We start from the raw sequence: 72,089 nt of genomic DNA, 5'->3' as shown, positions 1-72,089 counted from the left end.
GCTAGATGTGTGTATTGACTCTGATGCCAGATGAATGGTAACATTGGTGTTATGTGAGCATTCAGTACCTTGAGTCAGAAGTTCAACCAGTGGGGCAACCTATATATTCTATAAATAATGGATGTGAACAAACATACTCCATTTCTGACAGTCATTTCTGGACTTTTTCAATAGGTTGCAACTCTGGTCCATAGTTAAAGGGCATCTACACTAACTAGATGGAAGAGATCTTACAAATTAGGGGCCTCATTTATCAACATTTGTTAGAAACTATTCTAAAATACTACCTACGAACGGAATTTAGAATGGTCGTATTAAATAGAAAAAGTGTGATTTATCAAACAATCCTACGAGTGTCGTAACCACACCGGTAGGAGAGAACCATTGATAAATACAAATTGTTCTCAGCCTCAGTGCTCGTGCACAACCTTGTCTGTTTGCATTATGAAACGCCCCTAGTTAACCATAGTATGGTCCCTTTAAAGCCTGTGGGCTAAGAAAAAGAACATTTTCCGAGACTGAAATAGAGGTGCTGGTGTCAGAGGTTCAGTACAACCAAAAGGTTTGATTTTGGCTCATTCAGTTGTGAGCCAAATTAAAACATAGCTACAGAGAGAGGACCATTAGGACAATTGAAGTTGCTTTAGCAACGGTAAATATACTTCAACTGAGTAGGAAACACTCAGTAATAAGCCATCCATCCTCATCAGCTCCCTCCTGGAGGTGTATAGGCCAACACTGCTGTTCTGCAGAATGAATAAGTCCTACGTTCCACCTGGCCACCACATTCAGCAGCGTCTTTTGATCATCACACAACCTGCACATAAAGAGTGGAAGCCTTTTCTGTTCACACAGTTGAACTCGTTTTGGGATGGTGCTTTTATGGCGTCGTGGGTACCTTCTACTGGTCCGTTCGTATTTATGGCGTCGTGGGTGCTGTCTATTTGGTCCGTATTTGGAAACCCATTGATGGCATCATAGTGAAGAAACCCCTGATTTAACATTGTCTCATTGAGGGCTGTGAGATGCTGATTTAACATTGGCTCATTGAGGGCTGTCAGATACCAATAGGCATGCTCCAACTGAAAAGTGCCAGTTGCCAAAAACCAGAGGGTGGGTAACACTTGGATGTGCACCAGAATGGCATGTCTCGCCTGTCTCTAAAAACACTGTCACTAAAAACACACTCTTTACAAAATACAGTGTCGACTCTTCCAACAGAGTAAGTTCAGTCATCTCTCATTCTAAGATGTCAACATAGAACCAGTCTACTAATGAACCTAAGATGTCAACATAGAACCAGTCTACTAATGAACCTAAGATGTCAGTCAACATAGAACCAGTCTACTAATGAACCTAAGATGTCAACATAGAACCAGTCTACTAATGAAATTAAGATGTCAACAAGGTTCTCTTTACATTTTACAGCATGCTCACATGGGTACCAAGTGCTGCTGTTGATACTCTCTTTTCACTTAGCGAGTCGATGGCTCTATACACTGAAACCCGACAGTCGCTAATTGCTCTGCTGCACTGATCGCACTCATGAAAATTAAATATCACCACTCTTTCACTGTCACAGCTATTCCTCCTGTCAAAAATTGCTTTGCTACACCATCAATGCAACTCAATATCACCTCAAATCCCCTCGGAGCGAACCCCACTCCCACTCACTAATCCATTCCAATGATCAATCTGCAGCCTTTGTGTCCCTGTGGATTTATATACTTTTCAAAACTCAGTCATCACTTCAGCCGACAGATGCCATAGGATGCTCAACGAGGGGTGTAAACAGAGGTCGAAACAACCACAGTGTATGCTGGGAAATAACATTCACACTTCTTATACCTGGTGTGGGGGAAACTATATTTTAACCAGCTGTCTGTTAACACTTTGGTGTCTATGTGATGGAGGTGGTTCAATGAAACTACACTCTAGTGATGAGTCAACATCCCTGAGACCTGAAGCCTTGTTAGTTTCCAGAGCTAATGTCTAGTCTCTAGCTCAATGGGCTAACCCAGTCACATATGTAGGTCTGCAGTGGAGCGGATAGGCGTACACTAACCAAATGGAGAAGGCTCCACCCAGCCAAGCTTCCAGTAGGTTGAAGAGAGTCTCTGCCATATTGCTGTCAACCCATCCAGTTGATTCAGATCTGCAGACACTGAAGTTGTAGGGTTACAGGGAAGCTCTGTTTCCAGTGGAGATTCACAAGGGGGGAGGCTGCAGAAGGAGAAGTGACATCATATAGAGTGAACCAATAGCAGGAAGTGCCTCCTAGGGAGAAGTCACTGGTATCCAATAAAGGTTGACCATTCACTGTCATTCAGTCATTAGTGGTGGGCAAAGTGCGCTATGATGTGATGTTACATACTATCTTCAATGGATATCAAGTAGGAGAAGCCATTACAGTTGGGGATGACTTCATTGTCCCTCATGGCTGGTTTGTTAAAACGATCTAAATGGGTCCATTTTGTGTTTGACCATGACCACATGCTTATTCATTTGAAATCTCTTGCTGATCATAACCAAACCATCTGGGTGAACCAGAGCAGAGTGCTTTTATTAAATAACTGTGGGACATGTCTTTTTATTCAATAACGGTGGGACATGTCTTTTTATTAAATAACGGTGGGACATGTCTTTTTATTCAATAACTGTGGGACATGTCTTTTTATTCAATAACGGTGGGACGTCTTTTTATTCAATAACGGTGGGACATGTCTTTTTATTCAATAACTGTGGGACATGTCTTTTTATTCAATAACGGTGGGACATGTCTTTTTATTCAATAACTGTGGGACATGTCTTTTTATTCAATAACGGTGGGACATGTCTTTTTATTCAATAACGGTGGGACATGTATTTTTATTCAATAACTGTGGGACATGTCTTTTTATTCAATAACGGTGGGACATGTCTTTTTATTCAATAACGGTGGGACATGTCTTTTTATTCAATAACTGTGGGACATGTCTTTTTATTCAATAACGGTGGGACATGTCTTTTTATTCAATAACTGTGGGACATGTCTTTTTATTCAATAACTGTGGGACATGTCTTTTTATTCAATAACTGTGGGACATGTCTTTTTATTCAATAACGGTGGGACATGTCTTTTTATTCAATAACGGTGGGACATGTCTTTTTATTCAATAACGGTGGGACATGTCTTTTTATTCAATAACTGTGGGACATGTCTTTTTATTCAATAACGGTGGGACATGTCTTTTTATTCAATAACGGTGGGACATGTCTTTTTATTCAATAACGGTGGGACATGTCTTTTTATTCAATAACTGTGGGACATGTCTTTTTATTCAATAACGGTGGGACATGTCTTTTTATTCAATAACGGTGGGACATGTCTTTTTATTCAATAACTGTGGGACATGTCTTTTTATTCAATAACTGCTGGGACATGTCTTTTTATTCAATAACGGTGGGACAAGTATTTTTATTAAACAACGGTGGATTTATTCTGTTTTCCACAATGGCATATTGTCCCTCTGTTACAGGTGGTCTTTTCCGTTTTCATTCAAACCAAGATGGTGAAAGTAATCAACTCCTAGTTCCTCCCCCATTTATTCAAATCTAATTGACTGTTCTGTACCAGCTCTCTGAGTGCAGCTGTTAGTACATGTCCCTTTCCCAGGATGGAGTTCACCTTCATGTAACTATAGTAACTCATACCACCAATGATCAAATGATGCGCCAGCGCTCCTATCAGTAGGTCAATCTAATGTACTCAGCTGAGCTTTTGAATAACCGTGAGGGAAATAACCAGGAAGTTCTCTGTCAGCCTATTAAACAGGAAAATCCCAACAGATGAAAGCTATCATCCTTACCTGGTGTGAGTTTAAGGCAGTTATACCGTGTTGAATGGGACCAAAGGGAGTCTTTAAATTCTGGATGAAAGCCCATTCAGGTAAACTGGGATGGTGGAGACCTGGAGAGCTTCAGTGGTTGAAGCACTACATCACATACAGTAGATATAACTGGAGTTGAGCTGAACACTCTTCTCACTCATCGGTCAGAATTGGTTTCTCCTCACTCTTCTCTTACTGTCAAGCCAATCAGGGTGGAGAGACGAGAGACGCATTTTCACAGCTGGGAAAGGGTATATTTATTCAGCAGTAAGTGGTCCTGAGATATAGTGGAAGTGATGAAGGGGGGATTTTGGAGCGGTAATTGTTGTTTGTGCCTCAACCACACAGTGTTTAATTCATAGAGTACAGATGTGACCATTATCAAAGATGTATTACAGTGACCTGATCTCAACTTGTCACGTCCTGGCCAGTATAAGGGTTAATTAGTATTGTAGTTTGGTCAGGACGTGGCAGAGGGTATTCGTTTTATGTGGTTCGGGGTGGTGTGTTTGTTAAAAGGGTGTTTGATTTAGTATTTCCGGGTTTTGGTTTATGTTTAGGTATTTCTATGTTTAGTCTAGTGTGTCTGGTTCTATGTTGAGTTAATTGGGGTTGGACTTCCAATTGAAGGCAGCTGTTTGGTGTTGCCTTTGATTGGAAGTCCTATATTAGTTGGGTGTGTTTGTCTTGTATTTTGTGGGTGATTGTTCTGTGTTGAGCTTTGCTTTGCCAGACTGTTTGGTAGTTGTTCGTTTTTTCGGTTTTGTTATTTTGTATGTTCATTTTTGAAGATAATTAAAAATCAAGATGAACATTCACCTACCTGCTGTGTTTTGGTCCTCAATTTCCAACGACAAGCGTGACACAACTTCAGTCTAAGTGACAAACTGCCCTCCTTCCTGGATTGGATTCCATAAAATGGAAGCAGGCATACTTTTGCCTCTGCATTTTGTTTTCACTAATTCTACGTTCTTCTGCAACGTTTCCTTGTGACGTTGCTCAATTACTCCATGAGGGAATTTGATCATTCCCCTTTGTCTCCATCCATCCATCCTGCACTCCTAAGTCTGTGTCCCAATATTTTAATGTCTTCCTTTCCTTCATTACCATAGCTGGAATGACTGGATGGGTTTCCACCTTCCTGCTGTAGCAAACTGGCTCAAATTAAGATCCTAGATCTGTACACACACATGCATGTACTCTCTCTCTCTCTCTCTCTCTCTCTCTCTCTCTCTCTCTCTCTCTCTCTCTCCTCCCCCCCAGTCACATGAAGCCTCCACTAGGAGTAGACTAGAGCTCCAGCAGCCCTGAGGGCATACCAGGCCTCGTCACCCCCGTCAGTCCATCAGTCAACACGGCGCTCGCATCACTCCTGTTGACCAGGTCAGTATCTCTAAAGCTGCTCCATTGTTCATAAATAATGTTCTGTGTTGAAATGAGCTATCGCTGCCAACTGGGCTGCTCCGTTATAGGACTGCACCTTTAGCAGGTTGGAGTGCTAGAGCAAATGGGTAATGGCATAGCACCCAAATTACGCAAAGTAGTTAAGAATGAGGTATATGTCAGTCAGTATTGTTGATGGCACATTGAATAATACCTTCCATTCAATTTAACGACTGCTACATTTAATTTGAGACAGTTTGCTACAGCAAGAAAATAATCCTGCAGCAACAGAAAATGTGAATTATTATGAGGATTATAATCAATGGACATTTTTGTAGGTGTTGGTACATTTTTCGTAAGAAAAATCAAGTCTGAAATTTAAAAGTGGAAATTACAAACTTCAGAAGCCTTTTTAAACCTCAAATACACTAGACGTTTTACATTTCCTGCATTGCAAGAAAGTTCTCCTGCAACAGAGTGATCAGATTAAGAGCCTACATCTGTAGATAGATAATTGAGATAGTTATTGCCAGGGGAAGAAACTGAGAACTATCCGGAAACTGATTTTTTTCAGGTGCAGTTTCCAAGACACACCAGATGAACACAATTAAATCCATTTTAATTTGCATAACTCAGATTGCATAACTTGATAGCCTTTATCCTCACAGAAACACCAACCATCTCATCAACTGTCTTCCTCATGGAGGTTGTATAACCATCTAGTATCATCAACCATCTCATCAACTGTCTTCCTCATGGAGGTTGTTTATAATCATCTAGTATCATCAACCATCTCATCAACTGTCTTCCTCATGGAGGTTGTTTATAACCATCTAGTATTATAGTCTTCTATATTCCAACAGTGAAAATGCCCAGAGGCTTTGAATGACCCCAGAAAGAATAGCTGTGATAGTACAGCTCTCAGCCACCGCCCTGTGTGTGTGTGTATGTGGTGTGTTTTGTGTGTGTGTGTGCGTGTGTGTGGTGTGTGGTTTTGTGTGGTGTGGGGGGGGGTGTGTGTGTGTGTGTTTTTGTGTATGTTTTTTTGTGTGTGTGTACCTTCCCTCCTACAGGGTTTGTGAAGAGAGAGAACAGCCACTCATTACCTTCAGAAACTTGCTAACAGGCACTCTAAACCAGGGAGTTCAATACACAAAGGTTCTATAACCTGTTGGGGCTACAGGTTAGCAATGAACCCCGAGCCGGGATTGCTAACAAGGCTGGAAATTCAAAACATCAAAAATGTAATAATTTCAATTTCTCAAACAATCAACTATTTTACACAATTTAAATGATAAACATCTCCTTAATCTAACCACATTGTTCGATTTTCAAAGAGGCTTTACGGCAAAAGCATAAAGTTAGATTATGTTAGGACAGTACATAGCCACAAAAGTACAAACATCCATTTTCAATTCATGGTCAGGCGTCACCAAAAGCAGAAACCAGCTTGAATTATGCACTAACTTTTGTCAATCTCCATCAGATGACACTCCTAGGACATTATGTTATACAATACATGCATTTTTTGTTCCATCAAGTTCATATTTATATCCAAAAACAGCATTTTACAGTAGCGTGAAATTCAGATTTTTTTCTTCTCTGAAATGCGAAAACATTGGTAAATTATAATATTGTCATTCAAAGAATAATATATTATCATCTCGTAATTGCTACCGAATGGCCAGATCTCAAAATAACTTTACTGGGAAATCACATTTTGCAATAAACGGGGTGCTATGCTAAGAACAACAGGCTATGCTATACAGTTAGCATCATCTAAAATCGATAATAACATTGTAAATATCCCCTTACCTTTGATTATCTCCATCAGAAGACAGGCATCCCAGGTCCGGAAGGCATCCCAGGTCCGGAACAAATGTGGTTTCTTTTGACAAAGTTCATAATTTATGTCCAAATAACACCAAGTACTTAGCGTTCATTATGCTCCCACAAAACGTGGTGGGGGACTGTAAAATCACGCCGAAAAGCTAAAAAAACCTAGTAAATAATCTATTTATGTTCGTTCAAACATGTCAAATGTTGTTTAGCATTAATCTTTTGGTCCATTTTTAACGTTAAACATCAGTAATATTTTCACACAACCTATCCTATGTCTAGATAAAAAATTATGACAAACTCACGTTTCTCAGATTTATGCGCAGGCGCAAAAAAATGAAGTGATGACATGTCAACTTCCTTGGATTCTAATTTGCTCTCTGTTTATCATAGACGCTTCAAACAACTTTATAAAGATCGTTGACATCTAGTGGAAGCCGTAGGTGTTGCGAAATGAATCCTTTCTCACTATGGTATCTATAAAACAATGACACTAAATAGTACAGTCACAAAATTCACATTTTTTTAAATCAATTTTTCACAGGTTTTTGCCTGCAATATGAGTTTTGTTATACTTACAGACACCATTCAAACTGTTTTAGAAAATTCAGAGTGTTTTCTATCCGAATGTGTTAATAATATGCATATCCTAGCTTCTGAGTTGGTGTAGGAGGCAGTTAAAAATGGGCACATATTTTTTTCAAAATGTCTCAATACTGCCCCCGAGCCCCAACAGGATAAACCATATCTGATCTATACATGAGAAATATATCCTGATAATTGGAAGCTTTGCACCTCATCGTATAGAATTGATATGTAATGAGCATTCTGATACAAAACTACTTCTGTCGAAGTAGAACGTTACTGCAATGTTTAGGGTTTATTTAACCTCCTTAGAGTCGATTGACACACAGGTGCATCAATCTTAAGTTACATAACAAAAACATCCCCATCCAAATCCATCAGTTTAAACTGGAGGTATCTGTCTCAATCCACCACATCGGCCAGTGTTGCACTTCCTCATCTGTGGTGAAAGGTGGCAGAGTAAGAGCGGTGTTTGTCATAACACAAGACATCCTGAAAATCGTTTTTCTCACCAAAACGTCTGGAGCGTCCGAACAGTTTGACCTAGAAACTATTATGACCACTCAATGGAAAGATGAGACTCTCACCAACAAGATAATGTTCTCACAAACATGATGAAGTCGGTACCATTGATGTGCCAAAGTCTGTTTGGTAGCGTCTGAACAGTTTGGGCTACAAACTAACGGGACCCCACAGTGGAAAGGGGAGATTCTCATTCCATTTTGCTCTATGACCCCCACAAGTGTCATGGGACTCATCTGAAGGTAACCGGTACCGCATCAAAAAAATGAATGGAAGCATGAAGGAAGTTTTGTGCCTACCCCAAAAAATGGGTTAACCTGTTAGGGCTAGGGGGCAGTATTGACACGGCTGGATAAAAAACATACCCGATTTAATCTGGTTACCACTCCTACCCAGTAACTAGAATATGCATATACTTATTACATATGGATAGAAAACACCCTAAATTTTCTACAACTGTTTGAATGGTGTCTGTGAGTATAACAGAACTCAAATGGCAGGTCAAAACCTGAGAGATTCCTTTACAGGAAGTGGCCTGTCTGACCATTTCTTGAACTTCTTTTCCATCTCTATCATTTACTAAGGATCTCTGCTCTAACGTGACACTTCCCACGTCGTCCATAGGCGCTCAGAGCCCGGGAAAAAACAGAATGTCGTCATTCCAGCCCCAGGCTGAAACACATTATCGCCTTTCTCAAGTGGCCGATCAAGGGACACTGGGCTTATGCTCGTGACCCGACCGCCCCCGCCTTTGGATTTTTTCCTCTGTTTGCCGAAAAGGAGATTCCCTGTCGGAATATTATCGCTTTTCTACGAGAAAAATGGCGTAAAAATTGATTTTAAACAGCGGTTGACATGCTTCGAAGTACGGTAATGGAATATTTAGAATTTTATTGTCACGAATTGCGCCATGCGCGCGACACTTCTTTACTATTTCGGATAGTGTCTGGAACGCACGAACAAAACGCCGCTATTCGGATATAACGATGGATTATTTTGGACCAAACCAACATTTGTGATTGAGTTAGTAGTCCTGGGTGTGCATTTTGACGAAGACAACAAAAGGTAATCAAACTTTTATAATAGTAAATATGATTATGGTGAGTGCTAAACTTGCCGGGTGTCTAAATAGCGAGCCCGTGATGCCTGGGCTATGTACTTAGAATATTTCAAAATGTGCTTTCACCAAAAAGCTATTTTAAAATCGGACATATCGAGTGCATAGAGGAGGTCTGTATCTATAATTCTTAAAATAATTGTTATGCTTTTTGTGAACGTTTATCGTGAGTAATTTAGTAAAATGTTAGCGAATTCCCCGGAAGTTTGCGGGGGGTATGCTAGTTCTGAACGTCACATGCTAATGTAAAAAGCTGGTTTTTGATATAAATATGAACTTGATTGAACAAAACATGCATGTATTGTATAACATAATGTCCTAGGGTTGTCATCTGATGAAGATCATCAAAGGTGAGTGCTGCATTTAGCTGTCTTCTGGGTTTTGGTGACATTATATGCTGGCTTGAAAAATGGGTGTCTGATTATTTCTGGCTTGGTACTCTGCTGACATAATCTAATGTTTTGCTTTCGTTGTAAAGCCTTTTTGAAATCGGACAGTGTGGTTAGATTAACGAGAGTCTTGTCTTTAAATAGCTGTAAAATAGTCATATGTTTGAGAAATTGAAGTAATAGGATTTTTAAGGTTTTGAAAATCGCGCCACAGGCTGCCAGTGGCTGTTACGTAGGTGGGACGCAAGCGTCCCACCTAGCCCATAGAGGATAAATATGTTTAAAAAAATATATATGTACTTATCTTTCCTGAGTTTTTTTTTTTACATCTCCTAGATTTAGGACAGACACTTCAAAATCTTGTTTCTCATGATTTACTTTTTGACTGTAGTTTTTGCCATTTATGAATGTGTTATTCTATGAGTTTCTATAGACTTACTTAAAAAAATATATATATATTTTTGATACCTAAAGGGGTCCTACAATTCTAAATCAAATAGCTAAATGATCCATAGTATGACACTTATAAAACAATTCCACATGTCAGCTCAGCATCCACCCACCCCAAATCCACCCACCCCAAAGAATTAATGAAAGAGGTGGGTGACTGCAATGTTCAGGGTTCAAAAACAGAGGGTTGCAGCAGTGTTTAGGGTTCAATTAATAGAAGAGGTGGGTTGCTGCAGTGTTTCGGGTTCAATTAATAGAAGAGGAGGGTTGCTGCAGTGTTTCGGGTTCAATTAATAGAAGAGGTGGGTTGCTGCAGTGTTTCGGGTTCAATTAATAGAAGAGGTGGGTTGCTGCAGTGTTTCGGGTTCAATTAATAGAAGAGGTGGGTTGCTGCAGTGTTTCGGGTTCAATTAATAGAAGAGGTGGGTTGCTGCAGTGTTTAGGGTTCAATTAATAGAAGAGGAGGGTTGCTGCAGTGTTTCGGGTTCAATTAATAGAAGAGGTGGGTTGCTGCAGTGTTTCGGGTTCAATTAATAGAGGAGGGTTGCTGCAGTGTTTCGGGTTCAATTAATACAAGAGGTGGGTTCATTTAATGAAAGAGTGGATCTTATCTGTAATGCTGGTAACAGGTACTGTATCACAGCAATACGTGGTGTTTGTCCTAAGTTCTCTAATATTCAAAGACACATTAAAGAGTGAAGTGAAGTTAAAAGGTTGGGTTCCAAGAGATGAAATTAGCAGTGCAGTGAAATGTGATATATCACCTTGGCATCTTGAGAATTTCTCTTCAGTTTTGAGAATACTTTATTACCATGGAGGCCGATTCTAACGAGAATAATAGCACATCTGAACTGGGTTAACTAATTAATGTCTTTGGTCCAATCCTTAAAGCTGAAATCCGCAGGTCGTGGGCGACCCTATGCCGCCCCACTTCTTGTGTAGTTTTTTCACTTGTAACCAAAACAAGGGGGTTGAGCCCTGAGCTGCCTTGGTCTGGTCTTCTGGACTAGGTGTGTCTTTGTTCTAATCCCGCTTACTAGAATAACCCTGCTGAGCTGGAGAGGAAGTGAAAGTCACTTGCAACCTAATGTTACAGCCCCCAGAAAAAAACAGAGCAGATGAAGCTAACAAGTATCATTCTCTGTCCTTGGATCTGAATCAAATCCACAACAAAATAAAAATAGAAGCGAGGAAAAGACTGCTTATGACCAATCATTTGTGGCTCCCGTGTGGCGCAGCGGTCTAAGGCACTTCATCTCAGTGCTAGAAGCGTCACTACAGACCCTGGTTTGACTCCAGGCTGTATCTTAACTGGCCGTGATTAGGAGTCCCATAGTGCGGCGCACAATTGGCCCAGCGTCATCCAGGTTAGGGTTTGGCCGGGGTAGGCCGTCATTGTAAATAAGAGGGTTAGGGTTGTAAATAAGAATTTGTTCTTAAATGACTTGCCTAGTTAACTTCTTTGGGATAGGGGGCGGTATTTTGACGTCCGGATGAAAAGTGTGCCCAAAGTAAACTGCCAGCTACTCAGGCCCAGAAGCTATGCTAGCGTCCCACTAATCCGCAAAAAGTTAAATAAAATACATTTAAAAAAATACAGAAACAGGATTCATTTTTTTAGATGGAAGAGGGAAACCGAAATGACTACTTTCTCATGGACTGGTAACGTTAGGTAAGTGTTGGGTTGCGTTTTTAGCCCGCTAGCTACGTTAGCTGCTAACCTTAGTGTGTTCAATTTTCAATCTAACTAACAAGGCTACATAGCTAGCTAACATTTTCTGTATTCTGACTGTTTTTTACTCAAAGAAATCTAACAATAGCATCATGTACTGAAGCTACTCTACATACATCCCACAAGATGCCCAATGTCTTTATTTAAACTAGCTAACGTTAGCGAGCTAAAGCTAAAGATGCAAATTGCTGACATGATAGTGTCTTTTATTTGTAGATGACAATTCTAGCTTGCTAGGTGGTCGACAGAATTTTCAGCCCAGGACCACCCGAAAAGTCTATACAATTCAGTACAGTTACATCACACAAACATGTATTTCTCAGGAAAATACTGGTGTAGACTGTCTGATTTTGAGGGAGCCCAAGGCTGTACAATTACATTAGTATATTACCTAACTCCTCTCTCTCAGGTGAGATCATGGCCAGTATATTACCTAACTCCTCTCTCTCAGGTGAGATCATGGCCAGTATATTACCTAACTCCTCTCTCTCAGGTGAGATCATGACCAGTATATTACCTAACTCCTCTCTCTCAGGTGAGACCGTGGCCAGTTGTAACGGCTGTCGTAGAGAGGGGACCAAGGTGCAGCGTGTGTGTAGTTCCACATTTTTATTTACTCTGTGAAACTATGCAATACATCAAATAACTGAAATAACAAAACAACAAACCGTGACGCAGAGTTGAAACATAAACTACTCAAAAACAATCACCCACAAAACCCATGAAGAAAAATCCCTACTTAAGTATGATCTCCAATTAGAGACAACGAGGACTAGCTGCCTCTAATTGGAGATCATCCCAAACAAACCAACATAGAAATACAAAAACTAGAACCTAAGAACATAGAAATAGAAAACATAGAAAAACACAACACACACCCTGACCTACTCTACCATAGAAAATAACATCTTACTATGGTCAGGACGTGACACCAGTATATTACCTAACTCCTCTCTCTGAGGTGAGATCATGACCAGTATATTACCTAACTCCTCTCTCTCAGGTGAGACCGTGGCCAGTATATTACCTAACTCCTCTCTCTCAGGTGAGATCATGGCCAGTATATTAACAACCATGAATTCATTGATGGTTAAATTCATAGTTCTCATCTTTCCTGTGGCTCAGTTGGTAGAGCATGGTGTGTGCAACGCCAGGGTTGGGGGTTCGATTCCCATGGGGGGCCAGTACAATCAAAAATGTATGCATTCACTACCGTAAGTTGCTCTGTATAAGAGCGTCTGCTAAATGACTAAAATGTAAATAATTTACACATATTACATTAATAGCATGGTATAAAAAAATCTATGTTATTTGGCAGATGCACAGGATACAATGGGGTGTGTACGGGAATATGACATTGTACCTTGTACTATTAATGTAACAGTGTATTTTATGTTTTCTCACAGTGCCAACAACCCCCAAAGACTCAAACTCATCCTTCCTGTCCCACAAAAATTGTTTCTGGCGGCTGTGACATTAGATTGCAAGTGACTTTCACTTCCTCTCCAGGGTGATTCTAGTAGGTCGGGATTGGAGCAAAGACCCTCCTAGTCCAGAAAGCCAGCTCAAGGTGGCTCAACCCCATTGTTTTAGTTCAAAGTGAAAACACTACACATACTGTAGGGTCGCCCACGACTTGAGTATTCCTGCTTTAAAAGCGGTCATAACTGTTTCCAAGTAGTGTGGGTGGAGATGCACACACACACTGACATACGCACACACACACAAACACAGACACACAAACACACACACACAAACACACAGAGACACACGCACGCACACACACACACAAATGCATGGTTTTGGGTGTGTGGGGTCCCTTGGGGAAGAGTTTCTGGAGATCTCAAGTGAGAAAGTTGCTGTGTGATGGAAACTAAACTGCTGAGGCCGGAGATCCCCAGTGGAGACATATGGTGGAGTTCAAATTTAACCAATCCAGAGACAACGTGAGCTAATTAGGCACTTCTTTAGTCATTCAGCAGTGTATTAAAACAGAAGTTATTCACTTCCTATGTCATTCAGCAGTGTATTAAAACAGAAGTTATTCACTTCCTATGTCATTCAGCAGTGTATTAAAACAGAAGTTATTCCACTTCCTAAGTCAATTAACAGTGTATTAAAACAGGAGTTATTCCACTTCTTTAGTCATTCAGTAGTGTATTAAAACAGGAGTTATTCCACTTCCTATGTCATTCAGCAGTGTATTAAAACAGAAGTTATTCACTTCCTTAGTCAATTAGCAGTGTATTAAAACAGGAGTTATTCCACTTCCTTAGTCATTCAGTAGTGTATTAAAACAGGGGTTATTACCCTTCCTTAGTCATTCAGCAGTGTATTAAAACCGGAGTTATTCCACTTCGGAATCAGAAACCTATTCTACTCTACACTCCCAGTAGTGACGGCTTGATTGACATGCGTTGTTTTATGAGCTGTTCTACTAGCTGCTGCCAAGCAAGGCCTCACAGTTAACCCATCTAGTTAACCTGCTATTTACAGCTGCTGCAGTTCAGTAAGTGCTCTAGAGAGGTTGTTTGTTAGGGTCTAGCAACCCCTCAAGCCTTTCCTTCTGTGGTATAAGCATCTCAAACACTGATTGGATCCAGAGGTTTAGCATGCAAGATGAGGGTTGGATCATTTTAATGTCTAAACAACCTCACCAACCAAGTTCAGCTGACCGTGCAGAAATGCAGATGAATATAACGGTACAGACGCTTCACGCTCAGGGGTAAATGTAAGGACGTTGGGGAAAGAGGTGTGCTGCGGTCATCATAAACATTTCAGGACATTTCGCTCTGTCAAACATTTCCATTATCAAAGGATGCCACTCCCTGCTCATTTTCTAGGTGTGTGTGTGTGTGTGTGTGTGTGTCTGAGCACCTGTATTCCTATTAATAAACACACACACAGACTGAGGAAGAGAGACAGAGGTGTGGGACCCTACAAGGACTGTGTAAGCCCTGTGGCAGTGTGTGTGAGAGAGGAATTCGTTAGTTCTCACACACACACACACACACACACACACACACACACACACACACACACACACACACACACACACACAAATAAAGCTGTGTCTTTGAAATCTATATCTCTAACAACTTGCCTTCCTGGTTAGAAAAGAGAAACCATTGGAGCATTACATTATAACAACACATGGGGTGTCCTGACACAGATCCATATGGCTTGCTGTTTTCCCTGGAAAAAGGCATCACCTTTAGGGTCCTCGTTATGCTCTAAACCAGCAGGTGGAAGAGCTCTTATTAACCTTGGTCACAATCCAGGGCACCTGAACTAAAGCATTGTACAAACAACCATCTCTCTTACAACAGGCCAACCATTTTGAGTGGCTCTCCAGCATGGCCTCCTTTGTGATGGACCCATCCCTTAATCACACACCACTCTTTCATATCCCAGGGGCCCCCTGACAACGGTAGCTGGTATCTGAGGAAGGGGAAAGCCCAGGCCCCCCCCCCCCCGACAGCGATAGCTGGTGTCTGCAGAAGGAGAAAGCCCCGGGCTAGTGACCCACTGTCAGTGGTAGCTGGTGTCTGAGGGAGGGAGCTTCTCACACGTAAATGATACGTCTGCATAATGTCTGGCCGTCGTCGGCCCGAGTAGCGAACCGTGCTTAATATTAATTCGCCCTTCTGCTGAATGGAGAGCAGTTTTCCTTGGTGTGGGGTGGGGTGGGGTGGAGGGCAGCTGGTAGGGAGAAGGGGGCTGGGTTATGTGGGTGAACGAGAACTGTGTTTTTCGGGAAAAGACTTGAGCTTCTGGGGTATCAGCCGACCTTAAATCCCCCAACACCCCCAGTCCAGGCTTTGCACAAAAGAGGGTGGGAGACATTTTAGTGTGAGAGGGGAAGAAGACGAGACTGTAGTTGCTATTGGACACCTGCCTCTCCTCTCAACCCTGACCGTGGCTGATAAAAAAAAAAAAATCCCCTTCCCTAAGCCCCTTTTGTGTGCTGTCCCAGCTCTTGTCAAAGACCCCCTTTTAGGCGTCCCCATCCACAGATAACAGCTTGGCTGGGGGAGGATGGCTTAAGATGCGTTCCTGGCTTAAGATGCACTGTGTGTGTGTGTGTGTGTGTGTGTGTGTGTGTGTGTGTGTGTGTGTGTGTGTGTGTGTGTGTGTGTGTGTGCGCACATGCCTGTGCATCAGTCTGTCTGTGTACATTTTGAAACTTTATATAAAGTCTTTGCTTGAATACTACAGTACTTGTTGTGTAGTTCCAACCCAATGAACAACACCTACTTTGCTGCACAGTACTTATTTCATAATTATTTTATATAAACAACTTTATGAGCTGAAGTACTATACAGTGGTGTGGTCTTAACCAGTGTTTTCAAACCTCCATGTTGTCTTTGGTCCTGGCACTACAATTCCATTACATTCATATCTTCAATTTTGGATTAAAACACTATGAGGATTAATGGTCAGATTCCGTTTATTTCAATGTACTTTTGAGGGAATGTTTTATGGCATATTTAGGTCAGATTTAGGCCAGTAGGAGACATTTCCTAATACTCTTGAGGCAAATGTTACCAATTGAAGGACAAACTGTCGTCTACAAAGGAACAGAACTAAAGAAGATGTTCTCCTACTTCAAGCTTTTTATTTATCCTTTGGACACCAGAGGACTAACTCGTCATCTGTAGACTGTTATGTGAGTTCCTTCAATTCAGGGTCAAAATGTTTCAGAAATACATCACCAACAGCACTGGAGAAAATACAGTCTGTAGAAAGACCTCAAGGTCCTTTTTGTCATGTGTCTGTGGAAAGACCTCAAGGTCCTTTACGTCGTATGTTTGTGGAAAGACCACAAGGTCCTTTACGTCGTGTGATTGTGGAAAGACCACAAGGTCCTTTACGTCGTGTGTTTGTGGAAAGACCACAAGGTCCTTTACGTCGTGTGATTGTGGAAAGACCACAAGGTCCTTTACGTCGTGTGTTTGTGGAAAGACCACAAGGTCCTTTACGTCGTGTGTTTGTGGAAAGACCACAATCGGTTTGATTTGTTTGATCTGAGCAATTTTTTTGCTAGCTACTTAGCTGTCTTTGTATCAAAGATAATTGTGTAGTTTAGAGTAATTATCGAGGTTAGCTAGCCAGCTATTTTCGTCCGCCGCGTCGCGCCACCGTTCTCCTACTTAGTCAACAACTGCTAGTTAGCTAGTCAACTTCTACCGACTAGCAGCACTGTAGAAACTAATACATTACAACGGAACGATTTGATTAGTGTAGTGTTAGCTAACTACATAGTTGTCTTTGCTGTCTTTGTATCAAAGATAATTGTGTAGTTTAGAGTAATTATCGAGGTTAGCTAGCCAGGTTATCTAGTGTTAGCTAGCTACATAGTTCCCTTTGTATCATGATAAGGTGTAGCACTGAAACTATCGAGGTTACCTAGCCAGCTACACTTTCAAACAAAGTCAACAACGCAGCCACTGCTAGCTAGCCTACTTTACCAGCCAGCAGTACTGTATCATTTTAGTCATTTTAGTCAATAAGTTGTCTTTGTCATAGTTTGTCATAGTTTGATAATTGTGTAGTTTAGAGTAATTATCGAGGTTAGCTGGCCAGCTATTTTCGTCCCCCGCGACGCCATTTCCAAACCTAGCCAACTATTACCGATGAGCAGCATTGTAGAAACTAAATACATTACAAAGGAACGTCTTGATTAGTGTTATGTTAGCTAGCTACATAGTTGCCTTTGTATCATGATAAGGTGTAGTACTGAAAGTATCGAGGTTACCTAGCCAGCTACACTTTCAAACAAAGTCAACAATGCAGCCACTGATAGCTAGCCTACTTCACCAGCCAGCAGTACTGTATCATTTTAATCATTTTAGTCAATAAGATTTTTGCAACGTAAGCTTAACTTTCTGAACATTCGAGACGTGTAGTCCACTTGTCATTCCAATCTCCTTTGCATTAGCGTAGACTCTTCTGTAGCCTGTCAACTATGTGTCTGTCTATCCCAGTTCTCTCCTCTCTGCACAGGCCATACAAACGCTTCACACCGCGTGGCCGCTGCCACTCTAACCTGGTGGTCCCAGCGCGCACGACCCACGTGGAGTTCCAGGTCTCCGGCAGCCTCTGGAACTGCCGGTCTGCGGCCAACAAGGCAGAGTTCATCTCAGCCTATGCTACCCTCCAGTCCCTCGACTTCTTGGCACTGACGGAAACATAGATTACCACAGATAACACTGCTACTCCTACTGCTCTCTCCTCGTCTGCCCACGTGTTCTCGCACACCCCGAGAGCTTCTGGTCAGCGGGGTGATGGCACTGGGATCCTCATCTCTCCCAAGTGGACATTCTCTCTTTCTCCCCTGACCCATCTGTCTATCGCCTCCTTTGAATTCCATGCTGTCACAGTTACCAGCCCTTTCAAGCTTAACATCCTTATCGCCCTCCAGGTTCCCTTGGAGAGTTCATCAATGAGCTTGACGCCTTGATAAGTTCCTTTCCTGAGGATGGCTCACCTCTCACAGTTCTGGGTGACTTTAACCTGTTAGGGCTAGGGGGCAGTATTGACACGGCTGGATAAAAAACATACCCAATTTAATCTGGTTACCACTCCTACCCAGTAACTAGAATATGCATATACTTATTACATATGGATAGAAAACACCCTAAATTTTCTAAAACTGTTTGAATGGTGTCTGTGAGTATAACAGAACTCAAATGGCAGGTCAAAACCTGAGAGATTCCTTTACAGGAAGTGGCCTGTCTGACCATTTCTTGAACTTCTTTTCCATCTCTATCATTTACTAAGGATCTCTGCTCTAACGTGACACTTCCCACGTCGTCCATAGGCGCTCAGAGCCCGGGAAAAAACAGAATGTCGTCATTCCAGCCCCAGGCTGAAACACATTATCGCCTTTCTCAAGTGGCCGATCAAGGGACACTGGGCTTATGCTCGTGACCCGACCGCCCCCGCCTTTGGGATTTTTTCCTCTGTTTGCCGAAAAGGAGATTCCCTGTCGGAATATTATCGCTTTTCTACGAGAAAAATGTCGTAAAAATTTATTTTAAACAGCGGTTGACATGCTTCGAAAGTACGGTAATGGAATATTTAGAATTTTATTGTCACGAATTGCGCCATGCGCGCGACACTTCTTTACTATTTCGGATAGTGTCTGGAACGCACGAACAAAACGCCGCTATTCGTATATAACGATGGATTATTTTGGACCAAACCAACATTTGTTATTGAAGTAGCAGTCCTGGGTGTGCATTCTGACGAAGACAACAAAAGGTAATCAAACTTTTATAATAGTAAATATGATTATGGTGAGTGCTAAACTTGCCGGCTGTCTAAATAGCGAGCCCGTGATGCCTGGGCTATGTACTTAGAATATTGCAAAATGTGCTTTCACCAAAAAGCTATTTTAAAATCGGACATATCGAGTGCATAGAGGTCTGTATCTATAATTCTTAAAATAATTGTTATGCTTTTTGTGAACGTTTATCGTGAGTAATTTAGTAAAATGTTAGCGAATTCCCCAGAAGTTTGCGGGGGTATGCTAGTTCTGAACGTCACATGCTAATGTAAAAAGCTGGTTTTTGATATAAATATGAACTTGATTGAACAAAACATGCATGTATTGTATAACATAATGTCCTAGGGTTGTCATCTGATGAAGATCATCAAAGGTGAGTGCTGCATTTAGCTGTCTTCTGGGTTTTGGTGACATTATATGCTGGCTTGAAAAATGGGTGTCTGATTATTTCTGGCTTGGTACTCTGCTGACATAATCTAATGTTTTGCTTTCGTTGTAAAGCCTTTTTGAAATCGGACAGTGTGGTTAGATTAACGAGAGTCTTGTCTTTAAATAGCTGTAAAATAGTCATATGTTTGAGAAATTGAAGTAATAGGATTTTTACGCTTTTGAAAATCGCGCCACAGGCTGCCAGTGGCTGTTACAAGCGTCCCACCTAGCCCATAGAGGTTAACCTCCCCACGTCTACCTTTGACTCATTCCTCTCTGCCTCCTTCTTTCCACTCCTCTCCTCTTTTGACCTCACCCTCTCACCTTCCCCCCTACTCACAAGGCAGGCAATACGCTTGACCTCATCGTAAATAGATGCTGTTCTTCCACTAATCTCATTGCAACTCCCCTCCAAGTCCACTACCTTGTATCCTTTTCCCTCTCGCTCTCATCCAATACTTCTCACTCTGCCCCTACTCGGATGGTATTGCGCCGTCCCAACCTTCGCTCTCTCTCCCCCGCTACTCTCTCCTCTTCCATCCTATCATCTCTTCCCTCTGCTCAAACCTGCTCAAACCTTCTCCAACCTATCTCCTGATTCTGCCTCCTCAACCCTCCTCTCCTCCCTTTCTGCATCCTTTGACTCTCTATGTCACCTATCCTCCAGGCCAGCTCGGTCCTCCCCTCCTGCTCCGTGGCTCGACGACTCATTGTGAGCTCACAGAACAGGGCTCCGGGCAGCCGAGCGGAAATGGAGGAAAACTCGCCTCCCTGCGGACCTGGCATCCTTTCACTCCCTCCTCTCTACATTTTCCTCTTCTGTCTCTGCTGCTAAAGCCACTTTCTACCACTCTAAATTCCAAGCATCTGCCTCTAACCCTAGGAAGCTCTTTGCCACCTTCTCCTCCCTCCTGAATCCTCCTCCCCCTCCCCCCCATCCTCCCTCTCTGCGGATGACTTCGTCAACCATTTTGAAAAGAAGGTCGACGACATCCGATCCTCGTTTGCTAAGTCAAACGACACCGCTGGTCCTGCTCACACTGCCTTACCCTGTACTTTGACCTCTTTCTCCCCTCTCTCTCCAGATGAAATCTCGCGTCTTGTGACGGCCGGCCGCCCAACAACCTGCCCGCTTGACCCTATCCCCTCCTCTCTTCTCCAGACCATTTCCGGAGACCTTCTCCCTTACCTCACCTCGCTCATCAACTCTTCCTTGACCGCTGGCTACGTCCCTTCCGTCTTCAAGAGAGCGAGAGTTGCACCCCTTCTGAAAAAACCTACACTCGATCCCTCCGATGTCAACAACAACAGACCAGTATCCCTTCTTTCTTTTCTCTCCAAAACTCTTGAACGTGCCGTCCTTGGCCAGCTCTCCTGCTATCTCTCTCTCGATCCAAATCAGTCAGGTTTCAAGACTGGTCATTCAGCTGAGACTGCTCTTCTCTGTGTCACGGAGGCGCTCCGCACTGCTAAAGCTAACTCTCTCTCCTCTGCTCTCATCCTTCTAGACCTATCGGCTGCCTTTGATACTGTGAACCATCAGATCCTCCTCTCCACCCTCTCCGAGTTGGGCATCTCCGGCGCGGCCCACGCTTGGATTGCGTCCTACCTGACAGGTCGCTCCTACCAGGTGGCGTGGCGAGAATCTGTCTACGCACCACGTGCTCTCACCACTGGTGTCCCCCAGGGCTCTGTTCTAGGCCCCCTCCTATTCTCGCTATACACCAAGTCACTTGGCTCTGTCATATCCTCACATGGTCTCGCCTATCATTGCTATGCAGACGACACACAATTAATCTTCTCCTTTCCCCCTTCTGATAACCAGGTGTTGAATCGCATCTCTGCATGTCTGGCAGACATATCAGTGTGGATGACGGATCACCACCTCAAGCTGAACCTTGGCAAGATGGAGCTGCTCTTCCTCCCGGGGAAGGACTGCCCGTTCCATGATCTCGCCATCACGGTTGACAACTCCATTGTGTCCTCCTCCCAGAGTGCTAAGAACCTTGGCGTGACCCTGGACAACACCCTGTCGTTCTCCACTAACATCAAGGCAGTGACCCGATCCTGTAGGTTCATGCTCTACAACATTCGCAGAGTACGACCCTGCCTCACACAGGAAGTGGCGCAGGTCCTAATCCAGGCACTTGTCATCTCCCGTCTGGATTACTGCAACTCGCTGTTGGCTGGGCTCCCTGCCTGTGCCATTAAACCCCTACAACTCATTCAGAACGCCGCAGCCCGTCTGGTGTTCAACCTTCCCAAGTTCTCTCACGTCACCCCGCTCCTCCGCTCTCTCCACTTCTTCCAGTTGAAGCTCGCATCCGCTACAAGACCATGGTGCTTGCCTACGGAGCTGTGAGGGGAACGGCACCTCCGTACCTTCAGGCTCTGATCAGACCCTACACCCAAACAAGGGCACTGCGTTCATCCACCTCTGGCCTGCTCGCCTCCCTACCTCTGAGGAAGCACAGTTCCCGCTCAGCCCAGTTAAAACTGTTCGCTGCTCTGGCACCCCAATGGTGGAACAAGCTCCCTCACGACGCCAGGACAGCGGAGTCAATCACCACCTTCCGGAGACACCTGAAACCCCACCTCTTTAAGGAATACCTAGGATAGGATAAAGTAATCCTTCTAACCCCCCCCCCCCCTTAAAAGATTTAGATGCACTATTGTAAAGAGGTTGTTCCACTGGATATCATAAGGTGAATGCACCAATTTGTAAGTCGCTCTGGATAAGAGCGTCTGCTAAATGACTTAAATGTAAATGTAAATGTCCTTTACGTCGTGTGTTTGTGGAAAGACCACAAGGTCCTTTACGTTGTGTGTTTGTGGAAAGACCACATGGTCCTTTACGTCGTGTGATTGTGCTGTCCTTAGACTCCTCAGCATCAGAGGAGAGTTATAAAAGCGGACGTCAGGGTAAGGATCTGAATGCGACAAACTTGTGATTCTCATGAAAGTAAACACTCTCTAAACTCTTCCTGATTTCGCCGGCGCCATGTGTCCAAGAAAGAGTGTGTGACAGGGCTAGAATGTGTCACGGCATCACACACGACAACAGGATAGTATTTCATAAACGTTGGTCGAACGTACCGCTGCTTAGAACGTTTCTAAAAGGTTCTAGTTCCCACCCACATCTAAACATATACACACACAAACACACATATACACACATTCTGCTAAAAGCATCAGTGTGTATCGGTAGTGTGTATGCAGTGTGTGTAACTCTGCTTCTGAACTCAGTGATATTTATTCTATATGACACAAATCAAAGTTTGAATGACTGGGCTGCCCAGAGACTACTCAGACAGAGCAGACCTCTGCCATAAGGGGGCTCCTGAGTGGCACAGTGGTCCAAGACACTGCATCTCAGTGTAATATGTGTCACCTCAGTCCCTGGTTCGAATCCAGGCTCTATCACATCCAGCTGTGATTGGGAGTCCCATAGGGCAGCGCACAATTGGCCCAGTGTCATCTGGCCGGGGTAGGTCATCATTGTAAATAAGAATTTGTTCTTAACTGACTTGCCTAGTTAAATAAAGGTTCAATTAAAAAGAAGGTTGACATGGGGCCATTTCCATTCAAATGCGCTGTGCCCTTCGGCATAAACAAACAGGAGGTTTAACCTAACATGCTGGATTAAAGCCAACATGTGAGAAATGAAACACATTGAAAGCTGTTGTTGCCCCTATAGCTACCACTGGGTTTATTGTGGGTGTAGGATAATAATTGCATTGTGCTAATAGTTTGTAAAGTTTGGCCTGGCGCTTGGCAGTATCTGTCTATGGTTCACTGAAGCTTAGCCTTGTAAACACACACACACACTCACACACACACACACACACACTCACACACACACACAGAATGTTCCTAATTGGAAGTAACTAGGGTTAAAAGGCAGATGAGGTAGCACAGGCTTTTAAGAACCCTGTTCTCCTAACACTGCATTACACAGATCAGTGAAAACCTGTTTTCCTAACACTGCATTACACAGATCAGTGAAAACCTGTTCTCCTAACACTGCATTACACAAATCAGTGAAAACCTGTTTTCCTAACACTGCATTACACAGATCAGTGAAAACGTTCCCTCTCGTTTCCAGCACATCTTCATGATATCCATGATTATATCTTATGCTCTCTCTCTGTGGTGAATGGGGGGATGTCCTCTCTCTCTGTGGTGAATGGGGGATCTCCTCTATCTCTGTGGTGAATGGGGGGATGTCCACTATCTCTGTGGTGAATGGGGGGGATGTCCTCTATCTCTGTGGTGAATGGGGGGATGTCCACTATCTCTGTGGTGAATGGGGGGATGTCCACTATCTCTGTGGTGAATGGGGGGGATGTCCTCTCTGTGGTGAATGGGGGGGATGTCCTCTCTGTGGTGAATGGGGGATGTCCTCTCTCTCTGTGGTGAATGGGGAGATGTCCTCTATCTCTGTGGTGAATGGGGGAAGGTCCTCTATCTCTGTGGTGAATGGGGGAAGGTCCTCTATCTCTGTGGTGAATGGGGGAAGGTCCTCTATCTCTGTGGTGAATGGGGGGATGTCCTCTCTCTCTGTGGTGAATGGGGGATGTCCTCTATCTCTGTGGTGAATGGGGGGATGTCCTCTCTCTCTGTGGTGAATGGGGGGGATGTCCTCTATCTCTGTGGTGAATGGGGGATGTCCTCGCTCTCTGTGGTGAATGGGGGGATGTCCTCTCTCTCTGTGGTGAATGGGGGGATGTCCTCTATCTTTGTGGTGAATGGGGGATGTCTTCTATCTCTGTGGTAATAGGGAGAAATGTGCTCTGTCTTTCTGGTAAATGAGGGAAATGTCCTTTATCTCTGTGGTGAATGGGGAAATGTCCTCTATCTCTGTGGTGAATGGGGGATGTCCTCTATCTCTGTGGTGAATGGGGGGGATGTCCTCTATCTCTGGTGAATGGGGGGATGTCATCTATCCCAGATAAGGCAGAAGTCTTATTAGCTAATGCCTTGTTTTAAGCTCAACAAGCTAACACAGGTTTACGGCGCACAGGAGGCCTGGGCTTGAACCCTGGTCTGTCACACACATTTTGTAAGCGTCACCCTCTTTCTACTGGTTTAAACAGACTATAGGAGGCGCACAGTACTACATAAAGCCATGACTAATGGAAGTCTATTCCACATCAGGTAACTGATGCAATTAAGAAACAGCGGGGACTGTGAAGCAACACAAACACAGACACATGCATACAAACACACAATAACATACGCACTTTACACATTACTTCATTTGAACGTGCATACTGTAAGAGCATGTGGAAGCTTTGGGAATGAATCATAACATTTTGATTTGCAGGTCCCGTGATTTGCAGGTCGCTTGGTAAGAATGAAAGTGAATATCGACAAATTTGTATCAAACCTCAAGCAACAGAGAAACTTGAACCTTGATAATTCCATTTCATGTCATGTGATGACAAAAACAAAAGAATTAGAAGAAGAGGCGCCCCAGAATCACAGTGGTTGGCTGTGGCAGTGTCACAACACCTTAGCATCAGGCTAAAGTTAAGGGATAGAGATAGGCTCCTCTCGGCTATGGCTAATGCCCTGTGACTGTCGCTTGGTGCTAGCCTATCCTCCGCTAGGCTATCAGATGACCACCTCTGGAGCAGACAGAGAAGGACTGAGGACTAGTATCTTGCAAAGCGACTAACACAGAAAAACGTTGGAGTTCTTCACCCAATAGTGACCTCTGTAACTATAGATTATGTCAGGGTGGCTTCCTTGCCAGCACATGGTGAGCAGCATGATAAAACAGAAGATACACCAGCTAGTATAAGCTAGTCATGATCAGTGGCGACCCGTCATCCATTTTTATTAAAAACATTTTTTTTGGGGGGGGGGGGGGGGCGCTTGTCTGTTTTGCATGTTATTTTGCCATTAATACGAGTCACATATCAGTTTGCAAACAATGTAAAAAAAAAGAATAAGCCTCATACAAACAGTCTCTTTTTTACTTTCTTGAGTAAGGCAGCTCCAAAATGCAAGTGTTTCAGCCTAGCTCAGTGCTTTCTGTGGTAGTGGGGCAGCCAGCGGAAAATACAGAGCGTAGGTGTTGGTAATGTTCTATAGTTGCGCTGTGATTGGCTCAGTGTTCTGTCACTCATGGGGACACCACGTCACCGCCAAGTCTTAGGGTAGAGCTTGAAAATTCAAGCCCCTTGGGTGCTGCCATAGAGTTACATTAGAAGTGCCCATCCAAGAAGGCTCAAGGTCATTGGCCACAGATAAAATGATGTCAAATCATGTTATATATCTACAGTAGCTTTAATTGGACTGATCATGTCAACATCATACTTTCAAAATCTTAGCTAGCAGTCATCATCATGAATCAAGTCGGCAATCTACTCGCAAAACCTTTTTAATCCTTGTCACATGAAGAGAAATAATGAAGGGAAATTATAGATAAAACATATCGGTGCTCATTGGCCATTGGTCATAAACATTACACGACAAGTTGGAAATCGCAAATTCAACAATGAGTGATTTGGAAGGAATCAGTGGCTAACTGCATTCATTGCAAAGCAATCACTAGCCTGCTATTCAGTAGAGTGGCTGTGTGGTCCCAAATCTGGGATTAAGGGTCTCTTTTCCAAGTTTAGAATTATAAACATTAAATATTGGCCATGCTGTCAATGAAGCATGATTTGTGTTGCGCTCAAAACAACTGTTAACTAGGAACTGTGAAATCTGACTTCAGTGGCATTCTCTGGATTTATGGTGCTTTCAAGACAACTCGGAACTCAGGAAAAGATTTGCTCTGACTGGGAAAATATGTTTTCAACGGTCATCCAACTCGGAATTGTAAATCCGGAACTCGGGCCTCTTTGTTTAGCTACAACCTAAAGATCATTGACGTCAACATTTTTTCAGAGATCCCAGTTGTCTTGAAAGCACCCTAAATCCAGAGAATGACAGACTTTGATGACAAAGTTTGATAACAAAATTTGCCCACAAAGGACCGCTGTGCCACCTTCCTACAAGGTAAGTGTATTGTATGCTGCTGCAATAATGATATAATATGCCAGGGAAATATGTATACTGTAACTAAGAAAGTAATACTAAGTGTACGTTGTGTAGTAAGCTATTAGCAGCTCATGTGCCTCACCACCTAATAATTTGGTCTATTTACCCCTCTTAATTTTGCCTACAGTTGTCACGTTCGTCGTGGTAAGTGGACCAAGGCGCAGTTGAGTGCTCATTTTCACTTTTATTTTGAACACTTAAATAAACAAAACAATGAACAAACTAACTAACAGTCTTGCATGCTAAACACAGCAGTGCAAAGAACAACATCCCACAATTCCCATAACAAACATACTCCTAATTATAGGACCTTCAATCAGAGGCAACGATAAACAGCTGCCTCCAATTGAAGGCCCCAATCCCAATTACCTAAACATAGATCTAAACACCCTAGAACAGACATAGAAATATACAACATAGAACTTAACCAAAAAACCCCGGACTAATGAATCAAACACCCCCCCACCAAAACACATGCTCTAACACACCCTGAACCATCTAAAACCAATTCCCCCTGCCACGTCCTGACCAAACTATAATAACAAATAACCACTTTACTGGTCAGGACGTGACAACAGTTTTGACTTGGTGGTGCACATGTAGCCTATAACCTTTTTTATAGAAATGTAATCATAGAATATTGTAAGAGCTTTCATTGTCTGCTTATGTGCCCCTTTTATTTATCCTACGGTTCTGACTTGGTGTACAGGGAGAACACTGTAAGAGTGGCACATGTTCTGGATTCTGTACATTTCAGAAGTGAACAAAGAGTTATATTTACTACAACCATCCTAGCTCGCTCATTAATGTCTTAATAGAAATTACGGATTGCCTCTTATCCGCTTGTCGTCCCCTTATGCCATAGTTTGTATATCTTAATTGTCAGTAGTAACCACATTTGTTTAAGCAATTCAGCCATATCAGCTATGTTTTTTTAAAGGCAGTAAATGAGGCTGAATTAACTGTTCCCTGCCAGACAAGGCTCCGCTGATAGCCAGGTGTAGCAGTGGTAAGGTGTTGGGACTGCTGTTGGGACTCTTGCTGCTTTATATAGGCCCTAACAGTTTGTGGGCACTGTTTGTCATGGTTATAGTTTAATTAATGTGTTGTTTAGTGTTGTGTAGTGGCTTTGCTGGCATGCAACCTACATTGTTTAGTTTTTTCCCCCACCAAGATGTACATGCTAAAATCACCAGTGGTCATGATACAGAGCAAAAGGCCATACTTAATGGAGACCAGGTTCAGGTTGAACATTCATCTTTCTCCGCAAGTAGGTAGGCAATCATGGATTCAATCAAACAATATTTACATAGTTAAATGAAAAGAAACCAAACGGCATATTCGTTCAAATGTACTCTACATATCTTGTTTTAACTTGACCTTGCCTTAACCTTAACACTTTGAAAGCAGTTAGAGTCCTTATTTATGATTCAGTCCAGTGGTATCTAAGTTGTCTATTCACCATGGTCTGGCTCCATTGAACAAAAAGGTTTCAACCCCCAACCAATATCCCTCTGTCACCTGACAAGAGCCTCCCTCCTCTTCCTCTATCGACCTAGATAGTTTCATCTTGTCATTGCCTTCTGCCTCACAATGGTGCTCACCTATACTTGAGTGGAAATTACAGTTGTGCAGGACAACAAAAACAGGAATCCAATAAATCTCTTAAGGTGGCCAAGACATGTTCCTATCAGCGATCGCATTCATCAATAGCATTTGTAGTGGTTCAGCTGAAACGTGCTCACTCATTCACACACACACACACACACAATTTGAAATATTTTCACAGATGGGAGTAGAGTCCCATATTGTTCTTTTTTGTAAAGATGACAAAGTCGTTCATCAAGACACAGAATCCAACCCAGTCATATGTATGTGTAGAGGAGGATATGCGGTGTAGTTGATTTGAGAGACCTTTGACAGTGACGACTGTGCAGCAGGGTGAGATGCAAAGCTCTGTGGGTTTAGTGTACAAAGAAGATCCCAAGGGCAAAGGCCTAGTTGGAATTTCAAGCAGTCTAAGGGGCTTACAGTATTACCGGTGGAAGCCTGTCAGTGTGTGGATATGAGAGATGTTCCAGGTCAAGTACATATTCAGCATAGAGGAAACAGAGACTGAAGGAACTGCAGATGCCCATGGTGCAAACCAAACATTGTTGTTTACAGACATGAGCCAATCACTGTTCAGTATATGATATTTTGTTAATTATTCAAAGTACATCTTATAAGCCCTTATTAACCAATGATAAGGCATACATAGATGCTTCACAAACTATGTATAAGTAAATGTCATACTATATAAGGGAAAGCCATAAAAATAGTCAGACTCCAGCCACCCAAATCATAGACTGTTCTCTCTGCTACCGCACGGCAAGCGGCACCAAAGCGCCAAGTCTAGAACCAACAGGATGCTAAACAGCTTCTACCCCCAAGCCATAAGACTGCTAAATAGTTAGTTAGTCTAATTAACTATCTGCATTGACCCTTTTTGCACTAACTCTTTAGACTCATCACATACGGTGGTGGATGAATCAGAATTAGTTGGGTAACATAGATAATTAAGATGTCTTATCTGCATAATATGCTTATGTGATATACTTGTTATTAGAAAGTATCCCTTTGGATTCTGGTGTTGGCAGTTGCACTTCTTCCCTCAGCTGGGGCACAGTCACTTGGGGCCCAGAGAGGGGAGAGGTCAGACTTGTCTTTCACATGTCCTTGGTGCTATGCAGAATATCAGAAAGGGAAGAGGACAGGATGGAACATTGTTTTCATATGTGAATGTGTCTACCTATTCCTAAACCATGTGAAGGGATGGCATGATTAATGGGGAACCAATTACTTGTCTCCACAATGTCTGTGTGCAAGTCACTCCCTCCTTTTCTATTGGGGGAGGTGTATGGCAGTGTCTGGAACCATTGTATGTCCAGGAGTGGGGTCAAGAGGTGTTTACTTGAGATGGGAGTATCTAGAGTTGACAATTGATATATGCCATTGGATGAGTTGGTGTTTTCGTGCTATGAAGTACCAGGAACGGGATTAGAACCTCGTTTTAGGGACCAAACTGAACAATCATTTATAGTGAATGCTATCTGGCTATGACATACTCCTTTCTCATTATAAAGTCTTCCTTTGTGAACTGTTCCTAAATATATGTGGTTTGTCATGTCAACTAGGGGGGTGGATCTTTGCTATAAAATATTTCAGTAGCCATTGTGTTGACACTCTCAACGGTTCATTAGAAATGGTGCATCGTTGAAAGTCAGTGCTATTGCAAAGCTCTTATTATTAAAGATGTAGTTTAAGTATAACTCTGACTGGTGTGTGAAGTTTGTCTCTCTCCTCATTTGCTAATACAGAAATGAACCACCACAATACGCTGATGCTACTGTTTTATCAATCTGATTTCCACTGGTCTAATGTCCATTGCTTGTGTTTCTTGGACCAAACAAGTCTCTTCTAATTGGTATCTTTTAGTAGTGGTTTCTTTGCAGCAATACGACCATGAAGGCCTGATTCATGCAGTCTCCTCTGAACAGTTGATGTTGAGATGTGTCTGTTACTTGAACTCTGTGAAGCATATATTTTGATTTGTTTAACACTTTTTTTTGCTTACTACATGATTCCATGCGTGTTATTTCATAGGTTTGATGTCTTCACTATTATTCTACAATGTAGAAAATAGTGAAAATTAAGAAAAATCCTTGAATGAGTAGGTGTGTCCAAACTTTTGACTGGTACTGCATCTACCTCAATGACCTCGTACCCCTGCGCACCAACTCAGTACTGGTACCGCGTGTGTACAGCCACGTTATTGTTCCTCATTGTGGATTTATATTTATACATTTTTATATTTTTCTCTGCATTGTTGGGAAAGGCCCGTAAGTAAGCATTTCACTGTTAGTCTACACCTGATGTTTACGAAGCATGTGACAAATAAATTGTGATTTGTTTAAGGGTGATGTATACTTCATTTACCTCTTAGATGTAAAGTCCCCTGTTTAGGGACCTGTGTGGGTCTGGTACTGGTTCCAACAGACATTTTGACTTATAAATCCATCTGTGGACACCGTAGATTTGTTGTATACACAATTAGTTATTTCAAGCCTTATTCATTTTGTTGAATAGGAAATACGTCATATAAAATATTTCATATTTGTATCATATTTGTACTGTGTACTTGAGCTTGTGTCCTCAGAAGTGACTACACCTCAGCAATGTATACAAAAAAAAGTGAGATTTTAACCTTTGAGTATGCAGCATTACTAGTTATTGTTTATGGCCCTCTCATGATAAATAATTACTTCAGGGATTACATAGATTACACTACATGTAGTTACATTTAAGAGGTTTTTAAATTGTAACAGATATTTCTTATGATACTTTCCTGAATTAAGGACGTAAACAGGATGACTTAATGTCTGTAAGTGTGAAACATCTGCAGTTTGTTTAACTTTACCCATTAGTCTTCCCCTGTGCTGGGGTAAAAAGTTATTAAATACTGTATTTCATCTGTATTTCATCACACAGGTTTCAGGTAATCCTTCTCTCCCTCGTTCTGTTTTCCCCTCACTCAGGTTTTCAGGTGATCCTTCCCTCACTCTCTGTTTTCGCCTTCCTTTCACAAACAAGACTAAAGAAAATACCTCCAAATCCTTGTGTGCCTTGTTCAAGCTTTGAATGAAACTCCCAGACGTAAAACGACTCACTAAACTGTCGCCAAGTGCTTATAACAGCATGGGGGAAAGAGGAGAAGAAGGAAGAAAACAACAATCAGTTAGCGTGTCGTTTCATCCTGTTGGCGCCCCATCCTTTTAAAACATGTTCAAGCAGAATAACGTTCGCCGATAACGAGGCTATCGCGCTGCAGCAGATGCTAGCCTGCCAATAACGGGATGTCTCCCCTGACATGGCTTCACAAGCTGGGCTTATTGACATGGGGCTCTGGAGACGGGCTAGAGAATCAGGACTGGCTGTCCACAACAACAATGGCCTCCCAAAAGCCCCACAGTAAACACATCCAAGAGCCTTTCATCTCCAAGGTTACAACAATAGCACATCTACCACAGGAAGCATCAACCAAAGTACATCCACACAACATTGTGAACATAGACGTGGAAAGAAATGCCTTGAAACCTATAGGGTTTAATGGGGGGATTGATTTGTTGATAGCCCAGGCGGGTATCATGGCCAGCAGGTTGTACAGTTTATGCAAAGGTCATTACTACAACAGTGAACATAGCGATATGTAACCTTGTCTGGTAATGTTGAGGAGTTGAAGCCACAGTGATACATCTAACCCAATGGGTTAGTGTGCAGTTGATTGCCATTTGTGAAAGTTTTGTTGTGAATAAAGCTCAAATTTAAAGAGTGGACTAGTACATGTGATTTAAAAACATTGAAAGTGGTATTCAGTATTGAGAAGAAAATCAAGTTTCATACAGATATCTGTCACGGATGTCGTATGAAAGAGACCAATGCGCAGCGTGCGTATCGTTCCACATCTTTATTTCTATGTGAAACTATGCAAGACAGACAATAAACTATAAACAAAAACAACGACGAAGAGGTGCAACATGCATAAACTCAAAATAATCTCCCACAAACACTAGTGGGAAAAACAACAACTTAAATATGATCCCCAATTAGAGACAAAGATGACCAGCTGTCTCTAATTGGGAATCATACGAAAACCCCAACCTAGAAAAAATAACCTAGAACACAACATTGAAAATGTAAACTAGACAAAAACCCCAACATAGAAAAAAGAAGCTAGAACACAACATAGAAATAAATAAACTAGACAAAACCCCCCAGTCACACACTGACCTACTCTACCATAGAAAAATACGAGCTCTCTAAGGTCAGGACGTGACAATATCGCTAATGATAGTATAATGATTAGTACCTCTTCTTTTCAAATCTCTGTTTATTGAATTTTCAACAAATGCATTCCAAACAGTAATTGACTAATAATACCCCAAATTCAATAAAAAGCAAGATATATTCTCAGAATATTCCCCCATGTTTTTCACTTTCTCTGTTTCATAAAGGAGGATATAATCTGTGTATACTCCCCAATGCTTTTCACATTGTGAGTTTCATTTCGTTGTAAAACTCTCCAGCCTTTGATGTGTTCATCGCTAGAAATAAATACAGCTGACAGGATGCCTCTCAAAAACATTTTCAGTCGTTATCAGATTTTTTTAGCTGCCATTCTCTCTCTTTATCTCGCAATCCATCTGCCCATTCTGGCATGTGAAGTATCAGATTTGTTCAGCCAACACTTACAGGGTTTCTTTGGTTCAGAAAATCAATTTTTCCTTCAATGACAAATGGTTTTATTTGGATAATCGTTTTTGTGAGAATATTTAAGAGGTGACGGCCTCATATGAGGACAATAAAGATTTGTTTTGGTATGAGTATGGCTTGCCCAGTCAAAAAACAGCTAGATGGACGGACAGACAGACAGACAGTGATATATGGAGGACAGCGACGGCCTTGACAAACAATTTTGAATAGACTGTCAGGAATGTCACCATGAGGGCAGAGTTGAAGAATCCAATGTTTGACAAGAGTGTGGTTGTTCCTTTTCACTGGGTAGTCTTCCATAAAACATCAGAAAGGCTACACAACACTGACCAAAACCCAACATGAGACAAGTTGGAATCTCAACTCAAGATAATAGGCAGAAAAACCTGCATAAATAACCATTTGCCACCTTGGCATAACACTGCTTACAAGATTTATAATAATTGTCAATGTGGCCACTAGACATAGGCTATCCACACCGCCTGGGATACTGACCCTCCGCGCTTAACCGCCACAAATATTACAAAACATACAGTGCCTTCAGAAAGTATATACACTCCTTCTTTTTCAACATTAATGTTGAATTTAAAATGGTGGCTTTTGAGTCACTGATATACACACAATACCCCATAATGTCAAAGTGGAATTTTGTTTGTTGAAAGTTGTCAGAATTAATAAAAAAATTCTAAGCTGAAATGTCTTCAGCCATTCAGTATTCAAGTCCTTTGTTATGGCATAAAGCATAAATAAATCCAGGAGTAAAAACGTGCTTGTCAAATCACATAATAAGTGGCATGGACTCACTCTGTGTTCAACAATAGCGGTTAACATGATTTTTGAATGATCCCATCTTGTCACGACCTGATCTGTTTCACCTGTCCTTGTGCTTGTCTCCACCTCCCTCCAGGTGTCGCGCATTTTCCCCATTATCCCCTGTGTATTTATACCTGTGTTGTCTGTTTGTCTGTTGCCAGTTCAAGCCTACCAGTGGTTTGTCTCAGCTCCTGGGTTTACCCAGTCTCTCTTTTTCGCTTTCTCTTGAACTTTGCCTGTGCTGACCCTGTACCCGCCTGCCATCCTGTACCTTTGCTCAACTTCTGGATTATCGACCTCTGCCTGACCTGACCCTGCCTGCCGTCCTGTACCTTGGCCTCTGCTCTGGATTATCAACCCCTGCCAGCCTTGACCTGTCGTTTGCCTGCCCCTGTTACAATAAACTTTGTTACTTCACACAGTCTACACTTGGGTCTTACCTTGATTCCTGATACATCTCTTTGATTTAATTAATGAACCCTTATTTTACCAGGTAAGTTGACTGTGTGTGTGTGTGTGTGTGTGTGTGTGTGTGTGTGTGTGTGTGTGTGTGTGTGTGTGTGTGTGTGTGTGTGTGTGTGTGTGTGTGTGGTTTATATGCAGTGTGGGTGGGTGTAACTGTTAGCCATATGATATTGCAGAGTGGAAAATAATTTGGGTTATTTTATATTTAACATCCCCGTGTTGTGTATCCTGAACTGATCTCAGAGGTAACACTGGCTCGTTTCATGTTTAATATGAGCCCACCCACTCTCCTATCAATATCTGGGTTGTTAATCCCCTAGAGAGTCTCCCTCTCGGAGATGCAGTGCTCTAGGCAGTATAGTGCTGGTTTGAGGAGAAACTTTAACATTCCTGATACAGCTCGAAATCCAAACCCACATCCCCCAATATGAAAAGCTTTAGGACTACCTATTTTTCAGTGACTTGAATTTAAAGTACATCTCAAAGGTCAGATTCCTGGTGACCTGAAATGACCTGCTACCATCTGGCTTTGAGGCAGTAGCCTGGAAACAGATGTGTTTGTGCTTTTGCCTGTTTGGTGTGACAGGCAAGAGAGAGAGAGCAGAGTTGGCAAGAGAGCAGAAACAGACTGACACCCAGGCTATTGGGGCAGATGTAACCTATCAGATGCATTTTATCCCTCTGTAATGTGTGAGAGTTGCAGGGGACATTGTGGGTGTAAGTAAACGATTCTACTAAACCATTTGCCTCCATATTTAGGAAGCAATTGCATGTTAATTGAGTGCCAGTCACAAACAGAAACAGTCAAACATGTTTTTGGATTGCATAAATAAGATGGCATCCTAAACAAAATGCTAATATGGGAAGTCACTGTGGGAATACATGCATCAGAAGTACCATATACACAATATTAAAATATGATGTTAACATCTTAATATCTATTATTTTTTTTAAATGTAGGGGTAAATCAACTTTAAAAATGCAGATTGTAGCTTCCATCAATGCAATTGTCTGCATCACTTCCAATCCCCCAAATATTTTTTTGCAAATACGTATATATATATATATATATATATATATATATTACCGTTGAAAAGTTTGGGGTCACTTAGAAATGTCCTTGTTTTTGAAAGAAAAGCACTTTTTTTTTTGGTCCATTAAAATAACATCAAAATGATCAGAAATACAGTGTAGACATTGTTAATGTTCTAAATTACTATTGTAACTGGAAACAGAACAGGCAGAACAGTTGAAACTGGAGCAGCAGCACGGCCAGGTGGACTGGGGACAGCAAGGAGTCATCATGCCAGGTAGTCCTGAGGCATGGTCCTAGGGCTCAGGTCCTCCGAGAGAAAAAAAGAAAGACATCTGTTATTGAAATGCATTCCAGTTGAATTCCTCATGAAGCTGGTTGAGAGAAAGCCAAGAGTGTGCAAAGCTGTCATCAAGGCAAAGGTTGGCTATTTGAAGAATCTCAAATATAAAATGTATTTTGATTTGTTTAACACTTTTTTGGTGACTACATGATTCCATACATGTTATTTCATAGTTTGAATGTCTTCACTATTATTCTACAATGTAGAAAATAGTCCAAATAAAGAAAAACCCTGGAATTAATAAGTGTGTCCAGACTTTTGACCTCTACTGTATATATATATATATATATATATATATATATAATAAACACACACACATATAAATACATATATTCACATATTTGTTTTAAATATATTTTCCTTTATATTACTTTCTAACCCTATCACCCCTTCCCTAATTGAGTAAACAACAACGCTTAGTCCTCTACTTCCAGCTTATACATACTATATACTTAACATCTTAATATCTTATTTGAAAAGCAAATATCTCCTCTAGTTTCTGAAATTATCTCGTACCCTAATCCAAAAAACAACAGGCCCAGTGGGGGCCAATAACAGGGTAATTGTGGCCATTGCGTACATTCTGACAAGTGTTCTAGATGGGTTAAAAACCTATGTCTGCGTTTGAATTTGAGTGAGTGAGTGAGAGCGAGAGCGAGAGAGAGACAGAGCGAGAGGGGCGTTTGGGGGTGGTCCAGACGTTCAGTCCATGTGTAGCCTACCTCACACGCACACAGCCTCCACGCATCAGTTGAAAGAAACCTGACTGCGCGACGGATGCAGCGCACGAAGCTCCTGGTGTTCCACATCTTTCATTTCAATCAGTTATTTTTTCCGTCGGTTTTGTAAATGGTTTCCTAAGTGTGAATACTCATGGATCTATTACGCACGGATAATCCACTTATTTCTCCGCTATCCCGATGGCAGAAGCGGGGACAAAGCCGACGAGCGTACCGTGGATACTGCTTTAGTAGAAACCAGACCGGTTGTCTGTGATTGGAAAAATCGCACGGCTGCTACTTTTCTTTGCGATTGACGGCAGTCCTTAAACACAGCCGTCAATAAGGTAACTAGGCTATCCTGTGGAAACAGACGTGTTCGATGTTTCCATTATATTATGCGATCTAATTGCATCAGGGTAGGTTCATTTAAAACATGTACCAATATGTGGATAAAGTTATTGTTTTACAAATCTTCAATCCATGCCTTCCATTATGTTTGGTTGGTTGGTTGTGGTGCATGACATGTTTATATTTAGTGTATATGCATAAGAGAAGCTTACCCTGCGTCCCCGCGCGCACAAACGGACACACACCGTTAGCTCTGTCGGTAGACATTACTTGCCAGTCGCATGCTGTTTAAAGCGTCGCTTTTCTACAGGTGGCGCAATTATTCTAACCACATAGTGGCAAAGCGGTGTTTAATGCGTTGTTACAATTATAATAGTCTATGCTCTCTTATCGTGTTCTGATTTCTTATGAGATTGGGCCACTGCTCAATCAGCAATCCGCTTGAGTCTGTCAGAGGAATAACCTGGGCCATAGGTATCACTATCTACAGAATACATAAATAAATAAACAAACAGATGCTTAGGCCTACCATTCATTCGACTTATTTAGCTTACATTTAATGTCCTACATTTCTCTGTGTTCTGTAGTGATATGGGATAAAGGGAGCATTGGGATATTTTGGTATTAAAAGTTAATTTAGGCCTATAGTTTGGAATAAAGTCGTCGGATTTTAAAACTGTATATTTTCAGCGTTTGGGTTTTAGTTCCCAGTGTAACAATGTGAATTCGGTTGAGGTGGAATCAGAGCAGAACTGAGCGCTCAAAAAGAGTAGCCGAGCTGATGATGATGAATGTTGATTGTAGTGACTGACTACCGTTCAGAGCATCACATTTCTGTACAGAAATACAAAGGCATTTATCCTACATAATGTATCACTGCCACACAAAGCCTTTTGAATTATGTTAATTCATTTTTTTTATGGATTCCCCTTTATATGACATTAATTTAAACCGTAAAACGTTGTGCAACTGTGGATGGTTTACATATCTTTGTGAATGATATTCTGCACTCACCTCCACACAGACATATTATTTCAATTACAAAAGCTAGCTGGTCAGAGAAACAATTCATTTTGATTTATATTTCTGGCTACTTGATTCTCTCTCTCTCTCTCTCTCTCTCTCTCTCTCTCTCTCTCTCTCTCTCTCTCTCTCTCTCTCTCTCTCTCTCTCTCAACCCCTGCCTTTAGGGCAGAGATTAGTGGAGGGTGAACTAACGGTACATTAGTGATTGAGCATTCAGTGGACATAAGAGACTTTTGATATCAGCTTATTCAGTAGAAGCAACAAGCCACAACAGAGGGAAAGCCATCTGGCGCATCGCTGGAGGTCACATAGAAAGCAGAGCCACATAATACACTGCACTGACACATGATACACTGCACTGACACATAATACACTGCACTGACACATAATACACTGCACTGACACAGAATACACTGCACTGACACAGAATACACTGCACTGACACATAATACACTGCACTGACACATAATACACTGCACTGACACGGAATTCACTGCACTGACACGGAATACACTGCACTGACACGGAACACACTGCACTGACACGGAATACACTGCACTGACACGGAACACACGGAACGCACGGAACGCACTGCACTGACACGGAACACACTGCACTGACACGGAACACACGGAACGCACGGAACGCACTGCACTGACACGGAACACACTGCACTGATACATAATACATTGCACTGACACAGAACACACTGCACTGACACAGAACACACTGCACTGACACAGAACATACTGCACTGACACAGAACACACTGCACTGACACAGAACACACTGCACTGATACAGAACACACTGCACTGATACATAATACACTACACTGATACATAATACACTGCACTGATACAGAACACACTGCACTGACACATCAAACTGAGGCTCTAAATAAATCAGGCTGGTCTTCAAGTTCACGCTTGATACATGCATCATTACATAACTTGTATAGACTTCACAGCAACTGTTCCAAGTTCAGTTCTTTATTAGAGGCTATAGTACAATGATATGCATCAATAGCAGGGTTAGTCCATTGTTCTCTAGTGTAACCATTATTTCCTTCCACCTCAGGTATATGACTTGGCTCTGACTCGCGGCGTCTAAATGAAGTGGCCCAGCCATGCAATGTTCCTGGAAGGCAGTGATCCTGCTGGCCTTGGCCTCCATTGCCATCCAGTACACCGCCATCCGGACTCTCACCTCCAAGCCCTTCCAGCTCTGCCCCGTGCCAAGCCCCCAGAACTGTGGCCTCCTGGGAGGCCCCGAGACAGAGTCCCCCATGGAGGGGCGGGCCGGCTGCGACGACTACCCCTACTTCAGCTTCAACACCTCCCGTAAGACCCACATCATGGTGCTGGCTACAACGCGCAGCGGCTCCTCCTTCGTGGGCCAGCTGCTCAACCAGCATGCTGACATCTTCTACCTATTTGAGCCCCTCTACCATGTCCAGACCACGCTGATCCCTCGGCTATCTCACAGCCGCAACGCAGCCGACCGCAGGGTGATGCTGGGTGCCAGTCGCGATCTCCTGCGGAGCCTCTACGGCTGCGATCTCTATTTCCTAGAGAGCTACATTAAGCCGGCGCCAGCCAACCACACCACGGACAAGCTGTTCCGCAGAGGGGCCAGCCGGGCGCTATGCTCGCAGCCCGTGTGTGACGCCTTTGGACCCACCGACGCCAATGTAGAGGAGGGTGACTGCGTCAAGAAGTGCGCCGCCCTCAACATGACCCTGGCGGCCGATGCCTGCCGCGAGAAGCGGCATGTGGCGATCAAGGTTGTGCGTGTGCCGGAGATCGGGGACCTGCGGGCGCTGGTGGAGGATCCACGGCTGAACATCAAGGTTATCCAGTTGGTGCGCGACCCTCGCGGGATCCTGTCATCACGGATCGAGACTTTCCGGGACACCTACCGTCTGTGGAGGATCTGGAGGGCCACAGGGCGGAGGCCCTACAACCTGGACCTCAGCCAGCTGACGGTGGTTTGTGAGGACTTCCTCGGCTCCGTGTCCACAGGGCTCAGCCACCCCCACTGGCTCAAAGGGAAGTATATGCTGGTGCGTTACGAGGATCTGTCCAGGAACCCTCTGCTGAAGACCATGGAGATATATGACTTCCTGGGTCTGTCGATGGACAAGAGCGTGGAGGAGTGGATACAGACCAACACTAGGGGCAGCACCGAGCTGTCGGCTAAACACAAGTACGGTACGGTGAGAGACTCAGCAGCCAACGCCGAGAGCTGGCGCTTGAAACTGTCCTATGACATGGTGGAGTACACGCAGGCCACGTGTCAGAAGGTTCTACATCAGCTGGGCTATAAGGCAGTAAAGTCAGCGGAGGAACTGAAAAACATGTCACTCTCACTCGTGCAGGACAAAACTTTTGTACCTTTTTCGTAACGAAGATAGTTCCTGGATGACTATTTTTTGATATATTTATAAATGTTGCCTTATAATTTTCATGGGTTAAGTTTGTGTTTTTGTCTTTGATTTCAAATTTGCACTACAACTTAAGAATTCTTAAAGTCATCTGAGGGTGGGAGTTCATGTGTCGATTTAGGAACAGCACAAAATGTTTGATTTAAAGAACAAAGCTAGAGTAAAACACCAGTTTACAAATGTAAATTCAACTCCCAAGGGTTTCATAATGAAGACCATTGACTTTTACTTTCAGCCGTCTAAACTAAATGCAATGCGCCGTCCTCATAGATTTCCTGTATGCCAGCTGTTGCATCAACACACAGTGAATGTTGCCATTCCGTCTAAGGGGTGACTGAGTCGGCATAGCAGGAGGACAACAGACTTTTATAGGACTGGACAACATTGGACTGGACAAGACCAACTGTGCAATAAATAGTGAATGTTGCACTCAACCTTTACCAGGATCGTCTTTCTGTCAAGGGGAACGGGGAATACTGGTGACAGGGTGTCACACAACGCAGAGTAATAGCCCACGATACCTACACCCCCCTGAGTAAAGGGCTTAAATCCCACAGGAAGTGGTATGAATGTTTCATCACAGCATCAGGCGTTCAGGATCTCTAACCATCTGTTCCTAACAAAGTCATGAATACTAACCCAGCATCCATAGCAGGAACAAGAGGAAATGGCACAATTGGGTCCATGGGGGGTGTTTTTTTCCATTGGTGACCAATAAACAGCACTTAGGAAACATTCCTAAACCCAGTCAGAGGTAAAGGCATTAGCGTTACATCTCACCCCTGGCCGCCGCAGTATCTGGGGCAGATTTGTATAAGCATTTTCCTCAATGGAATGTTAGCATCTGTTGAGAGGGATTAAAACGTAGAACGTTAAGGTAAAACAAAACAGAGAATTATTATGAATTGAAGACATATTTTCATTTTATGTTTTTAAGCATAGTCTCCATTCCTTTCAGAGAAAACTGCAAGCAAATCACTCATGACCAAATCTAACTCTGACTCCCTTGGCTCTTTAATGTATTTAGAAACAATGCTATACGGAATAGTGAAGGATGTGAATGTCCAGGTCAAAGTGAACTTTAGGGACAGTGTGGACTGTGATTTCTATCCATTTACCCAGAACAGATAACGCTGTATATGGAACATCACACACTCTGTGGCTCATCAGTATTGGTGGCTGGGCGTCCATTGAGATGCAGAACACAAGGCTGTGATCCTACTCTGGTCCGGGGATGGAAGCACACACTCCCACTCTGTCGCTCTCTCTCTGTCTCACCCTCTGTATCACTTTCCCACTCTAACTCTCTCTCGCTCTCTGTCTCATTCTCCCACTCTCCCACTCCCGCTCTCTGTCTCACTCTCCCACTCTGTCTCACTCTCCCACTCCCGCTCTCTGTCTCACTCTCTCACTCTCTGTCGCTCTCTCTCTGTCTCACTCTCCCACTTTATCTCTCTCTCACTCTCTGTCTCATTCTCCCACTCTGTCGCTCTCTCTCTGTCTCACCCTCTGTATCACTTTCCCACTCTGTCTCATTCTCCCACTCTCCCACTCCCGCTCTCTGTCTCACTCTCTCACTCTCTGTCGCTCTCTCTCTGTCTCACTCTCCCACTCTCACACTCTGTATCACTTTCCCACTCTCTCTGTCTCACTCTCTCTCTCTCTCTGTCTCACTCTCCCACTCTTCCACTCTCCCTCTCTCACTCTCGCTCTCTCTCCCACTCTCCCACTCTCGCTCTGTGTCTCACTCTCTGTCTCGCGCTCTCTCTCTCTCGCTCTTTGTCTCACTCTCTCACTTTCCCTCTCTGTCTCCCTCTCTGTCCATCTCTCTCTCTCTCTCTCACACACACACACATCCACACACACCCTCTGTTCTATTTCTCTCTATTTCCCTTTATCAGTCTTCTACTGCCTTTTACTTTCTCTCTCCATCTCCCTCCCACTGTCTCACACAGCAGTCCCAGGAGACTCTTGTGTTCCTCCATACAGCTTATTCTCTCTCTTCCTATAGTTTCTCTCTCCTCGAAGTACATATGGTTTCTATTTTCTTCAATTATTGACTGATTTCTACTGGAAATATTCGTAGTTATTTGAAGAGGTGGGAAAGCTTTTCGAGTGTCTCTTAGTGTCTGTGTGTGTGTGTGTGTGCACCAAAATGAACACAAGCTGACCCTTGACCTGCCCGTCAAGCAAAAAACAACACATGGTTATCCTCCTACATAGTCTTGGAGAAAATATTGTGTACAGTATACAATATTTTCTCCACAGCATCTCCAATAGCCTAACAGCAACACCTCAGAGCTGTGAGCGTATTGTAACCAAATCAGATGCTGGCAATGATCAAACAAACTTCTCTATTTTAGTGTTGAAGCAGATTATGATTATGCCTGCCCTATTTTCTTTGAGCAGAAGCTGCTGGGAGAGGCGTAATCACGCCTGACCTTAGCCCAGAGTTCAGGGCCTGCTCTCCATGTGTTCTGCGCCGTGCGTGAGCTACTGAGCCGTCGTGATGTTTATTGTGTCCCTGGGCAGAACATATGGCTCACAAACCCACTAAAAGAGAATAGACCAAATCCCTTCACAGCTTTCATTCCTATCCACACTTAATTCTATCCAATATGAGGCACTTGAAGGCCCCGTATACGAGCACTGGCTGTGACTGTGAAGTGATCAGCTCAGCTGCCATGGAGCTTTGCTCGGTGTACTGTGTACAATACATCGCCTGGGGGTGAATGCTCGTCACCGCTCCTAAGGGAGGCTTTGGTCATGTGGCCTTGTGTACTAGCAAAAAGTAAAAAGCATGAGTTTACTCACACGCCTTGTGTACACTCCTCAGATGGAAGAGAGAACTACGGTACGGGGAAGGTCTCTATAAAGGAGGGATACCAGATGTTCGTCCTTTAATCTAGAAGGATTTTCAATATTGTATAACCAGGTGCAAAAGTTTAGGGGTTTATGGTGGAGTGACGGAGACATTCTGTTGGCTACTCCTGCGTTTTGGAACGTTCACCATTTTCTTCAACAGCTGAGTTTACCTGTTGACTGATGACATGTACAATCGATGACGAAGCACTGACAGTTCCCGCTGCAATGCCATGCTTTGTGCAGCCATGCGTCACACACATGGCTACACTTGTCATAATTACACATGAAAACATAATTGAAATATTCCTCAATCCAACATTATATTTAGTGTCCAGTCCACTCCAATAGAGTCTTTATATCCCATGGTCCAGCAAGGGAAGTTGTCCCGTGGTTAGAGCAATGTAGCTTTCCAGTCAGACAGTGTGTGTGTGTGTGTGTGTGTGTGTGTGTGTGTGTGTGTGTGTGTGTGTGTGTGTGTGTGTGTGTGTGTGTGTGTGTGTGTGTGTGTGCGTGCACGTGTCTGTGTCTGTGCAGCCGGAATGATTGATTCTGCTGCCCCGCTGACGCCTGAGTGTCTGCTGTGCTATATCCTCACCTGTCCTCACGCTGTGAATGTCCTACAGCAACGATCACCAACCTTTTGGAGTCCAGATCACTTTCTGAGTCAAGATCACTTTCTGAGTCCAGATCACTTTCTGAGTCCAGATCACTTTCTGAGTCAAGATCACTTTCTGAGTCCAGATCACTTTCTGAGTCAAGATCACTTTCTGAGTCCAGATCACTTTCTGAGTCAAGATCACTTTCTGAATCTAGATCACTTTCTGAGTCCAGATCACTTTCTGAGTCCAGATCACTTTCTGAGTCAAGATCCTTATTTAAGTATAAGCCTATGCAACATTAACCAATTACAAACAGTTCTGTAGCAATGAGGTTTGTGCAGTAGTGTATACGGTATAGGCCCAATACATTATCACTGCATATTGGATATGCTTGAATTGTCCTGCCAATGTTGTTCTTCTCAGACCATTTTGACATTGTTTTAAAATGTTAGGTATATGATCACACTGGTAATAGATCATTTGTTGTATTACTTGTGATTCACAGCTGAGTGAGCATAATAATTAGCTTTTTTTTACTAGACTGATGGCCTTCATCTGTCTAAGGGGAGGGAGAGAGCAGCGGTGAGGCTGCCTCTTACCCGACTCACCGTCCCTCCTCTCTCCCTCCCTCTGCTGAGAAAAGGGGACACAGTCTTCCAGCTGATGGGGAAACTCATGCACCAGTTCATGTTGTTACTCCTATGACCAGAGAAAGTGAAATATTCCTCGATATTAAAAAAGAGACAAGCAGATAATAATAGCAACTCAAGCTTATGGGAACACTTTTCTATACTCCATTACAGCTCAGTGCTGGATGTAGCATGGAAGTAGGGATAACGCCCATTTTATGGCTATTAAGGTGTTGAACAAAGTGTTGACTGTGATGAATAACATCTTAAACATGAACTCACTCATAAAAACAGCAGCTCTTTGCTGTATTCGTTGAGTCTCTCTCTAGTCGGGATTTTAAAAGTTTTGAAATCTTACATTTTCAAATGAGCTATCTGAATGGCCAGGTGAAGTTCTACCTTCAGACTCATAAAATGGTTCAAAATAGTACCACTTTGCCTTCCCGGAGCTGGACTGCTGAATCAAGTGCATCTACCCCCATTTCCTGCAGCAACAGGAAATGGGAATTATTATATGGATTATAATTAATGGACATTTTTAGTAAGGTTTAGTAGGGGTTGATATATTTTTCATTAGGGCAAATCAAGTCTGACATTCTAAAGTGTAAATTACAAACTTGAGAAGCCTTTTTAAACCTTGAATACGCTACACGTTTGCATTTCTTGCTGTGCAGGAAAATTCTCAGCAACTAAAGAGTGATGAAATGAATATCCTACATCTGTGTTCAAATAAAGGCTTTGCCACTTAAAATAACATGCCACAGGGGTTTTCGCATTTAAGAAGATTGTTTAACCATTTTGATGACTCCTGCAACATTGTTGGTGTGGTGTTGATGGGTGGAAACTGGCACTGAGAGTAGCTTTATAGGAGTAGTAACTCTACTAATACAAGGATCTAGGGAAAAAGTATTGTCTAAGCAACAACACAAATAACTGTAACTGTTGTATCAGTGTGTTATGTTATTGCAGTACCAGTACTTACCCCAGTAAACCAAGAACATTACATAATATCCTCTCATAATAAGTTCTAGTTCAGTTAGTTTACCATAAAGTTCCTTAAACATTTCATTAAAAAAAAAATGTTTTTACTATCAAAATGCAGTTTCAAATAAAAACCTTTTTCAACTCATAAATCCTAGGAAGGTTGTGGTTGATAAAAGAGTGTATAAAACATTGTGCCAAACAGCCAGCATAAAACACACAGGCCAAGGAAAAGTCTAAGGCCTAGATTCAATCAGATGGATCCTACGCCCGCATAGCTGATGTTTTGGCTGTGTCAGGGGGGTGGAACTGCATTGGAGCTGTCAGCTGCTTTTGTGATCATTGTCACGAAGCCACACTTGTCCCACTCGCGTTAGAAGTTCAGAGTGAGAAAGTGTAGGTTATATAGAAATAATTACACTGAAATTATCAGGAATCAATGTAAGACCCAAGTGCAGACTGTGTGAACTAACAATGTTTATTGTAACAACAGGAGCAGGCAAATGACAGGTCAAGGCAGGCAGGGGTCGATAATCCAGAGTAGGAGCAAAGGTACAGGACGACAGGCAGGCTCAGGGTCAGAGACAGCCAGTGGTCAGGCAGGCGGGTACAGGGTCAGGACAGGCAAGAGTCAAAAACAAGGAGGACGAGAAAAAGAGAGGCTGGGAAAAGACAGGCGCTGACAGGACAAATGCTGGTAAACTTGACAAACAAGATGAACTGGCACAGACAGACAGAAAACACAGGTACAAATACACATGGGGAAAATGGGCGACAGTTGGAGGGGGGTGGACAATCACAAAGACAGGTGAAACAGATCAGGGTGTGACAGAAATTGAAAAATTATTAAACAAAATATAGGATTTTTATCATCGTGATGGAGCTGTAGATTACATATGTCATCCTAATGGAGGTGTAGATTACATCCGTCATCCTAATGGGGGTGTAGATTACATCTATCATCCTAACGGAGCTGTAGATTACATCTGTCATCCTAATGGAGGTGTAGATTACATCTATCATCCTAACGGAGGTGTAGATTACATCCGTCATCATTTTGGAGGTGTAGACTACATCTGTCATCCTAATGGAGGTGTAGATTACATCTATCATCCTAGTGGAGGTGTAGATTACATCCATCATCCTACTGGAGGTGTAGATTACATCCGTCATCCTAATGGAGGTGTAGATTACATCCGTCATCCTAATGGAGGTGTAGATTACATCTGTCATCCTACTGGAGGTGTAGATTACATCCGTCATCCTAATGGAGGTATAGATTACATCCGTCATCCTAATGGAGGTGTAGATTACATCCGTCATCCTAATGGAGGTGTAGATTACATCTGTCATCCTAATGGAGGTGTAGATTACATCTGTCATCCTAATGGAGGTGTAGATTACATCTGTCATCCTAATGGAGGTGTAGATTACATCTATCTTCCTAATGGAGGTGTAGATTACATCTGTCATCCTAATGGAGGTGTAGATTACATCCGTCAACCTAATGGAGGTGTAGATTACATCCGTCATCCTAATGGAGGTGTAGATTACATCCGTCATCCTAATGGAGGTGTAGATTACAGCTCACATTCCAGTGTTTGAACAAGGCGGCATGGGATTTATTTTAATGTGAATCCGTTCAGCCAATAGCAATGTCCGCTTTAGATATAATGCCGGTAGCCGCTTGTGGATTTGACAGCTCTAACACTGTCCCAGCTGCGTATGCCGTAAAAACATAAACTACGCGGATTTCGGGCTAAAGCAGATCTGATTGAATCAGGCCCCAAGTGCTTGTCCTGTGTTCAAATCTGTGTTCCACTAATGCACACTCACAGGTTCCTTCCTCTGTCCTGAAATAACCTTGTTTTCTGCTCTGAAGAGATGCCCCCTTAACCGTGAATAACCCTCGTCTATTTTTCACCGGAGAGAGATGGAGAAAACACTGTGAGTAAAAGCTCCATGTGTTAGCAGTGTGACTGTAATCTGTGGTGTGTGTGTGTGTGTGTGTGTGTGTGTGTGTGTGTGTGTGTGTGTGTGTGTGTGTGTATGTTAAAATAGGTATGCTAACACAGAAAGGGTTGGCATGGAAACTGTCCCTCTGTAGGTTTAAACTGGGATCAGAGACTAATGCTGGCAAGCACAAGCACAGTGTAGCTGAACACATACACACTGAGGAGCCATTGATGCAATAATGTGCCTTCGGGACCAGGTTTAGGTGTGTGTGTGTGTGTGTGTGTGTGTGTGTGTGTGTGTGTGTGTCCAGGGAAAACATAGAAACACAGAGACTGGTCAGTGCAGCCTTTACGTCACTGTTGTGAGCTGTGGCCATCTCGCTCTGACACCTTTTGATCAAATTTCCCATGGCTGGAATGCAGTTGTACAATGGGATACACACACACAGACAGATAGACAGACATGTACACACACACACACTCACACACACACACACACACACACACACACACACACACACTCACACACACACACACACACACACACACACACACACACACACACACACACACACACACACACACACACACACACACACACACACACACACACACACACACAGGATTGGCCTGCATATGTGGCAAAGTAATCATGAATACGTTCTGGGAACATGAAAATACAGCAATTAAAATGCACATGCAGCTAGTGGAGTCACAGCAGAGTCCAATAGCCACAGTAGGCTACATGAACACAAAGCTAGTGTAGTCACAGCAGAGTCCAATAACCACAGTAGGCTACATGAACACAAAGCTAGTGTAGTCACAGCAGAGTCCAATACCCACAGTAGGCTACATGAACACAAAGCTAGTGTAGTCACAGCAGAGTCCAATACCCACAGTAGGCTACATGAACACAAAGCTAGTGGAGTCACAGCAGAGTCCAATAGCCACAGTAGGCTACATGAACACAAAGCTAGTGTAGTCACAGCAGAGTCCAATACCCACAGTAGGCTACATAAACACAAAGTAGTCAATCATATGGTGTTTCTATCACATCTACCCTCAATCTAACAGTCAGTGTCCTCTCATCAATCAAAACACAGTCAGCGTTAGGAACCTATGAATGTGTTGTGAACCCAACCTATTGAGAGTCCTCAACACTAGTGTTGGTGTTATGAGCAGAGACCTGAACTCCCCCATGTGTCAGCTTGGTCCTCCCACACACCTTCTGCTTCTGTCAGTGGGAGGGTTCTGGTGTGGTGGAGCGACATCTCTCCTTTCCCTTCCCCACGGCTCTCATCCATTCTGTCAGTGGGAGGGTTCTGGTGTGGTGGAGCGACATCTCTCCTCTCCCTTCCCCACGGCTCTCATCCATTCTGTCAGTGGGAGGATTCTGGTGTGGTGGAGCGACATCTCTCCTTTCCCTTCCCCACGGCTCTCATCCATTCTGTCAGTGGGAGGGTTCTGGTGTGGTGGAGCGACATCTCTCCTCTCCCTTCCCCACGGCTCTCATCCATTCTGTCAGTGGGAGGGTTCTGGTGTGGTGGAGCGACATCTCTCCTCTCCCTTCCCCACGGCTCTCATCCATTCTGTCAGTGGGAGGATTCTGGTGTGGTGGAGCGACATCTCTCCTTTCCCTTCCCCACGGCTCTCATCCATTCTGTCAGTGGGAGGGTTCTGGTGTGGTGGAGCGACATCTCTCCTCTCCCTTCCCCACGGCTCTCATCCATTCTGTCAGTGGGAGGATTCTGGTGTGGTGGAGCGACATCTCTCCTCTCCCTTCCCCACGGCTCTCATCCATTCTGTCAGTGGGAGGGTTCTGGTGTGGTGGAGCATCATCTCTCCTCTCCCTTCCCCACGGCTCTCATCCATTCTGTCAGTGGGAGGGTTCTGGTGTGGTGGAGCGACATCTCTCCTCTCCCTTCCCCACGGCTCTCATCCATTCTGTCAGTGGGAGGATTCTGGTGTGGTGGAGCGACATCTCTCCTCTCCCTTCCCCACGGCTCTCATCCATTCTGTCAGTGGGAGGGTTCTGGTGTGGTGGAGCGACATCTCTCCTCTCCCTTCAACATGGCTGTCAGGCCATTCTCTCCTTTTATTAGTTAGTAGGAGTCTCTCTCTCTCTCACTAGGGAGAATAGGGAGGCAAGCAAGGAGGAGAGGGAGGAGAGGGGGAACGAGGTTAAGGTGTAACAGGGAGCCAAAAATAAAAATCTTTTTCTCTCCTTCCCTTGCTTTCCCCCTCTCTCTCACCCCTCTCTTTCCACCCCCCTCTTCCCCCTCTTTCTCCCCCCTCTCTGTCCCCCTGTCCTTCCACCCCTTTTTCCCCTCTCTCTTTCCCCACTCTCTCCCCACCCCCCTTTCCCCATGTCTTAACCCCCCCTCTATTCTTCCCCCCCTCTCCCCCTCTCATATGCCACCTCTCTTTCCACTCCACTCTCTTTTCCCCTCTCTCTTTCCCCACTCTCTCCCCACCCCCCTTTCCCCATGTCTTAACCCCCCCTCTATTCTTCCCCCCTCTCCCCCTCTCATATGCCACCTCTCTTTCCACTCCACTCTCTTTTCCCCCCTCTACCCCCTCTCTTTCCACCCCTCTCTTTTCCCCCCTCTACCCCCTCTCTTTTCCCCCTCTACCCCTTCTCTTTCCACTCCCCTCTCTTTTCCCCCCTCTACCCCCTCTCTTTCCACTCCCCTCTCTTTTCCCCTCTACCCCCTCTCTTTCCACTCTCCTCCCTTCCCCCTCTACCCTCTCTCTTTTCCACTCCCCTCTCTTTTCCCCCTCTTCCCCCTTCTCTTTCCACCCTCCTCTCTTTACCCCCTCTACCCCCTCTCTTTCCACCCCTCTCTTTTCCCCCCTCTACCCCCTCTCTTTCCACCCCTCTCTTTTCCCCCTCTACCCCCTCTCTTTCCAACCCTCTACACCCTCTCTTTCCACCCCCTCTCTTTTCCCATTAGACCATTAGCCCGACAGGATGGAACAAAGGAGAGACCCAGTTCAAATACCCTAAAAAGGCATCCTTACTTCCTCATTTTCCTTGAGATGTTCCCTGCTCCACTGCTCTGTAAATGATTGGATAAGAGAAACACCTCAAGGAGCTAGTAGGAAGGCAGGATGCAGTAAAGGGATTCATTTGGGCTCCTGAGTGGTGCCCTGCATCTCAGTGCTAGAGGTGTCACTACAGACCCTGGTTCGATTCCAGGCTGTATCACAAACGGCGTGATTGGGAGTCCCATAGGGCGGCGCACAATTGGCCCAGCATAATCTGGGTTAGAGTTTGGCCGGGTTAGGCCATCATTGTAAATAAGAATTTGTCCTTAATGACTTGCCTAGTTAAAGGTTAAATAAAATAACTACATTTGAACAGGGCCAGGCCAAATATAGAGAGAGCTGATTGAGAGAAGAAGTGAAAGGGGGAGAGTGAGAATGTATTAAAGAAAAGGGAGGGGGAAAAGAAGAGCAGTAAATGACGTACTGTAACTGCCGAGGGGAAAGAGGGACAGGAAGAGGTAATGATGTTGTGAACTTTAATTACCGGAATACAGAGATGGATAGTTCAAAGCATTTAGGTGAAGAAAAGAGATGCATCCGCAATTATCACGGTTCTTTGCAACAAAAAGGGCTCCAAAACTTACACCATCCACGACCCTCATTACCACCTCTGGTATAGTACAAGACATAGAAGGTTCTAGAAACATGTTAAATGTTAACCAAACATAATGACACTTGATGGCTTCCTTGATTGAAAAGCACGCCTCAGGAGGAGAGTATTATCCACTGACTGAGCCACCGACGTCTCCTCCTAATTGTTGCTCCATTAAACTCCCCCTGGCCATGCGTCAGCATTTCCTTTGTGAGTTGTAGTGCATTTTCAGCATGAAGACTTTAATATACAATTAGACACCTACCTACACTGAACCCTTATGTAGCCAGAGTGTTGTTGCTATCTAAGGGGCGTGATTCCACTCACACAACTCTTGTTTGGTAGATGGATGTGGAGTGAGTTTGAGAACATTTTTAATTATCGTCACTGCCCCGTTCTAGCACTTCAACTTGGATGCTAATGCAATTACAAAAGATAAGCTGAAATGGTACGCTAATGAATTTAACAGGGACCTGGGAACAGTGTCTGAATGCCACATACCTGGATTACTGTAAGTAATATGAAGCTCAGAATGATTACTTTGTCCTCTCCCGCATCACGTACATTCATTTAGTCTGACAGATGGAGCACTGCATATCACACTAGAGGTAAGATCCAGGACACCTGGAAGTGAAAGGGATTCTTTGCTGGAGCATAGAACACAGTATGTACATATACAAGAAAGGTTCAAGCACAAGACTTTACAGATACACTCAGAAAGATGACATCATCATACAGAGCGGGGAAACTTCCTAGTTACAGACATTAGAAACTATAGAACTCTTCCTGATTTGTCCACTGACATACCCACACTGGGAGAGCCAATATTAATCAATTGATAAAAAAAAAATTTAAAGCAGGAAGTCAAGCCATTGTTGTGGGATGATTTATCATGTTCAACTGTGATTGATTGAATTAGCTCCATGAAAAGGGCCATGGGAACTACAGCCATGATTAGTTCATTTCTAATACACAGGGCCTATAGAAAGTCCACACTCCCATGAGCTTTTGTTTCACATTTTAGTTGCGTTACAAAGTGGGATTGAAACTGATTTAATTGTAATTTTTTGGGGGATCTACCTAAAATATTCCACAATGTCAAAGTGATATAGTCATTGCATAAGTATTCACCCACTTTGTTTAAGCAAATTCCTTCAGAAGTAAACATCTGGCTTAACAAATCACATAATAAGTTATACTGAATCAGTCTGTGTGAAATAATAGTGGTTGACATGTTTTTGTATGACTACCCCTTCCTCTGTCCCCCATACATACATCTGTAAGGTCCCTCAGTCAAGTATTGAATTTCAAGCACAGATTCAACTACAAAGAGCAAGGAGCTATTTGAAAGCCTCAAAAAGGAGGGCAGTGATTGGTAGATGTGTAACAATAACAAATCAGACATTGAATATGTCTTTAAGAATGGTCAAGTTAATAACGATGCTGTGGATGATGTATTAAACCACCCAGACACATCAAAGATGCAGTCCTCCTTCTGAACAGCTGCAGGACAGGAAGGAAACTGCTTAAGGATTTCACCATGAGGCCATTGGTGACTTTAAAACAGCTACAGAGTTAAATGGCTGTGATGGGAGAAAACTGAGGAAGGATCAACAACATGGTAGTGACTCCACAATAATGACCTAAATTACAGAGTGAAAAGACGTATACAAATATACAGAATTAAAATATTCCAAAACATGCATATGCATTCAACAAGGCACTGAAATAAAACTGTAAAAAGTGAATACTTATCTAATCAAGATATATTAGTGTTTTATTATTCATTCTTCTTAAAATATATATATATACTATATTTTACAGTTTGACATTAGAGTATTTTGTGTAGATCGTTGACTAAAAATGAAAAATGAAAAACATTTTAATTCCACATTGTAACACAATAAAATGTGAAGTAATCCAATATGGATGAAGCCTTTCTACGGGTATGGTAGAGGCTGTTCATCAGGCCTAGTGTTCAACCTACCCACACCGGACAGTGTTGTTCATCAGGCCCAGTGTTCTACCTACCCACACCGGACAGCGCTGTTCATCAGGCCTAGTGTTCAACCTACCCACACCGGACAGTGTTGTTCATCAGGCCCAGTGTTCTACCTACCCACACCGGACAGCGCTGTTCATCAGGCCTAGTGTTCTACCTACCCACACCGGACAGTGCAGTTCATCAGGCCTAGTGGTCTACCTACCCACACCGGACAGAGCAGTTCATCAGTCCCAGTGTTCAACCTACCCACACCGGACAGTGCAGTTCATCAGGCCTAGTGTTCTACCTACCCACACCGGACAGTGCAGTTCATCAGGCCCAGTGTTCAACCTACCCACACCGGACAGTGCAGTTCATCAGGCCTAGTGTTCTACCTACCCACACCGGACAGTGTTGTTTATCAGGCCTAGTGTTCTACCTACCCACACCGGACAGTGCAGTTCATCAGGCCTAGTGTTCTATCTACCCACACCGGACAGTGTTGTTCATCAGGCCTAGTGTTCTACCTACCCACACCGGACAGTGATGTTCATCAGGCCTAGTGTTCTACCTACCCACACCGGACAGTGCTGTTCATCAGGCCCAGTGTTCTACCTACCCACACCAGACAGTGTTGTTCATCAGGCCCAGTGTTCTTCCTACCCACACCGGACAGCGCTGTTCATCAAGCCTAGTGTTCTATCTACCCACACCGGACAGTGCAGTTCATCAGGCCTAGTGGTCTACCTATCCACACCGGACAGTGCTGTTCATCAGGCCTAGTGTTCTACCTACCCGCACCGGACAGTGCTGTTCATCAGGCCCAGTGTTCTACCTACCCACACCGGACAGTGTTGTTCATCAGGCCCAGTGTTCTTCCTACCCACACCGGACAGCGCTGTTCATCAGGCCTAGTGTTCTACCTACCCACACCGGACAGAGCAGTTCATCAGGCCTAGTGTTCTACCTACCCACACCGGACAGTGTTGTTCATCAGGCCCAGTGTTCTACCTACCCACACCGGACAGTGCAGTTCATCAGGCCTAGTGTTCTACCTACCCACACCGGAGAGTGCAGTTCATCAGGCCCAGTGTTCTACCTACCCACACCGGACAGTGTTGTTCATCAGGCCTAGTGTTCTACCTACCCACACCGGACAGTGCAGTTCATCAGGCCTAGTGTTCTACCTACCCACACCGGACAGTGCTGTTCATCAGGCCTAGTGTTCTACCTACCCACACCGGACAGTGTTGTTCATCAGGCCTAGTGTTCTACCTACCCACACCGGATAGTGTTGTTCATCAGGTCTAGTGTTCTTCCTACCCACACCGGACAGTGTTGTTCATCAGGTCTAGTGTTCTATCTACCCACACCGGACAGTGCAGTTGAGGTTTAAATCAGTATAAGAGTTGTTTAGTAAGTCAGTTGATGTAAAGCAGTGCAGGAGTTGGTTAGTAAGCCAGTTAAGGTAAAGCAGTGCAGGAGTTGGTTAGTAAGTCAGTTGATGTAAAGCAGTGCAGGAGTTGGTTAGTAAGTCAGTTGATGTATAGCAGTGCAGGAGTTGGTTAGGACGTCAGTTCAGATGTTGTCATCCTGGGAACAGAAAAAGCTGAAGCCAGAGCCAGCAGAGACTGTGTCTCCCTGAGGCCTGACTCTACTGTGATCCCATTAGACTTCTCTCTGAGTGAACCACAGACGACATGTCTACCCAGAAATGTCACAGCGTCACTGATGTACTGTACCATTTAAAGGATAATTCAAGGACAATCATACCGGCTGTATTTCTGTATTTCAAAAAGTGTATTTCTCTCGGGACTGGCGGGTACATGCAGGCAATTGTCAGAGACACCACGACGGACCTTCATGACAACTCATTTTTCTGCTGGGAGACAGTAAGATGAAAACAATTTGAGGAAAAACTTAAGGTCATCTGATAAGGAAAACTGTCACGGTTGTCGTAGGGTAAAGTGGACCAAGACGCAGCGGGGAAATGTGCACTCATCTTCTTTTTATGAAATGGATAAGAAGGTGAACCAAAACAACACGTACACAAAAAAACACAACGACTAATAACAGGCCGGTAAGGTACAACGCTATACACAGCACAATCTCCCACAAAATACCAACACAAACACATACCTATTTATAGGACCCTCAATCAGAGGCAACAAGAAAACACCTGCCTCCAATTGAGAGTCCAACCCCCCAATTACCTAAACATAGAAATACAAATGACTAGACTAAACATAGAAATACATAAACATAGAACATTGCCCAAAACCCGGAATAATAATTCAAACACCCCACTAAACACACAACCACCCCAAACCACATAAAACAAATGCCCCCTGCCACGCCCTGACCAAACTACAATAACAAATAACCCCTATTACTGGTCAGGACGTGACAAAAACGTCATACCGGCTGTATTTCTGTATTTTGAAAATATATTAAAACCTGATGGCAGACATGCAAAACATTTTGGGACTGTAAACAATGGCCTAAAGGACCAAAATATGCTGGTGGGAAAAAGCTAAAAACCCCTATGAGAAGACTTAAAGGCACTACCACCGTCACTAAGAGTTCTGCGTACGAGAGGAGGCCGATCCACTGCCGTTGTGGTCGTTGTGGAAATGAGGCTGTCACCTCGGGAACGTCTCGCGGCAGATGGGCTGTCAAGACACCTCAGCGCTCAGCAGCGTTAGACAGTGGGAGAGAGCAGTGGAAACATCTTAGCAGAACATGAAAGCTGGTTACACGTTGAATGAGTGGTGTGCAATATCTATCTATTTATTTTATGGTAATACAGTGAGTGTACTCTCTGATCCCCCCAACCTTATTCTCTCTTTACTAACACACACACACACACACACACACACACACACACACACACACACACACACACACACACACACACACACACACACACACACACACACACACACACACACACACACACACACACACACACACACACAGAAAAGTATCTCTGTCTGTGACAGGCAGAGCAGAGAGTTGAGAGAACACTGTTTCAGACCTAATGTTCCCCCGTGGCTGTCCCTGTGGCTCAGAGACTGCGGTTCCTGTCAGCTCTGCTCAGCGTCTCATTTGAGCCCTGGCTAACCACTGCCCTCGCTGCCCCTGCTGCCCCCACCTCTGACCAGGTTAAAGCAGCCAATCAAAGGACAGAGGTGACCTCCCATGCCCCAGGCCCTCTCATGATTGGCGGGTACATGCAGGTAATTGAATGTCAGAGACACTGCGACGAAGCTTCATGACAACTCACTGTTCTGCTGGGAAGAACATAAGAGAAAAACTATTTGAGGAAAAATGTAAGGTTGTCTGATAAGGAACCCTATAGTGGATGAAAACAGATGATGAAACATTTTCAAGATCGCAACATTTTTTCCTGTAATTTTTTCGCAATTCATTTTTAATCAGGTTGGTACGCTGTTTAATCATTTGTGGACATTCTATAGAAGAGCACTCTGAAGATAGAGGGAGGGAGTTGGAGAGGGAGAGATGATGCCAAATACACTACATGATCAAAAGTATGTGGACACCGGCTCATCGAACATCTCCTTCCAAAATCATGGGCATTAATATGGAGCTGGTCCTCCCTTTGCTGCTATAACAGCCTCCACTCTTCTACCATTTTTGCATGGACCTCGCTTTGTGCACAGGGGCATTGTGTTCCGATGTCCATTCACTGGAACTAAGGGGCCGGAACCATAAAAAACATCCCCAGACCACTATTTCTCCTCCACCAAAATGTACACTTGGCACTATGCACCATCGGGCAGGTAGCGTTCTCTTGGCATCCGCCAAACCCATATTCGTCCGTCGGACTGCCAGACGGTGAAGCGTGATTGCACACACACACACACACACACACACACACACACACACACACACACACACACACACACACACACACACACACACACACACACACACACACACACACACACACACACACACACACACACAAACACAGACAAATAGACGCACACACACTAAGGCTGCTTCGGACTCCATATTGCAAACAGACAAGAGACCATGTCTCAGTGACTGGTGTATATAATGGTCCCCTGGGGAACAACACTATGGAGTCTGACTTCAACCAGCTGCATGTGTGAGAACAGGACAGGAACATCCATATGCCATTGCTTACAATGATGGTTCTGGGCAATAGGTGTTTAAAGGCAGAATACTATGGTTTGACTCAAATCCGCATTGCAGTGTCTACACAGTCGGAAATATACACACATCTGTCCACCAAGATAGGGAATAGTGGATTTGTTGACAGTTATTACAGAACAGCAGTGCTGACCGTTATCGTACTGTCAGACCTGTTGTAATTATGGAAATAAATATACTGCATATCTATGTCAGGACCGATGGATTCAGGATTCCCTTAATGTGATATCTCCTTTTTTATGTCTTTTTTTTAGGTTCAGAGATTTTACCACCCAGAGAGAGGCAAGGGCGGGAGACCGGATGATAGTCGTCTATAATCCACTCACTGCATGCCTAGTTCATCTAATTCCCCAAATTGACATTTAATCTGTGATATTTTGACTAATTCTGTCACGCTACGCTACTATCTGTGAACCAGAGAGCAATCTCGTTCCAATTTGATTTAGCATAAATGGTGTGTCTTTCAATTACATTTAGTCTTTTTTCTCTCTGTTTTCTCTGGTCTTGATTTTTCTGTTGTTCATCTTTATCTTTTCTTCTACTCTCTGTGTTATTCACTGGGGGTGTTTCTCTGTCCTAATCTTTATTGAGACGATCGATAGGTGACGGCAACACCTGACTGGCGGTGAATAAATCACTTATAATCACACGGGGTGGGCTGTTCTCACATCTTTCCAACAATCCCTCTCTTTCCACCCGGTCTCGCATGAATACTCCCCGTGTTCAGGCTGGTTATTGGCTGGCTCTGTCAACACCACCCCGACGTCTGAAGGAACTAACAAAGCAGGTCCAGAGAGCAGGATGAGTTGAGATGGGATCAATATGAAGTAGTGGTGTGTTGCTGGTTTACTGCCATTATGTAAAAGTCTAAGGACCATTTCCTGGGATCGGAGATCGATGGCGGTGCGGAACACTGGAGAGAAGAGGGTGCTTCCCAAATGGAACCCTATATCCTATTTAGTGCACTCTTCTTGGCAGGGCCCATAGGGCTCTGGTTAAAAAATAGTGCACTATATATGGCATAGGTTGCCATGTTGGGACGCAGCCCAGGAGTCCTCCTATCAGGTGTAACTGAGCGACGGGAGAGACCTTTTACAAGGACCTCCGTGCCATGTCTTGGAACATGTTCTGACACAGCCTCACAGCTGTGGGAAAATACATATACATGTATGCTTCCTCCCTCACACTGACATACTTGTGTTTATGTGTTGGGGAAATGTTATTGGCAAACATGGACAGGTAGGCACAGAGCAGGAGCAGGCTAGCAGTGACAAGTAGGAACAGGAGCAGGAGCAGGCTAGCAGTGACAAGTAGGAACAGGAGCAGGCTAGCAGTGACAAGTAGGCACAGGAGCAGGATCAGGCTAGCATTGACAAGTAGGAACAGGAGCAGCAGCAGGCACGATCACACGCACGCACGCTCGCACACACACACACACACACACACACAAACTACCCCCCCCCACACACACACACACACACAAGCACACACAACACCCGTCAGTATTTGTGAGGAGCCAGATGGAGAGGAGAGGAGAGGAGAGGAGAGGAAAGAGATGAAGGAGAGGAAGGAGAGGATAGAGAGGAAGGAGAGGAAGGAGAGGAAAGAGAGGATAGAGAGGAAGGAGAGGATAGAGAGGAAGGAGAGGGAGGAGAGGAGAGGAGAGGAAAGATAGGATGGAGACGAAGGAGAGGAGAGGGGAGGGAAGAGAGGATAGAGAGGAAGGAGAGGATGGAGAGGAAGGAGAGGAAAGAGAGGAAGGAGAGGAAAGAGAGGAAGGAGAGTGGTTGAGGGATGTGCACTCCCTCATTCTTAGTCAGGACATGAGGTCTCAGAGAATTTAGTCTGAAGAGGGGAGCTCTAGCCTTTGGGTGATGCAACACTAGACGTGAAGCCGGCAACACAGCCAGTGGTATTACAGGGCTTTCCCATCGCCCAGACTCCAGCAGAACGCTGTCCGTTTTGATACCCCTAACTCAATGCAAAGTTACCTCAAAATAGTTCCCCTTTAAGACCTGTTCATCTGATGAAATAGATAGGAGAAGCATGTACATGGTTTTATGAAAGGATTGGTATACAAAAGGATTGGTATATAAAGGATTGGTATATAAAGGATTGGTCTATAAAGGATTGGTATATGAAAGGATTGGTATATAAAGGATTGGTATATGAAAGGATTGGTATATAAAGGATTGGTATATAAAGGATTTGTATATAAAAGTATTGGTATATAAAGGATTGGTATATAAAGGCATGGTATTATGAAAGGATTGGTATATGAAAGGCATGGTATTGTGAAATGAAAGGCATTGAAGTTTCCTGACTGAAAATGTTCTATTGGCCATTTCAATGTTTAAAGAAGATTATTTCAATATATTTTCTATATACTTAGTAAAAATGCTTTAAAGTAGTACTTTAGAGTTTTGGGGGGGGTATTTGTACTTTACTATTTATATTTTTTTACTTTTACTTTTAGTTCACTACATTCCTAAAGAAAATAATGTACTTTTTACTTCATAGATTTTCTCTGACATCCAAAAGTATTTGTTACATTTTGAATGCTTAGCAGGACGTTAAAGCACACTTATCAAGAGAACATCCCTGGTCATCCCGACTGCCTCTGATCTGGCGGACTCACTAAACACAAAAACTTCGCTTGTAAATTATGTCTGAGTGTTGGAGTGTGCCCCTGGCTATCCGTCAATTTAAAAAACAAGAAAATGGTGCCGTCTGGTTCGCTTAATATAAGGAATTTGAAATGATTCATACTTTTACTTGTACTGTTGATAATTAAGTATATTTGAGAAATTACATTTACTTTTTTTATACTCAAAAACTTTTAATCAAGTAGGATTTTACTGGGTGACTTTCACTTTTACTTGAGTCATTTTCTATTAAGATATCTTTACCTTCACTCAAGTATAACGATTGGGTAGTTTTTCCACCAATGTGCAAAGGGAACATCAGCACTAGATGTCTCAGGAAGGTCACAGTGTGATGATAAACTAGAACTATCCTCTAGTCTGTTGGAGCCTTTTCAGTTTTAGAAACAGTAGTTACTCTTTAAGTAGCTCCAGGATCTGTGGAGTGACTCTGAGTTTATTAAAACCACTCTGTCTGCTTGTACATGTAGACCTGCTGTGTAATCACCCTGTGGGTTGGGTTGGTTTTGGGCCAGGCGTCCTTCCTTCACTCTTAATTGGAGTCATCCCCTTACACACACTCAAGCTGTGCGGAGGATGTTGGTCATGATGGAGTGGTCACGATGCATGACTCCACTAAACACCACCCAGCTGCGGGGGTGGTGACAACACTAATGGTCATGATGTGGTTAAGGGGGAGGTAGTTAATGGGGAGAGCAGTGTGAAAGGCTCTTATAGCCATGGAGGAGCAGAGCTGTATGAAAGGCTCTTATAGCCATGGAGGAGAAGAGCTGTATGAAAGGCTCTTATAGCCATGGAGGAGCAGAACTGTATGAAAGGCTCTTATAACCATGGTGGAACAGAGCTGTGTGAAAGGCTCTTATAGCCATGATGGAGCAGAGCTGTGTGAAAGGCTCTTATAACCATGATGGAGCAGAGCTGTGTGAAAGGCTCTTATAACCATGATGGAGCAGAGCTGTGTGAAAGGCTCTTATAACCATGGTGGAGCAGAGCTGTGTGAAAGGCTCTTATAACCATGGAGGAGCAGAGCTGTGTGAAAGGCTCTTATAACTATGATGGAGCAGAGCTGTGTGAAAGGCTCTTATAACCATGATGGAGCAGAGCTGTGTGAAAGGCTCTTATAGCCACGGTTTAACAGAGCTGTGTGAAAGGCTCTTATAACCATGATGGAGCAGAGCTGTGTGAAAGGCTCTTATAACCATGATGGAGCAGAGCATTGTGAAAGGCTCTTATAACCATGATGGAGCAGAGCTGTGTGAAAGGCTCTTATAGCCACGGTTTAACAGAGCTGTGTGAAAGGCTCTTATAACCCTGATGGAGCAGAGCTGTGTGAAAGGCTCTTATAGCCACGGTTTAACAGAGCTGTGTGAAAGGCTCTTATAACCATGGTGGATCAGAGCTGTGTGAAAGGCTCTTATAGGCACGGTTTAACAGAGCTGTGTGAAAGGCTCTTATAACCATGATGGAGCAGAGCTGTGTGAAAGGCTCTTATAACCATGATGGAGCAGAGCTGTATGAAAGGCTCTTATAGCCACAGTTTAACAGAGCTGTGTGAAAGGCTCTTATAACCCTGATGGAGCAGAGCTGTGTGAAAGGCTCTTATAGCCACGGTTTAACAGAGCTGTGTGAAAGGCTCTTATAACCATGGTGGATCAGAGCTGTGTGAAAGGCTCTTATAGCCACGGTTTAACAGAGCTGTGTGAAAGGCTCTTATAACCATGATGGAGCAGAGCTGTGTTAAAGGCTCTTATAGCCACGGTTTAACAGAGCTGTGTGAAAGGCTCTTATAACCATGGTGGAGCAGAGCTGTATGAAAGGCTCTTATAACCATGATGGAGCAGAGCTGTGTGAAAGGCTCTTATAGCCACGGTTTAACAGAGCTGTGTGAAAGGCTCTTATAGCCATGGTGGAGCAGAGCTGTGTGAAAGGCTCTTATAACCATGATGGAGCACAGCTTTGTGAAAGGCTCTTATAACCATGATGGAGCAGAGCTGTATGAAAGGCTCTTATAACCATGATGGAGCAGAGCTGTGTGAAAGGCTCTTATAACCATGATGGAGCAGAGCTGTGTGAAAGGCTCTTATAACCATGATGGAGCAGAGCTGTGTGAAAGGCTCTTATAGCCACAGTTTAACAGAGCTGTGTGAAAGGCTCTTATAGCCATGGTGGAGCATTAGGGTTAACAGCATTTACGGGGAACTAACGTGGCGCGTTTGAGGGGGTGGATGTTGGAGTGGCTCCTATCCACAGCCGAACTGTGAGGAAAAACAGCCTCGTTCCAGCTGTTGGCGGAGTCCACATTTACGATCAAAGCAGTCAAACAGAGTGGTGGTTGCTCTCAACATGGTTCATTTGTTGAGGTGATGGGTCTGGTACGTAGAGGTTTTGCTATAACACAAGCCATCCTCACACTGCAATTAAAACCATAATCTCTAGCGCTGCGGGCACACTGAGAGGCAAGTACCCATATTCTCTCTCCATTGGTATCTTGTCTAGGAACTATGTGTGGGAGCGTTCATGGGAATATTGGCGTAGTGTGCACTCTTTATAATAGAGACACGGAAACAGACAGTTAAGTGGTACCATCTTTTCAACAACGGGTATACACTGAGTGGACAAAACACTAAGGACACCTGCACTTTCCATGACATAGACTGACGGGGAGGAGACAGGTTAAATAAGGATTTTTAAGCCTTGAGACAGTTGAGACATGGATTGTGTATGTGTGCCATTCAGAGGATGAATGGGAAAGACAAAATATTATGGTGCCTTTGAACAGGGTATGGTAGTAGGTGCCAGGCGCACTGGTTTGTTTCAAGAACTGCGATGCTGCTGGATTTTTCACGCTCAACAGTTTCCCGTGTGTATCAAGAATTGCTCACCACCCAAAGCACATCCAGCCAATTTGACTCAACTGTGGGAAGCATAAGAGTCAACATGGGCCAGCATCCCTGTGGAACGCTTTCGACACCTTGTAGAGTCCATGCCCTGACGAATTGAGGCTGTCTTGAGGGCAGAAGGGAGGTCGGCAACTCAGTATTAGGATGGTGTCTTTTTGTACACTTAGTGTACTGTATGTCACCAGAATTAGCTTCTGAGCAAAAAAAGTAGGGAAGTGATGGGTAGCACTGATTCCTATCAAGGCAGATTCTGATCAATAGTGGTGTCAAGTTGTTACTGTGTGGTATCATTTATTTCATGTTTTATTTAACTAGGCAAGTCAGTTAAGAACAAATTCTTATTACAATGACGGCCTACCCCGGCCAAACCCTACCCCGGCCAAACCCTAACCCGGAAGACGCTGGGCCAATTGTGTTCCACCCTATGGGACTCCCAATCACGGCCAGTTGTGATACAGCCTGGAATCAAACCAGGGTCTGTAGTGACGCCTCTAGCACTGAGATGCAGTGCCTTAGACCACTGTGCCACTCGGGAGCCCATGTTCATCATTAACATTATAGGTGACCCAAAAACAGCTAGCTTCTGGGTACAGTATATTAGAAAGAGAAAGGACCAATGTATTTCAGAAGCGTGTCCCTGATAACAGGAAATGGGAGTAGGCGTGAGATAACACATCTACTCCTTGATGCAGCAGGTGTGAGAGAACACATCTACTCCTTGGTGCAGCAGGCTTATGTTCATCTACTCCTTGATGCAGCAGGCTTGTGTTAATCTACTCCTTGATGCAGCAGGCTTGTGTTAATCTACTCCTTGATGCAGCAGGCTTGTGTTCATCAACTCCTTGATGCAGCAAGCTTGTGTTCATCAACTCCTTGATGCAGCAGGCTTCTGTTAATCAACTCCTTGATGCAGCAGGCTTCTGTTAATCAACTCCTTGATGCAGCAGGCTTGTGTTCATCTACTTCTTGATGCAGCAGGCTTGTGTTCATCAACTTGATGCAGCAGGCGTGTGTTAATCTACTCCTTGATGGAGCAGGCATGTGTTAATCTACTCCTTGATGCAGCAGGCTTGTGTTAATCTACTCCTTGATGCAGCAGGCGTGTGTTCATCTACTCCTTGATGCAGCAGGCTTGTGTTAATCTACTCCTTGATGCAGCAGGCTTGTTTTCATCAACTCCTTGGTGCAGCAGGCTTGTGTTCATCTACTCCTTGATGCAGCAGACTTGTGTTCATCTACTCCTTAATGCAGCAGGCTTGTGTTCATCTACTCCTTGATGGATCAGGCTTGTGTTAATCTACTCCTTGATGCAGCAGGCTTGTGTTCATCTACTCCTTGATGGAGCAGGCGTGTGTTGAGTGCCTGCTGGAAGGATCTGCTCCAAATGGGCACAGGACACCTCCTTTGTCTTCAGATGAGAAGAGCAGCCTAGTCCCTCCTTTCCTTCCCTCTCTCCCACCTCCCTCCCTCCTGCTCTCTCTTTCCCTCCCTCCATCACTCACTGTGGCTGTTATATCTGCAGGTGCATCTGCAGCTATCTCTTAATGATTCATGTTTTGGCACTGTTCCCCCTCTTACTGAAGCCTTTGTGAAGAGGGAGAGAGAAAGAAGAAAGTTAGCTGTGTAGGAGAGAGAAAGAAGGAAATTAGCTGTGTAGGAGAGAGAAAGAAGGGAGTTAGCTCTGTAGGAGAGAGAAAGAAGGAATTTAGCTGTGTAGGAGAGAGAAATAAGGAAGTTAGCTGTGTAGGAGAGAGAAAGAAGGGAGTTAGCTGTGTAGGAGAGAGAAAGAAGGAAATTAGCTGTGTAGGACAGAGAAAGAAGGAAGTTAGCTGTGTAGGACAGAGAAAGAAGACAGTTAGCTGTGTAAGAGAGAAAGATGGACAGAAAATAAAGAATGGAGAAATGGAGAGAGTGCATAAGTATGCAACACAGGCCAAGTTTCATAGAGAGAGAGATAGAGGGGGAGAGCGAGAGAGAGAGAGAGAGGGAGAGAGAGGGAGAACAAATAAGAGCGAGAGGGAGGGAGACAGAGAGAGAGGGAGAAGGAATAAGACAGGAAGAGAGAGATAGAGAGAGTTTTGAGTTTTTATAAAACCTTTATTTTATACTCAAGTGTTAACATAAATAATGACACACTGCCTTTTCAGAAATGAAACACCCAATGTAATTCCTAAAAAAATATATAAAAAAAATACTAAAAAAGACTAAAATAACATAATTTTTTTTACAAATATTAAATAAAAAAAATAAAAATACTAAAGAACATATACATTCAACTTATTTCATCAACAAAAAAAAGTTTCCCCTCCTCTACAAAACAAAGCGCTCCTTCGTATGCCCACTTCTCCTCAAACAATGGGAGATCTTTTACAGCTGAGAAGAACTCAAAATCCACTTTTATTCTTATTTTCACTAATCCTTTAAAAACACATCTTACATCCTGCCCATATCCCGTTTCTATCTTATGTTTCCTACTCAGAAAAATGGACATCTTAGCTTGTCCCAAAATAAAATTTAACAGTTGACATTTTCTTTTCTGTTGCTTTCTATATTGAAACCCCAAAATAAAAACAGTGTTATTGAAAATCTCCCCTAAAGCTTTAAACAAAGACTCCAGCATTTCCAAGAGAGGTTTTATCCTCTCACACTCCATAAAACAGTGAAAAATGGTTTCTCTTATATTACAAAAAGGACATCCATCTCCAACATCTGAGTTAATAACAGATACAAAAGCATTAACTGCAATGATGCCATGCAAAACCCTCCATTGCATATCACCAGTACCCTTTTGTAACGGTGGCTTGGACAGTGCTCTCCATGCTGGCTTTACCTTGTCATCAATGCCCAATTTTACCCTCCATGGAGTGTCTTTTCTATTTTTCAATGTATCTTTATTCAACACCTTGACACACCCCCTATATAAGTCTTTCCCATTCACCTCATCCAAACCCACCTCTTCCAACCCTCTCAAATCCAGTAATAACGCCTTTCTTTCTGACTCTGGGATATTTGGTGTAATCCCTAGTCTTGGAAATGAGACGTCTTCATCTTGTACCTTCTTTTTGTGGCTATGAAGCATACCCCACTATTCTGCTGACAGAGCCTTCCTGCAGCTTCCCAGCAGTTGTCCTACAATCCTTTCCGACCTCACCCCCAAATGTTCAGCCACCCGTCTTCCATCCATTAAGGCGGGCCCAGCCATGGCCATTAACTGTTTTAAGGTTATGATTTTGCCCTTCACCAGAATCTTGGAAAAATTTGGAACAGCTGCAGTTGTGCAATCCAGTCTTGCCCCATACACCAGAGGTTCCTCCAACAGCCAATGCACTGACTCCGCTGAAGTTCGTCTGGACACCTTCATTATGCTCCACACCCTAAGAAGGCCTCTGTAAAACGGAGGTATTCCCTCCCTAGAAATCTGGCTACTATCAACCAAAAATAAAGCTTTCTTTAAACCTAATCCTCCAACCTGCTGTAATACAAGACCTGCCACCCCTCTCCAAACCACATTTTCCGGTCCATAAAGCAACCTTTGAATAAACTGCAACCGGAAAGCAGCAGCCCTACTAGCAAGATGTACAAGACCTTGTCCCCCTTCCTCTTTTGACAAATACAAAACACTTTGTGGAACCCAGTGATATTTATCCCAAAAGAAATCCACAATTATTGCCTGTATCTTAGCCAGAAGGCCAGATGGTGGTTCTAAAACTGACAACCGATGCCACAGTGCAGAGGCAATCACATTGTTAACTATAATAGTGCGCCCCCTATATGACATACATGATAGCAACCAACGCCATCTCCTTATCCTCCCTTCCACCATTTCAACCACCCCAATCCAATTTTTTTCCATAGTCCCCTCATCTCCTAGGTACACTCCAAGATACTTAAAACCTCCCTTACACCATTCCAGCCCCCCTGGCAAAGCCATGATCCCTCCAGACCATTCTACAATCTGTAAAGCACAACTCTTTTCCCAATTTACCTTTGCAGAGGATATTCCCCTAAAACGATCAACCATTAGACTCAAACTATCCACCTCCGCTTGATTTTTCACTAAAACAACTACATCATCAGCATAGGCTGAGAGACAAATAGGAGGAATATCCCTTGAAAGGTACACCCCTTCAATGCGAATTCTAATGCTATTTAGTAGTGGCTCTATAGCAATGGCATATAACATTCCCGACAAAGAACATCCCTGCCTAATACCTCTACACACTTTAAAAGGAGCACTCAAACCACCGTTAACTTTCAATACACTTTCAATGTCACCATATATCACCTCTATCATGGCAATAAAACCAGAGCTGAACCCAAACGCCTCCAAAGTGTGCCATAAATATTGATGTTCAACTCGGTCAAATGCCTTTTCCTGATCAATTGAAATTAGACCAGCATCCAACCCAATAGCCCTAGAGATGTCCAAAAAATCACGAATCAGAGAAATGTTATCCCCTATCTGCCTGCCAGGAACACAGTAGGACTGGTCCATATGTATGATTTGCCCCATCACCTCCCTCAACCTGTTGGACAAAGCCTTTGACAGGATCTTATAATCAGTGCACAATAAAGCCACCGGCCTCCAGTTCTTCACCTCCCTAGGGTCACCCTTTTTGGGCAGTAGGGTGAGGACAGCCCTTCTGCAGCTTATTGGTAGTAACCCTCCGGTTAAACTATCATTAACTACTGCTAGCCAATCCTCTCCCAACATAGCCCAAAAAGACTTTAAAAAGTCAACGGGAAGCCCATCAATGCCTGGTGCCCTTCCATTTTCCATACCTTTTAATGCAGTGTATAACTCCTGCAACGACAATGGTTGCTCTAGTTCAACCTGAGCTTCTGCAGCCACCTGTGGGAGCCCTTCAAGGAACTGCTGTGTCACTGTTTTATCCTCTTTGTACTCACACTTGTAGAGCTCAGCATAGAACTCTACCGCCCTCTTTCTAATTTCACTAGGTCTAGTGAGCTCTTGTCCAACAGCTGATTTGAGACAATGAATCATTTTTCTTTGTCCATTCTTTTTCTCTAAACCAAAGAAAAATTTGGATGAGGCATCCATTTCAGAGATTCCCTGAAACTTACTTCTCACCAATGCCCCCTGTGCTCTGATACCCAGCAGGTCTGCCAATGCAGCTTTTTTCCTATTGAGGGCCTGAGTGTGGCCTCGATCTCCTGTGGTCTCAACCAACGTCATGAGTTCCACTATTTCAGTCTCTAGGGCTTTCATTGATCTGGTGATATCCTTGGTGACATTCTTCGTGTATTGCTTACAGAATTGTTGAATCTGGATTTTCCCTATATCCCACCACTGTTGAAGGGATACAAAACTGGCCTTTTGAGATCTCCACCTCTCCCAGAAAAAACTAAAACATTTCCTGAAGTGAGCATCACTCAATAAAGTTATGTTAAAATGCCAGTATGCGCTTTTAGGTTTTACACTTGATTTACAGACCTGAGATTGATGCTCAAAACAATAAAACCTATCTAACCTGGCCATAGAGATGGTGTTCTCTCTCACATGCACCCAGGTATACTGCCTTGTGCCTCCATGTTGACTCCGCCAAATATCACACAGTTCATTTGTTACAATGAGACGTTTTAAAAAAGTCCTTGAGGCTATATGAGGTTCTTTGTGATTTCGATCTAAATCACTGACTGTGCAGTTAAAATCCCCAGCAATAAATAAATAATTGTCATTGTTACATTTCTCAATGGTATTTGATAATGTCTCTAAAAAGCATACCCTCTCAACTGCCACCACTGGGGCATATACATTTATCAGACACATAGTGATGTTTTCATACCTTACTCTAACTTTTAATAACCTCCCCTCAACTACCTCTTCAACCTCATATGACAAAGGTAAAAACCCTTTTGAGAACAAGATGGCCACACCCCCACTTTTTGAGTTTTTATGACTACACACCACTGTCCCCCCCCACTCCTGTTGCCACATAACTTCATTTTCCAAATTACTATGCGTTCCTTGTAGAAAAATTATGTCACTTCCCTTTCCACTAATTAACTCATACACTATGGCTCTTTTTTTAACGTCTCTTGCCCCATTTACGTTTAAAGAAGAAATCTTAAAACTGCTCATGGATGAAAAAAAATACAGAGGAAGACCCAGAAACCACATCTCTTTACAGAGTTAAAGCTGCGACTGAACTCTTTCATTTTCTTTAGAATTTACATCACTTATCACTCTCGTGACCACTTTCTTGAGTCTAGCAATTTCAGGGCTTGTCAAACCTCCCCCTGTTATTTTTGACATCAGAAACTTTGCTGATTCAATAAACAATTCACTTTCAGGGAAAAAATCTGTTACATTATAATCATACATATATTTCTTCCCTTTTGTCAACTTCAGAAATTGACGTACCTTCTCAATCCCATACCTCCCTTCCACCCCATTTATCTCACTATTTTGTTGTGACGCGTCAGTCGCAATCTCACCGACTGTTTCCCCTCCCTCTTTGTTCTGATCTATCACAATTGCCCCCGTATCCACACTGCCTTCCTCTCCTACTTTTCCTACCACATCTGCCCACCTTCTCCCTTCCCCTGCACCCTTAGCATGTTCACTACTTCGCGGTGGTGCGTTAGCTGCACCAGCACTAGAGCTGCTACCGGGCTCTGCGTGCTCATTCTCGGGACAATTACGCACCAAATGCCCCTCTCTTCCACAGCCAAAGCATTTCATTGATTCAGTAGAAGCGTAGAAGACATAATCAAATCCATCAATCTTAGAACTGAATGCTAAATTCAGTTCATCAATGTCCTTTTTTAAAATCATATGCACTTGTCTCCTATGAGACACGACATGTTTCAGCAACGGAGATTTGCATCCAAAAAGAACCTTCTTTATTGTTGATACAATTTGACCATGACGAGATAACTCTCGCTCCAACACTTCATCTCTAACAAATGGTGGCACGTTAGAAAGTATAACTTTCTTTGCCGGATTCATAAGCGGAAATACCGGTGTCTGTGTCTCCCGCAACACAACACCACTCTCAACTATCTTATTCACCTTTTCAATGGAATCTAAGAATATCACTACAGCGCTATTCATCCTTGAGGCTGATTTGATACTATCATACCCAATGATAGCACCCACTGCCAAGCAACATTCTTCCACTGAACACCCGGCCGCAGCAGGAATCTTTACTCCATGTCGCCGACTAAGTTTTTCAAACTCCAAACTTCCGCGAGTGGCCATTGCAACCAGCCCCACCCGCTGGTTGTGCCCTCGCGAAAACCAACCTCAACGATCCCACCACCCCTATACGTGCTTAGTGATATTTAGACAAGATACCCTTAAAACAACTAAACTAATCAACATATATACACTGCTCAAAAAATTAAGGGAACACTTAAACAACACATCCTAGATCTGAATGAAAGAAATAATCTTATTAAATACTTTTTTCTTTACATAGTTGAATGTGCTGACAACAAAATCACACAAAAATAATCAATGGAAATCCAATTTATCAACCCATGGAGGTCTGGATTTGGAGTCACACTCAAAATTAAAGTGGAAAACCACACTACAGGCTGATCCAACTTTGATGTAATGTCCTTAAAACAAGTCAAAATGAGGCTCAGTAGTGTGTGTGGCCTCCACGTGCCTGTATGACCTCCCTACAACGCCTGGGCATGCTCCTGATGAGGTGGCGGATGGTCTCCTGAGGGATCTCCTCCCATACCTGGACTAAAGCATCCGCCAACTCCTGGACAGTCTGTGGTGCAACGTGGCGTTGGTGGATGGAGCGAGACATGATGTCCCAGATGTGCTCAATTGGATTCAGGTCTGGAGAACGGGCAGGCCAGTCCATAGCATCAATGCCTTCCTCTAGCAGGAACTGCTGACACACTCCAGCCACATGAGGTCTAGCATTGTCTTGCATTAGGAGGAACCCAGGGCCAACCGCACCAGCATATGGTCTCACAAGGGGTCTGAGGATCTCATCTCGGTACCTAATGACAGTCAGGCTACCGCTGGTGAGCACATGGAGGGCTGTGCGGCCCCCCAAAGAAATACCACCCCACACCATGACTGACCCACCGCCAAACCGGTCATGCTGAAGGATGTTGCAGGCAGCAGAACGTTCTCCACGGCGTCTCCAGACTCTGTCACATCTGTCACGTGCTCAGTGTGAACCTGCTTTCATCTGTGAAGAGCACAGGGCGCCAGTGGCGAATTTGCCAATCTTGGTGTTCTCTGGCAAATGCCAAACGTCCTGCACGGTGTTGGGCTGTAAGCACAACCCCCACCCGTGGACGTCGGACCCTCATACCACCCTCGTGGAGTCTGTTTCTGACCGTTTGAGCAGACACATGCAGATTTGTGGCCTGCTGGAGGTCATTTTGCAGGGCTCTGGCAGTGCTCCTCCTGCTCCTCCTTGCACAAAGGCGGAGGTAGCGGTCCTGCTGCTGGGTTGTTGCCCTCCTACGGCCTCCTCCACGTCTCCTGATGTACTGGCCTGTCTCCTGGTAGCGCCTCCATGCTCTGGACACTACGCTGACAGACACAGCAAACATTCTTGTCACAGCTCGCATTGATGTGCCATCCTGGATGAGCTGCACTACCTGAGCCACTTGTGTGGGTTGTAGACACGTCTCATGCTACCACTAGAGTGAAAGCACCGCCAGCATTCAAAAGTGACCAAAACATCAGCCAGGAAGCATAGGAACTGAGAAGTGGTCTGTGGTCACCCCCTGCAGAACCACTCCTTTATTGGGGGTGTCTTGCTTATTGCCTATAATTTCCACCTGTTGTCTATTCCATTTGCACAACAGCATGTGAAATGTATTGTCAATCAGTGTTGCTTCCTAAGTGGACAGTTTGATTTCACAGAAGTGTGATTGACTTGGAGTTACATTGTGTTGTTTAAGTGTTCCCTTTATTTTTTTGAGCAGTATATATATACACACCAAAACCCAATAGAGTGAAGATAATTCCAGTCGCTCTCACAATCACTCCTGCTTCACGACTCACTCCCAGCATGCACTCCAACGAGAGAGAGAGAGAGAGAGAGAGAGAGAGAGAGAGAGAGAGAGAGAGAGAGAGAGAGAGAGAGAGAGAGAGAGAGAGAGAGAGAGAGAGAGAGAGAGAGACGGGAGGCAGAGATGGTAGATGTTTGGTGAGATATTATTGCTGAGCTCAGAGTTATTTTTTTGAGGTATGGCCATCTTTTTCACAATGCATCAAGAAAAAACATAGAATCTCAGAGTTGATTTTCTCTGGATGTTGACACATCAGTCATAGGCCTATGGTACCTCTGTGAGTTGCAGAACCAGAGAAGGGAGAGAGAGGAGTGATCAGTCAAACCACCTTGAGTGTATACAAACAGCAGCATCTCCTTGATTCACAATTGGATCTCTTTCTCTAAGGTTGTAAACATAAACAACATAACAATGACAGCACACATCCCTGAAACATGTCATTTAAAAAAGGAGTAAAAAGGAGTCAAAGCAGCTAAAATGTCTCCTCTCTTT

At 43.6% G+C, this 72,089-nt stretch overlaps 1 protein-coding gene across 2 annotated transcripts; it reads left to right on the top strand.

Moving 5' to 3' along the window:
- The first annotated feature begins 36,344 nt into the window (after nt 1–36,344).
- LOC106593337 (carbohydrate sulfotransferase 1) lies at nt 36,345–40,600 on the top strand. 2 transcript variants are annotated; one of them, XM_045689587.1, is made up of 2 exons: nt 36,345–36,691; nt 38,801–40,600. In XM_045689587.1, exon 2 carries the CDS (start codon nt 38,850–38,852, stop codon nt 40,125–40,127), a length of 1,278 nt encoding a protein of 425 aa, XP_045545543.1. In that variant the 5' UTR covers nt 36,345–36,691; nt 38,801–38,849; the 3' UTR covers nt 40,128–40,600. The 2 variants fall into 2 exon arrangements, with proteins under 2 accessions (XP_045545543.1, XP_045545544.1); XM_045689588.1 differs by having other exon boundaries at nt 36,345–36,763.
- The last annotated feature ends 31,489 nt before the right edge of the window (nt 40,601–72,089 follow it).

Source organism: Salmo salar, chromosome ssa11 (assembly GCF_905237065.1).
Source record: "Salmo salar chromosome ssa11, Ssal_v3.1, whole genome shotgun sequence".
In the NCBI taxonomy this organism is placed as follows: Eukaryota; Metazoa; Chordata; class Actinopteri; order Salmoniformes; family Salmonidae; genus Salmo; species Salmo salar.
Note: the sequence above shows the minus strand (reverse complement) of the source record. Positions and strands in the feature narration are given on the sequence as shown.

Coding starts and splice junctions, on each gene's coding strand:
- LOC106593337 (XM_045689587.1), top strand. CDS start 38,850: ATGCAATGTTCCTGGAAGGCAGTGATCCTGCTGGCCTTGGCCTCCATT.